Here is a 72,089-nt window from a genome sequence, read left to right on the forward strand (position 1 = left end):
TTCCAAGTTGTAAGACCAAATGGGTTCAGTTCTGTGAGTTTCTGCTACCGCTCGCAAAACGTGAACGGAAGTAACATGTTATCTCAGCAAAAAATACACATGACCTTGTTCCTACATACACGCAAGTCAGACACTTAGAGAAATAAAATGATGGATACTGCGATTCAATATCCCAGTCCTAGCGTCAGAAAGGGCATCCGGCCGTAAAACAGATTCTTGCTGAGCAGGAAAGGTAAAAAGGAAACAGCCCCCAGCATTTGCCTGGTGTAAAAATTAACAGAGCTGTCAACCGTGTATTTTGAGCCCCGCTACTTTATATTGCTGTTGATCGTAATAGGCGTACACTGTTTGCAAATCCCGGTCTTGACGTCAGGAAGGGCATCCGGCTGTAAAACAGATCCTTGGGATTTAAAATCCTAGTCCTTATACCTTTCGCGCCAGGAAGGGCAACCGACCGTAAAACAGATTCTTGCGATTTAAAATCTCCGGTCTATCCGGCCGTAAAACAGATTCTTGCGTTGTCCTCAACAAAGCTATCTTTGTTTCTTGCTAAAGAAAAGCTCAACCACACACGATGGATACTGCGATTTAAAATCCCAGTCCTAGCGTCAGGAAGGGCAACCGACCGTAAAACAGATTGTTAAGAAGAAAGGGCAGCGGTCGTAGCCGCCTCCCTAGCATTTACAGTGTATTTCGAACCCAGGTATTTAGGTTATGTGCCAGCACCGGGTTTCGAATAAGGAGTAGGCTATGTTCCGACACTGAGTTCGTAATGCATAAGTTTTAGAAGAAGAAAAGGGCTAGGAGCGGGAAGGAAGCGGTCAACCGCTTAGCATTTGCCTGGTGAAAAATTAGCAGGGCTGTATACATTGAAGTTCGAACCCCGCTATCTCCCGAATACTAGCCACACATAAATGTTGCTTGTTGTTTGAAGAGACCTAACATCGAAGGTCATCGGCCCGACACACATACATGTAATGCATAACGCTATTGACCGTGATTTATCTGTTGGATGGGGGCGTACACCGATGTTAGCCGGTTCGAGTCCCGTTGGTCGAAACACTAGAATGTTAGCTGGCAGTAACTAGATTGCTGAGAGCATGTTACGCTGTTGGATGGTGACGTTAAGCCTTGAGCAGAACCCTTGGTGCTGGAGTATGTATGAGCATATTACGCTGTTTATCTGTCGGATGGGGGCGATAAGCAGAACCCTTAGTGCTAGAGTAGGCTATGTGCCGGCACCAGACCCCGACTCTGTAGGAAAACGGGACAATGGTTAGACAAAAAAGAAATCGTTATAACATTACTTAAAGTTACTGAGCGATTGAAAAGAACAAGAGCTGATCAAGGTGCTCAGGGAAAAGCCAAAATTAACTGATGGTACTAGGCAGTCGTCACAACACAGTAAAAAAACACAGGGGAACTGTTTGTAGGCTATGTACCGGCACCTAGTTTTATCTTCTCTGAGGTGCGTTTTCTATAGTTTTACACGAGCTAAATGCACAAAGCGAATTACTTACACAGCTAAGAAAATTCTATTCCACTGTTAATTAAGCTACTTAGAGGTACAAGTGTGTAAGCTGTGCGCCTTATGTTTAATCATATGGAGTGTTCTCGCTGCTCGCTGACAACGAGACAGCCGGAAGAGTGTACAATTTCTGGCCACGTGTATATTATTTACTGTGCGTTTGCTCTGACTAACTCTGTAACACACACTTACTCAAAGACAGTGTTCTAACTAGACAGCTTTACCTGTTATGCTGAACAAGGCCCTTCTCACACTAACGCTGTATATCTTCATCTATACACCCGGATGCCCTTCCTGACACAAAGTGTCGATGACAGCTGTCAAAAAGCACGTGGCTGTCAAAAAAAATCACGTGGCCTTGTTTACAAACAATAGCACGTGGTGATGACGTCACGGTCACGTGGTCATGACGTCACGTTGCCAATGACCTTTGGTGCTGACTCAGCAAAAAAATGCTGACGAGGTGGTTCAGAACGGCCACTGTTCCTCTACTCATAGACAACACTCTTCATTGTTTGGCTTCCCGTTTTGACACATCTTACAATTTCTTGCTTGAAGTCCAAGAGTTTATACTTTGTAGTGATGCAAACAAAGACACAATTTTACAGTTCCATAAAGAAAATGTAGACTCTAATCGTCCTTTGCTTCAAAGAGGAATGTTTCGTGAGTCGTTGCCGAACGAAGCAAAAATAATTGTTAGAGGATACTTCAAGAAGTAGCTCATTGTAATGATTTGATTCCAGAACAGTTTAATGTATTTATGAAATAAGTATGTATTTATGAACCAGGTTCTATTTTTCTGTTTGCTTGTGGATATTATTGAAAACTCCATTCATAAGATTCGTTAAAAAATCAATTTGAGCAACAAGTTCTATTATTGGTCTGTTTCGTCTGTTTTCATGTTAATCATGCGACCCCAAAAATATTTTCCCGAAATCGGCGCTAGCGACTGGCTAGACGAAGGACACACCTGCTAAATTGACCAGGGGCCTTGTTAGGAATGGGAAGAGACAGACAAAGGAGAGGGAAGGAAGCGACAACGGCCTTGATACGAAGTGTGGAAACCACGAAAAACCACTTCGACAATGGCTGATGTGTGAATCAAATCCCCTCTACTCAAATGTGCTAAGATTATATAGTTTGGGTGTGGTGTCGTACCTGGGTAACCATGTACACTCAGAATAATCGAAATGCAGCAGTATGGAAATGACAAATCAATAAACCAACAAAGTAAACACGGCCATAATTTGTAGTACACTCACAAAAAATTAGGGATCATTGAAGAATATAACTAAGTCATGAACTTGGACACTAGTCCGACTAACGCGGTAACGTAAACAAACAGCAGTCCATAGTAGTATAATAAGACAGTTCGGGCGATACCACCTCCTCCGGGCTCCCAGGGCTCCATCCACCACCCGCGGGAAATTTGAATTTTGGCGCGAGATTTGAATTTATAAACAAAGCCACGTGCTTTTTGACAGCTGTCATCGACAAGAACGCATCGCTAACCTCAGTACTGCCATCTTGACGGGCCTAAACCTCAGTAGTACCAACTTAACCTAACTAGCGCGAGGTAAAAAAATCCACGTGTTTTTTGACAGCCACGTGCTTTTTGACAGACAACAACGCATCGCTAACCTCAGTACTGCCATCTTGACGGGCCAAAACCTCAGTAGTACCAACTTAACCTAACTAGCGCGCGGTAAACAAAGCCACGCGTTTTTTGAGAGCCACGTGCTTTTTGACAGAAAACAACACATCGCTAACCTCACTGCTGCCATCTTGACGGGCCTAAACCTCAGTAGTACCAACTTAACCTAACTAGCGCGAGGTAAACAAAGCCACGTGTTTTTTGACAGCCACGTGCTTTTGACAGCTGTCATCCGCCATCTTTAATCCAGAGAGCACCGTGCTGCCCTCTTTATCGTACTAGATGTAAATTCATCACCTGTCATCGGCAGTGCTGCCATCTTGGCGAGCCTAAACCTTAGTGCTACCAACTTAACCTCACTAGCGTGAGATAAACAAATCTACGTGCTTTTTTGACAGCTGTCATCCGCCAACTATAATCCAGAGAGCACCGTGCTGCCCTCTTTATCGCAGTAGCTGCAAATTCGTCACCTGTCATCGGCAGTGTTGCCATCTTGGCGGGCCTAAACCTTAGTGCTACCAACTTAACCACACTAGCGTGAGATAAACAAATCTACGTGCTTTTTTGACAGCTGTCATCCGCCATCTTTAATCCAGAGAGCACAGTGGTGCCCTCTTTAGCTACTTATCTTTCAAATGTAGTACGTCACAGATGTCATCCGCCATCTTGCATCGCAAACCTCAGTGCTGCACTCTTTAGCTAGATACCTTTGAAATGTAGTGGGGGCAATTTGAGAAATTCTTTATGCTCGTGTTTGCAAACAAAGCCACGTGCTTTATTGACAGCTGTCATCCGCCATCTTTAATCCAGAGAGCACCGTGCTGCCCTCTTTAGCTACTTACCTTTGAAATGTGGTACGTCACAGCTGTCATCCGCCATCTTACATCGCAAACCTCAGTGGTGCACTCTTTAGCTAGATACCTTTGAAATGTACTGGCGGCAATTTGAAAAATTCTTTATGCTCTTGTTTGGAAACAAACCGATGCGCTTTTTTGTCAGCTGTCATCCGCCATCTTTAATCCAGAGAGCACAGTGGTGCCCTCTTTAGCTACTTACCTTTGAAATGTAGTACGTCACGGATGTCATCCGCCATCCTGCATCGCAAACCTCAGTGCTGTACTCATTAGCTAGACACCTTTGAAATGTGGTGGCGGTAAATTCCACGTGCTCTTGTTTGGAAACAAAGCCACGTGTTTTTTGATAGCTATCATCCGCCATCATTAATCAATAGAGCACTGTGCTGCTATCATGCGGGTAATTTCGTCAGCTGTCATCCGCCATCTTTAATCTACAGAGCGCCGTGCTGCTCCCTGTAGTAGCGAGCAATTTGAAAAGTTCTGTTAGCTGTCATCCGCCATCTTTAATCAAGAGAGCACCGTGTTGCCACCTTTAGCTAGATACCTTTGAAATGTGGTGGCGGCAAATTGAAAAATTCCACGTGCTCTTGTTTAGTAAACAAAGCCACGTGCTTTTTTGACAGCTATCACCCGTCATCTTTAATCAAGAGAGCACTGTGCTGCTATCATGCGGGTAATTTCGTCAGCTGTCATCCGCCATCTTTAATCTACAGAGCGCCGTGCTGCTCTCTGTAGTAGCGGGCAATTTGAAAACTTATGTTACTTGTCATCCGTCATATTTAATCAACAAAGCATCGTACTGCTATCCTTAGCTACATACATTTAACATGTGGTGGCGGATAATTTGAAAAAACTTCCGTTAGCTATCATCCACCCTCTTTATTCAACAGAGCATCGTGCTGCTATATCTAGCTACATATATTTAACATGCGGTGGCGGCAATTTGAAATTCTATCCAGATCCCATCTTTAATCAACAGAGCACCGTGCTGCTACCCCTTTGAATTGTGGTGACGGATAATTTGAAATTCCGTTAGCTATCATCATTAAACATTAGTGCATTCGCTAACCTAACCTCTCACCTACTATGTTGAAGGAGACTATACGACACCTCCTCTACCTCCTGCTCTTCCTCCACCTCCTCCTCCCCTACCACCTCCGCCTCCTCCTCCTCCTCCTCTGTCAAGGCATAGCTTTATCGAACACGCATCGCGAAGGCAAGAGTGTGCAGCGAAATGCATGTTTAGACTTGCGGATTACGAAAGAAACATAACAAGACTTGAATCGAACACTGCACGCGATGTCGTTAACTTCAACATGTGATTAAAACATTGTCTGGTGTGTTCAGAACACTACATAAGTGATCAAGACTAGAATCGAACGCTGTACTTAATACAACATGTTAGGGGATACCTTTGTTCTAAGAAGATCAGATTGAAACATAACAAGACTAGAATTGAACACTGCACTCGATGTCGTTAACCTTAACATATGATCAGAACATTGATTGACGTGTTCAGATCACTAAACAAGTAGAACCGAACACTGTACTCGATACAACATGTTTGGGGATACCTTTGTTCTAAGAAAATTAGATTGAAACGTGTCAAGACTAGAATCGAACACTGCACTCAATGTCGTTAACCTTAACATGTGATCAGAACATTGATTGATGTGTTCAGATCACTAAACAAGTAGAACCGAACACTGTACAACATGTCAGGGGATACCTTTGTTCTAAGAAAATTAGATTGAAACATAACAAGACTAGAACCGAACACTGTACTCGATACAACATGTTAGGGGATACCTTTGTTCTAAGAAAATTAGATTGAAACATAACAAGACTAGAATCGAACACTGCACTCGATGTCGTTAACCTTAACATGTGACCAGAACATTGATTGATGTGTTCAGATCACTAAACAAGTAGAATCGAACACTGTACAACATGTCAGGGGATACCTTTGTTCTAAGAAAATTAGATTGAAACATAACAAGACTAGAACCGAACACTGTAGTCGATACAACATGTTAGGGGATACCTTTGTTCTAAGAAAATTAGATTGAAACATAACAAGACTAGAATCGAACACTGCGCTCGATGTCGTTAACCTTAACATGTGATCAGAACATTGATTGATGTGTTCAGATCACTAAACAAGTAGAACCGAACACTGTACAACATGTCAGGGGATACCTTTGTTCTAAGAAAATTAGATTGAAACATAACAAGACTAGAACCGAACACTGTACTCGATAAAACATATTATGGGATACCTTTGTTCTAAGAAAATTAGATTGAAACATAACAAGACTAGAATCGAACACTGTAAGAACATTGTTTGATGTGTTCAGAGCAAAAGTACAACTTCAATGATTTACCTAGTGTAAAAATCAAAAACACACACTGTGCACATATCGCATAGCTATCTCGCCTATCACTTGCCTAGTACGAAAATCAAAAACACACTGTGCACATATCGCATAGCTAACTCGGCAACACTTCAAATGATTTGCGTAGTGCGAAAATAAAAAAAAATATACCGCGTAGCTAACTCGTTCACCGCACTGCTAAGAGTGTTTGAGGGTGATTCATTTGTCGGATGGGGGTGATAAGCCTTGTGCAGGCTTCTTCGGTAGGAGTAGGCTATGTGCCGGTACCGGGACATCTAGTTATAAAACCCGCTACAACTGATTTGTCGCGTATACTGCGATTTAAAATCCTAGTCAGGAAGGGGGTAACCGGCTGTAAAACTATGGTGTACCGGGCGAGTTGGCCGTGCGCGTAGAGGCGCGCGGCTGTGAGCTTGCATCCGGGAGATAGTAGGTTCGAATCCCACTATCGGCAGCCCTGAAAATGGTTTTCCGTGGTTAATTAAGGCCACGGCCGCTTCCTTCCAACTCCTAGGCCTTTCCTATCCCATCGTCGCCATAAGACCTATCTGTGTCGGTGCGACGTAAAGCCCCTAGCAAAAAAAACTATGGTGTATGATGTAAGAGGCTAGATACTAATAGTTTATGCGTCAAGAAGGGCATCTAGCTATTAAATAATAGCTTGTGGTGTGGGACACAATTTAAAATCTCGTTTCTCTCATCAAAAATAACACCCAGCTGTAAAATTAATTCTCGTGATTTAAAATCTTAGTTCTCGCGTTAGGAAAGGTATTTAGCAGTAAAACAGATTATCGCGAGTTGAAATCTTAGTCCTCGCGTCAAGGAGGCTAAATAGCCGTAAAACTATGGTGTATGATGTAAGAGGCTAGATGCTGTATTTTAAAATCTTATTTCTCGCATCACGAATGGTAACTAGTCTTAAAACAAATTCTTGCGATTTAAAATCTCGCGTCAGGAAGGGCATCCGGCCGTAAAACAATAGTTCGTGATGCAGCGATTTAAAATCTTAGTTTCTGCACTAAGAAGAGCATCTAGCTGTAAAACCCCGATTCTCGTGTTAGAAAGGGCAACTAGTTGTAAAACAGATTCTTAATCCCAGTTCTTTGACGTCAGGAAGGGCAACCGACCGTAAAACAATAGTGTACGATGTAAGAGGCTAGATCCTAATAGTTTTGTGTCAGGAAGGGCAACCAGTCGTAAAACAGATTCTTGTGAAGTGTAACACTGGATACTGCGATTTAAAATCTAAGAAGTGCATCTAGCTGTAAAACCCCGATTCTCGTGTTAAAAAGAGCATATAGTTGTAAAACAGATTCTTAATCCCAGTTCTTTGACGTCAGGAAGGGCAACCGGTCGAAAACCATAGCGTATGATGTAAGAGGCTTGATACTGCTAGTTTTGTGTCAGGAAGGGCAACCAGTTGTAAAACAGATTCTTGTGAAGTGTAACACTAGATACTGCGATTTAAAATCTAAGAAGTGCATCTAGCTGTAAAACCCCGATTCTCGTGTTAAAAAGAGCATCTAGTTGTAAAACAGATTCTTAATCCCAGTTCTTTGACGTCAGGAAGGGCAACCGGTCGAAAACAATAGTGTATGATTTAAGAGGCTAGATACTGCTAGTTTTGTGTCAGGAAGGGCAACCAGTCGTAAAACAGATTCTTGTGAATTGTAACACTAGATACTGCGATTTAAAATCTAAGAAGTGCATCTAGCTGTAAAACCCCGATTCTCGTGTTAAAAAGAGCATCTAGTTGTAAAACAGATTCTTAGTCCCAGTTCTTTGACGTCAGTAAGGGCGACCGGTCGAAAACAATAGCGTATGATGTAAGAGGCTAGATACTGCTAGTTTTGTGTCAGGAAGGGCAATCAGTCGTAAAACAGATTATTGTGATTTAAAGTCTCGCGTCAGGAAGGGCAACCAGCCGTACCGTGAAACAATAGTGTATGATGTAAGAGGCTAGATACTGCTTATTAAAATCTAAGAAGTGCATCTAGCTGTAAAACCCCGATTCCCGTGTTAGAAAGGGCAACTAGTTGTAAAACAGATTCTTAATCCAAGTTCATTGACGTCAGGAAGGGCAACCGGTCGAAAACAATAGTGTATGATGTAAGAGGCTAGATGCTGCCAGTTTTGCGTTAGGAAGGGGAACCAGTCGTAAAACAGATTCTTGTGATTTAAAATCTCACGTCAGGAAGGGCAACCGGCCGTACCGTAAAACAATAGTGTATGATGTAAGAGGCTAGATACTGCTTTTTAAAATTCTAAGAAGAGCATCTAGCTGTAAAACCCCGATTCTCGTGTTAAAAAGAGCATCTAGTTGTAAAACAGATTCTTAATCCCAGGACTTTGACGTTAGGAAGGGCGACCGACTGTAAAACAATAGTGTATGATGTAAGAGGCTAGATACTGCTATTTAAAATCCTAGAAGGGCATCTAGTTATAAAACAGATTCTTGTGATTTAAAATCTCACGTCAGGAAGGGCAACCGGCCGTACGGTAGAACAATAGTGTATGATGTAAGAGGCTAGATACTGCTTTTTTAAATCCTAGAAGGGCATCCAGTTGTAAAACAGATTCTTGTGATTTAAAATATTGCGTCAGGAAGGGCAGCCGGCCGTAAAACAGATACTTGCGATTTAAAATCTCATGTTATGGAAGGGGGCACTGGGCTGTTAAACATATTTTTAATCCCGGCCCTGCTACGTTAGGAACCACATCTAGCTGTAAAAGCAGGAGCTCCAAGCATTTACAGTGTTAAGTTTTAGGAACGGGTTATGGGTTACATTTTTTGTTCTTCCGCATAGAACACTATCTTTGAAGTTGTATCGGCGCAGTTAGTCAGAGCGGAGTGTAGAATGCATGTGTTGGCTGAAATTGTTCACTCGGCTTTCGGCTGTAGTAACCTTGAACGAGGACAATGCGTGCTGATAAGCCACTTGTAACTCGTGGAACGTTTTCTTAACCGTGTAGTATTTAGCACGTGTAAGTTCCTAACATAAAATATTATGATTGTACGGAGAGGTTAAAACCCAGTACCAGCATATAGCCTACCCCTATCGAAAGAGCCCGCTCGGTGCCGGCATATAGGCTACTCCTGTTGAAGGAGCCTGTACAAGGTTTAACACCCCCCATCAACAGCCCTTACTTAATGCTGGCTTTTTTGCACGCCCTCGAAACTACCTAAGAATGTAATATACTACCGTAGGGATAGGGTAAAACCCGGCGCCGGCACATAGCCCACTCCTACCGAAGAAGCCTGCAACAAGGCTTAACGCCTCCACCCGACAGATGAATCACCATCAACGTCTTATACTCACAATCATTTTCGAAGGAGTCTGCGCAAGGTTTAACGCCCCCATCAACAGCCCTTACTTAATGCTGGCTTTTTGCACGCCCTCAGCCTGCACACAGCTTATCACCTCCATCCGACAGATGAATCACTATCAAGATCTTGTACTCACAATCATTTTCGAAGGAGTCTGCACAAGGTTTAACGTCTCCATCAACAGTCCTTACTTAATGCTGGCTTTTTTTGTATGCCCTGAAAACTACCGGAGAATGTAATATGCAACAGTAGGATCGCCCCCATCCGAGAAATGAATCACCCTCAAACACTCTTGTACCCGCAATCATTCTCGCTACTTCGGGAGATAGCAGGTTCGAACTCCTACCGTCGGAAGCCGTAAAAAATAGCAAATGCTAGGCGAGGGACCTGCACGATCGTCATAACGTGTAATTACATGATCTACCCGGATGACCTTCCTGACGGCATAAGTTGCCAGGATTTGAATCGCGGTATCCATCATTGTGTCTGACTTGCGTGTATGCAAGCTCACGCGTATTTTTTTCTTTTTGCTGAGATATCATGCTACTTCCGTTCGCCAGCTATAGCGGAAACTCGCAGTACTGCGTCTATTTCGTCTTACAACTTGGAGGAGACAACATGTGTACATATAATTTATGATCTTTCATCCCCCAATTTTTTTTAAAAGAACATGTAAGTATGTAGTATCTCGCAACATTCTTATCCGTATGTGTGTGTGTGTTTCGAGGAAAAAAAACAGTAACGTGTATCAATTTTCTAGTCGTGTTGCAATTACTAAGCGAGTGACCGAGCGAGTTGGCTACGCAGTGTGCTTTCTTGATTTTCGCATAACATATATCAGTGTATTTGCAATTACTAAGCGTCTTAGCAGTGCGGTGAACGAGTTAGCTACGCGGTATAATTTTTTTTATTTTCGCACTAAGCAAATCATTTGAAGTGTTGCCGAGTTAGCTATGCGATATGTGCACAGTGTGTTTTTGATTTTCGTACTAGGCAAGTGATAGGCGAAATAGCTATGCGATATGTGCACAGTGTGTGTTTTTGATTTTTACACTAGGTAAATCATTGAAGTTGTACTTTTGCTCTGAACACATCAAACAATGTTCTTACAGTGTTCTCAGAACAAACGTATCCCCTAACATGTTGTATCGGATCACATGTTAAGGTTAACGACATCGAGTGTTCGATTCTAGTCTTGTTATGTTTCAATCTAATTTTCTTAGAACAAAGGTATCCCCTGACATGTTGTACAGTGTTCGGTTCTACTTGTTTAGTGATCTGAACACATCAATCAATGTTCTGATCACATGTTAATGTTAACGACATCGAGCGCAGTGTTCGATTCTAGTCTTGTTATGTTTCAATCTAATTTTCTTAGAACAAAGGTATCCCCTAACATGTTGTATCGAGTACAGTGTTCGGTTCTAGTCTTGTTATGTTTCAATCTAATTTTCTTAGAACAAAGGTATCCCCTGACATGTTGTACAGTGTTCGGTTCTACTTGTTTAGTGATCTGAACACATCAGTCAATGTTCTGATCACATGTTAAGGTTAACGACATCGAGTGCAGTGTTCGATTCTAGTCTTGTTATGTTTCAATCTAATTTTCTTAGAACAAAGGTATCCCATAATATGTTTTATCGAGTACAGTGTTCGGTTCTAGTCTTGTTATGTTTCAATCTAATTTTCTTAGAACAAAGGTATCCCCTGACATGTTGTACAGTGTTCGGTTCTACTTGTTTAGTGATCTGAACACATCAATCAATGTTCTGATCACATGTTAAGGTTAACGACATCGAGTGCAGTGTTCGATTCTAGTCTTGTTACGTTTCAATCTAATTTTCTTAGAACAAAGGTATCCCCTAACATGTTGTATCGAGTACAGTGTTCGGTTCTACTTGTTTAGTGATCTGAACACGTCAATCAATGTTCTGATCATATGTTAAGGTTAACGACATCGAGTGCAGTGTTCAATTCTAGTCTTGTTATGTTTCAATCTGATCTTCTTAGAACAAAGGTATCCCCTAACATGTTGTATTAAGTACAGCGTTCGATTCTAGTCTTGATCACTTATGTAGTGTTATGAACACACCAGACAATGTTTTAATCACATGTTGAAGTTAACGACATCGCGTGCAGTGTTCGATTCAAGTCTTGTTATGTTTCTTTCGTAATCCGCAAGTCTAAACATGCATATCGCTGCACACTCTTGCCTTCGCGATGCGTGTTCGATAAAGCTATGCCTTGACAGAGGAGGAGGAGGAGGAGGCGGAGGTGGTAGAGGAGGAGGAGGTGGAGGAAGAGCAGGAGGTAGAGGAGGTGTCGTATAGTCTCCTTCAACATAGTAGATGAGAGGTTAGGTTAGCGAATGCACTAATGTTTAATGATGATAGCTAACGGAATTTCAAATTATCCGTCACCACAATTCAAAGGGGTAGCAGCACGGTGCTCTGTTGATTAAAGATGGGATCTAGATAGAATTTCAAATTGCCGCCACCGCATGTTAAATATATGTAGCTAGAGATAGCAGCACGATGCTCTGTTGAGTAAAGATGGTGGATGATAGCTAACGAAAGTTTTTTTCAAATTATCCGCCACCACATGTTAAATGTATGTAGCTAAAGATAGCAGTACGATGCTTTGTTGATTAGAGATGACGGATGATAAGTAACAGAACTTTTCAAATTGCCCGCTACTGCAGAGAGCAGCACGGCGCTCTGTAGATTAAAGATGGCGGATGACAGTTGACGAAATTACCCGCATGATAGCAGCACAGTGCTCTGTTGATTAAAGATGGCGGATGATAGCTGTCAAAAAAGCACGTGGCTTTGTTTACTAAACAAGAGCACGTGGAATTTTTCAATTTGCCGCCACCACAATTCAAAGGTATCTAGCTAAAGATGGCAGCACGGTGCTCTCTTGATTAAAGATGGCGGATGACAGCTAACAGAAATTTTCAAATTGCTCGCTACTACAGAGAGCAGCACGGCGCTCTGTAGATTAAAGTCGGCGGATGACAGCTGACGAAATTACCCGCATGATAGCAGCACAGTGCTCTATTGATTAATGATGGCGGATGATAGCTATCAAAAAAGCACGTGGCTTTGTTTCCAAACAAGAGCACGAGGAATTTTCCGCCACCACATTTCAAATTTATCTAGCTAAAGAGTACAGCACTGAGGTTTGTGATGCAAGATGGCGGATGACAGCTGTCAAAAAGCACGTGAGTTTGTAAAGCACGTGGAATTTGCCACCGGCGCAAAGAGGGCAGCACGGTGCTCTCTGGTGATTGACAGCTGTCAGAAATGCACATGGGTTTGTTTCCAAACAAGAGCGTGTAGAATTTACTACCACCACATAGACGGCAGGACGTTGCTCTCTGGATTAAAGATGTCGGGTGATAGCTGACAAAAATGCGCATAGGTTTGTTTCCAAATAAGAGCATAAATAATTTTTCAAAATGCCCTCACTACATTTCTAAGGTATCTAGCTAAAGGGTGCACCACTGAGGTTCGCGATGTAAGATGGCGGATGACAGCTGTGACGTACCACATTTCAAAGGTAAGTAGCTAAAGAGGGCAGCACGGTGCTGTCTGGATTAAAGATGGCGGATGACAGCTGTCAAAAAAGCACGTGGCTTTGTTTCCAAACACGAGCGTAAAGAATTTCTCAAATTGCCCCCACTACATTTCAAAGGTATCTAGCTAAAGAGTGCAGCACTGAGGTTTGCGATGCAAGATGGCGGATGACATCTGTGACGTACTACATTTCAAAGGTAAGTAGCTAAAGAGGGCACCACTGTGCTGTCTGGATTAAAGATGGCGGATGACAGCTGTCAAAAAAGCACGTAGATTTGTTTATCTCACGCTAGTGAGGTTAAGTTGGTAACACTAATGTTTAGGCTCGCCAAGATGGCAGCACTGCCGATGACAGGTGATGAATTTACATCTACTACGATAAAGAGGGCAGCACGGTGCTCCCTGGATTAACGATGGCGGATGACAGCTGTCAAAAACACGTGGCTTTGTTTACCTCGCACTAGTTAGGTTAAGTTTGCACAACTGAGGTTTAGGCCCGTCAAGATGGCAGCAGTGAGGTTAGCGATGTGTTGTTGTCTGTCTAAAAGCACGTGGCTGTCAAAGAACACGTGGCTTTGTTTACCTCACGCTAGTTAGGTTAAGTTGGTACTACTGAGGTTTAGGCCCGTCAAGATGGCAGTACTGAGGTTAGCGATGCGTTGTTGTCGATGACAGCTGTAAAACAGCACGTGGCTTTGTTTACAAATTCAAATCTTGCGCCAAAATTCAAATTTCCCGCCAAAATTCAAATTTCCTGCGGGTGGTGTAGGGAGCCCTGGGAGCCCGGAGGAGGTCGTGGCGCTCGAACTGTCCTATTATATTACTGTCCATCCAAGTATGGCATGCCACAAAAAGGATTACAGCTCTCCACAAAATCCATGCATATACAAGTACTCATATTTCAGTTTCAAAGTGAACCTTTTAGCAGAGCGCAGAAGGAAGCATTTTACTGTGTCCATTTTCCAGAGGGACCCGAGGTAAGTACAGGTAATAAAGGGCATGGAAATACGTGTGATAAAAATCAGGGAAAGAGAAGGAACTTTTTTTCATAATAATAATATATTACCACAAATACCAAAAACGATTTTTACATGCCAAAGAGACTGAACAGATGATTGAAGAGAGCAACAATATTTAAAAAAATAGATACTTCAGATTTTTAAAATAAATGGGACGACCATTTTATAACACAATTTTCTACCCAAAACAGCTAGACTCAAAACAAGAGATGAATTTTACAATAGTTTTCATTAGGAGTATCCTACAAATGCTAAACAGATATTACCCATTAATACAAAATTTTAAAAGAATTTGAAAAGGCATATAGGCCACTGTACAATAGCAAAAAACAAAAGAAAAGAGAACCCCGGGACAGAACGTGGGGAAAAGGGAAGGATGAGGAAGAGAACAGTACCTAAGGCTGGCAACAGGAATTAGGAAAGATAGAACCTACAAGTATTAATACAATCCTGAAATTCGAAGAGAAGCTAGGCGTTAATATGAATACAGTTAGTCCTATTCTTGCGCTTGTTCACCAAGTCTTTTAGTATCCAATGGTTCATATTACTGTAATTTTCACGTAGTAGAAAGCGAAATTTGGAAAAAATCGTAGTGTAGTTCCAAGACATACACCAATTTCAATAGCTCAGACTAGTGAAATTTGGTAGCGTGAACAGTCTTTAGCAGCCAGTTCGGCATGATGAAACAGGGGAATACAGCTTTAAAGAGAAAATTAAGTATGCGAAGAGAATATAGATTTAAAGTTCGCTCACCCGTCCAGCAGTCCTTGAGCTTCAATCATGAACAACAAACATCATTTTAAAAACATTGCACACGGACCAGCCGCTAGCGCAAATAAAACAAAGTCCTCCCTCCACACAAGTCGTCTTCTTCATCCAACTCGCCGATAGAGCCCAGAGCAGGCCTTATTTATATTACAATGGAAACGTCCAGAAGAGACGAGAGCAGAAGGTACACATTGCGCAGCGAGGTGATAGGGGAGGAAAGGAGGGAGGGCAACAGTGCGAACAGTACCAGCTGGACGGGCGAAGAGAGCACACACACAGAGGTTAGTAGCAGCATGTCGAGCGTAGCAGACGTAGAATCACGTAGAATAGTAGAAAAAATAGACGCACGTTATAAATGACCCCCCGAGGCTGAATAGATCCCGTTCCATATCTCGTAGATTCCGGGAAAACTTCTAAAATTTCATGGTAGAGCCGGGCCTCAGGGCATGGCAGCTAATTGCACCACAGAGGTGGACGAAGCAGTATTTGAGGTGAAGTTATTTAGAGGTGCCCTTCATTCGTGAAGTGAAAGATGAAGGTATTGATGATGACATCACACCTCTGGGCGAAGCAATGGACACGAATTCAGAAGTGTCACATAAATATAACACGTAGGCTTCCGACACGCAACTACGCATTATCGCGACGCATTGTTTGTACGTCTGCCATTAGATGGAGGAAAGATAATATTCTTCAAAGAAATAAGTCTTTCAAAGACAATCACTCATAATATCCACATATCGAAGCTGAAAACAGAAGATTGACAACAATAGAGAAGTGTAACTGCGAACTTGAATGCTAAACAGCTCATGAGCGTCGTTGTAATTGGCGGAATACGCTACTGATACCCCTCTCCCGGTTGGTAGGCCTACGCACGCCATGTATTTTCTGTCCTGTGGTCTGAGAGTAATGGTTGGTCTTGGTGGTCCCAGATGACTTTATGACTTCTATCCTTGTACAGTAGTTAGCTGGAGATAAGTGAATTATAGCGGGTGTGTATGTGTACAGTAGAGGAACAACGCACTGGTTATAACGTTATGAGAAGCGCTATTCACAATTTCCGGTTTACTTTCGAAGTGGTTGGCGTGTTGTTATATAATGTTCGTATTCATTTGTTTTGTATTGTGCATCTCTGACATATTGCGGCATCTTGTCGAGGTTTGTTCGGAGGATTGTGCTGTTTCTCTAAAGATTTTCTTCATCAGGTAATTGCGGTTTCTTACGTTTTACACTCTGTACAGAGCTTTTAACATATTTCTAATAAAGCTGGAGTCTCAGTCTTCTACATCTCCATAAGGAACTTAATATCGTACGGTACGTCATAGGAAATAAGGTAAGCTTTATTGTTCATTTCAAATTTAAACACAAAATAACAGCGGCAGGTAATTCTTTTCTTTCAGCCGACTGCAGGCTGTCTACTTTAAATATTACCCAGCTGTCGTTCTTAGTGATAATATAAGCAGGGTTGTTCCAACATGGTACCGAATTGATTCTGAATTGCCTTCTCATGCGCAGTAGTATACATGTTGTTCCAACAGAGATTCAGAACTGGTTCTGAACTGTGAGTTCTAAATTCATGCTGTTCTAACTACATTCAGAACCATTTCGGAGCCAATGCCAGCAGTTCTCATTCAATACAAGGGACTGAGTGGTGTATACATCCACATTTAATTCGACCAATAAGTGGTGCGACTGCAAACAGTACTTCTCACTGGAATAATGAGGCCTTCCATCATCCATCGTTAAAAGTTTGTAACAAGTCGCAGATGGCTTTGATGCTGTTCTCAGTTGCCGTTTGCTTATTCCAACAAAACGTTATTAACAATCAATTCTGGTAGCATTCTTACTTGCATATGTTCATTAAGATAATTTTGAATGAATTCATGGCCACTTTGGAAGAGTTTGTTGTAATGAAGGAGCTCATAGCCAGTTCAGAAGTCTTTGTTGTAAAAAAGTAGTTCATAGCCAGTTCGGAACTGTTTTTTGGAACAAATATACAGTATATATTGTAACATAATCAGTAATGGTTGAAACTTCTGGGATAAAGTTGCCAATAAGTACCTGGCTATCCTCTATGAAATCATTTGTTTGATCAATGAGGAATTGGTCTAAACTGCTACTGAATTCAACATATTGTATGGTGAGGACTGTGTGTTGAGAGAAGTACTATACCTATATCTGTGTAATAAACTGGCTTATTAAAATACGTAAGGCATAGGGCTTACACACACACACACTTGTCATTATTATCCAGGATGATTTACATAATTTGTAAGTGTGAAGAAAAAGCCTGGGCTCTCCATCTCCTATTTTAATGTTTGCGGCCGATGACCATAGATGCTGGCTCCTTTAAACAACAAGCACAAACAAGAATGTTTGCAGATTGGAAACAAAAATGAATGTACTATATCAGAAAATTCCTAATAGTTACTTTCAAAATTATATTGAAACTGAATTACCATTAGACTCTAGTGTAAAGACAGTACAGAATGAACATAGTCAATAGAGGTTGTGGAGTGACAGGGAGTGGAGGTTGTATCTTCACAGTCAGATCATTTGCTCTGCAAAAGGTTTGCTTGTAGAATTTTATTTTTACATTCGATTTTTGTTGCACCAACACAGATAGGACTTAGGGTAATGATGGGATAGGAAAGGTCTAGGAGTGGTAAGGAAGTGGTGGTGACAGCCCTGAAGACAGATTTCTGTGCTTTCCCATTATACCAGGAAAATGCTGGGACTGTACTGTAATCAAGATCACTGTCACTTCCTTCCTGCTCCTAGCCACAACACCATAAGTCCAATCTGTGTCAGTGTGATGTAAAACAAATTGTTAAGAAGAAGTGGTCAGTTGGGGTATAGACGACAAGTTATATAGAACAGATCAGAGAACATCTACAGCACAGCATTGGATAGGATTATATGGGGAGGTACATAACACCAGTCATTAGACCGCCAGAGTAGTGGGTGATGTGTAAGTTGCATAGACATTTTCTTTTCACTATACATGTGCAAATTAATCCCAATCTGTGAGTGTGGGATGTTCTTTCAGTGAAAATGTTTATCCCTGAGGTTCAGTGTCCAGGTAAATCTTGAGGTCCTGTGGCTATGAGCACAATGTCAAGAGTCACCTTAAACTACGGGTTTTACTACAAACGGACGATAAGAGTGTTTGTTGCTCTTGTTTCAGGGCATGATCCGTTGAAGTAGTCTACATCCCAAAACCGTCTAAACCTTCGCACGCTATTTAAAATGGACTTGGATGCAAAGATCAAAGAGGAACCAATAAGCTTTGAGGAAACATCAAATAATTCATCCGTAAGTATCATTGCAGATAACTTTATAGTGATTACAATTAAACCTTTAACGTCATCTGAATTTGACTGGTCTCATAACTCTTCTTTTATCTGTTCTTCTGGAAATATATGAGTGTCTTGCTGTCTATTCTTAAGGTAGACCTACATATATATATTTGTACACTCATCTTAAATTTACTAAATATTCTTTTTATGATTACATAAATGCAGAATTTACTAGTAAGCATCTTTTATTTTGCACAGCATGTCTGAAAGCTGAATTCATTCTTTAGGTTTTGAAGAAGAAGTGGGGTTTCTCTTCATCTCCCTTTTGCTTTGTAGCTCTTGTCGGGAAAAAATAGCAGTCTGAGTAGCTCAGGTTGTGGAAGCCCTGTGTTCTGGTTTCAACTTGGCATATTAACTCTTACCCCATCAAATTGAAGTTCTCTTTGTTGTCTCTACTACTCGTATTTTAAATGTAAATTGTTATCTTATATGACCTGTATTCATCTTTCAAAATTTTGGAGATAGCACTTGCTTTTAATTGATGCACGTAGGCTATATACGTTTACAGCAAGCTATATTGGAGCAAATAAAAGCAATATGTGGAATTTAAGACAAATTATTTTGCATTTTTATTACTATTATCGTTATCACATACCGATTGGTTTCGTTAATAATTTCAGTGTACAAATTATTGCCAAAAAGCAATTGAAAAACTCTATTGCCCCTGGTTTCATAAATCACGGGTGTTTGTAGGCTGAAACCAAAATGGCGATTTCTTGAAATCTGGATCTGTTTATTTATAATTGTGCCAGCTGTCAGCATCAGGTAAATGTTGGATTACGTTACACAAACCGACCATCATCAGTTTACTATTAGGCATCGTGAAATGCTATTAGATATATTCATTAGGGGCAGAGGCGCGAAAATACTGTGGTTTTGTGTGTTGCCTAACATATACAACATGTATATGACTAGAAGAGCACATGGTGAGCATGTTTGTTTACTATCGCTCAAGGATTTGTGTGCATGAGTGGACAGCTGATGGCTATACTGCCATCTAAATAACAGATTGACTGTCAAATAGTTTCTGGATTCTACAAAGTTCCACGCGGAACCAAGAGATGGCAGTACAGTATATTATCGTGTATTTTGTCGTCTAAGAGACGGTAGACGAGCGGTGGGCGATAACATGTCATATCGGGTCTCCCCCGGCATGCGACCAGAACGGGAATATCATAATTAATGAACAACTTTGAGCTTGAAGCTCCCTGATTATACAATATCCATGAATGCTGCGGTTCCTTTAAACAAATAGTCAAGGAGACAGATCTCCCAATTCCCTTTATACCACTAGGAGACAGAGTATCCAAAATACATAATTTTCCGAGAGCACTTTTTGCTCTACAAAATTATTTAGGAGACTACTCTCCAAACTTTATCTCATTATAGCCTTCCAGAGCCACCATTCAACCTTTAGATTAATAGAAACAGCATTTCTGCTGTATAAAATTTACATTTAGGAATCTATTTCAAGAAATATCCGGGCCCATATTCACTCTCTTACGGTATATGCTTAACGGTCTAAGATCTTTACATAGAGGGAATGAAATAGAATTAAACAGGGATATTGAGTACCCATTCTTCCAGGCCTTCGTGGAAAACAACAGGTTAAGTTCCTGACCCAAAAATCAAAATGGTGAGGAGGCGGACACTTGCGCTCCTTAAAATAGAAATGAAAAAATTAAAACCCTATTTGGGCTTATGACCTGAGGTTGCAGAGTCTATGCCTATACTACTGAGGTGACTAGATGGAGAGAAAATTTAAGTTACAAAGATTTCGAACTGTAAAGAGTTACAAAATCATTGTTACCTCAAAATCAAGTTGATAGGGAATACGAGAGTGTAGCTCACTCTCTATTCCCTGATTTCGGTTAAGTTCCTTTGGCTTGTTTGATATATACACTTGGATTTTGGAATTTGCATTTTAGAAAATTAGAGTTTCATTGTTAAAAATTGGAAACCTTCTCCTTGAGCTAGCTTTCATAGAATATCACTTAATTAAGCCAGACGGCCATTAACTTGAGCTGGTGGAGTTCTCGAAGATGGACGAGGCGCCACCGCCTCCTTGATAAACACACACTCTCTAGACTGGAATGATCAACAAAACAACCTGGTCTGAAAATGTGCCAGCTTTTATACCCAAGAGGAAACTTCCAGAAAACTCTGGGCTAAGGTCTGATACACCCCAAATTGTTATTGGGTGATAAAATAAGTACCAGAAACCTGTGTTTGGATGAAAAATAAATATACAAAATTTTCTATTGTCTCACCTCTTAATTTGGTGAGAAGAGATAGAAGTGTTGTAAACTTTAACACACCAAAAACAAAGAAAAATCAATTCAGTTTAGGAAACCTTAGAATACGAAATTACTTTACAATTTTAATAGTCAGTCTTTACACCAGAGGGCATAACATAAGTTTATAATAGAGGCATCTGTAGAGAAATATCCAAACTTGTTGTATTAGTTGTTGCAAGTTTTAGATGGCATTCTCCAAGGTACATCATGTAATGTACGGGGCGGGTGTGTCTCCGGTACAGACCTCCCCCCACCCCCAAGAGTTATTCTTCTGGTGACACAGTTTGAAATTTTGCTTTTTAGAAAAATTTAAAGGGGAATTTTACAGACAAAATTTCTTGATGAATGTTCATTTGTAATAATTTATGTCGAAAACAAGTCTTGAAGTCTTTCTGAAGCCGTAGAAATCCTAGATTACAGTTGTAGTTTGACGTCAAGAGCAGCTGCCACTGCCGATAGCGGGGTGGGGTCCCAGGGATCCCCCAAGTACCCTCAGATACATCTCTCCCTCTACCATGTGAGGGGTGACCATGGTGATGGTCGCCACAGACCGGATATAGAGCTACTGCTCCGAGATGAATTAGGCTGTTGGGTTACCGCACCTCAGCCGTTGTCGGAAAGGATGGTGCACCAGCACACTGTTATGAAGGAGACAGGCCAGAGCAGGTTGGGCCCTTACCCCACGCTGGCTTCACTCGCCAGATGCTGTAACTCATCTGTAGATGACAGAGAGGGCACTGAAACAGTAATTTATTGGCGACAGAGAAGTTTGAGAGCGAGTGTTAGTTTATTTTTTTTAAACTTCTGGTTCAGATGAGGCAGGTGGCATCAAGAATGAGTGTGTGAAATGCAGGCTTGGTTTTGGGGGCAGGGGAAAGTTAATGGCAGTCAGCCAATGGGAGAAAATAAACTTTATTAGGGGGGAAGGTTTGTACAGGATCATATACAGCAACAAGATAATACTTCTCTTCTTCTTCTTCTTTTCTAGCCTATTTCAATCCACTGCTGGATATAGGCCTCTTCCATGTGCTTCCATCGTCTTCGGTCTTGAGCCACTTGGAACCAGCGTGTTCCAGCCAACAACTTTATGTCGTCGAGCCATCTCTTCAGGGGTCTTCCAATGCCTCTCTTGTGTCCCCATGGTCTCCAGTGAACAATCCTAGAGGTCCACCTGTTGTAGTCTTGTCGAGCTACGTGTCCTACCCATTGCCATTTTAGTCTTGCTACTATCTCTAGGATTTCTGTTACATTAGTTCTTCTCCTGATGTCCTCTGAACAAGATAATACACTAGATTTATATGCGTGGGGCAGAGGGTCTCCTCCTACCCCTTACTAAATTATTTACCTAAGGAAAGAATATAAATCTAGCAGTTTTTATTACCATGACTTAGTGGCCTATACTGCAAAACAAAAGGTTATACCGGTTTAATCTGCGAAAGGTGAACTCTAAATATGCTCTCAGTGGCTGGGTTGCTCACCATAAGTGTGACTGGTGTTAAGAAATCCAAAAATAATACATGGCCCATGAAATCTGGGGGCAAGCTTGCCTGCAGGTACAAAAGTTTTACCCATAACCTGATCTCTGACTTTTAAATTGGTGTTCCTCCATCCACGATCATATCTCTCTCTGTCCTGCTCATGAGAAGCCTTAAGGTTACTTTTAGCCTTCTCCCACAGGTCTCTGATCTTATTGGATTCTATTGTCTGTGTAATATCTCATTGAGGGACCAAAGATTAGACATTGGCATGTTGGGAACAAACTTAAACATGAGAGAGGCAGGAGTGAACTTACGAGACTCATGAACGGCCGAATTTAGAGAGCAAAAGATAACCAATGCAGCGAAGTGGCCCACCTGGAATGATCTTCATGCTGAAAACCTATCAATGCAGTTCGAAGAAGTTATATGGGATATGGATAAACCTAAAGAGAATATTTGGAATAAGTTACATGTGAAAGCCTTTTCATTATTGGGAACTATATATTGACAAGGACCAAAAGAAACTAAGATAGTATTAAGGCAAGAAATGGTAGACTGAGTGGTAGCCAAATTAGTCGGAAATAACCATGAAAATCTACATATACAAGGATGAACTTATTCCCGATCCCCTTCGATTGAGGGGATGGTCCCATGTAGTCTATGTACAAACGCTCCATGAGGCGAGATGCTGGGTAGGTGACAATAGCCCCAGCTTGGCAGACAAGGGGCGTTACGAAGCAGGAAATATTTACAAGCTTTAACCATTTCACTGATTTCGCCGCCCATACTCTTCCAGATGAATATTTCTCTGATTTTCTCGTTTTGAAGATGCCTATGTGCCCCACTAATGGGGTCTCATGATAGTATTTGAAGATCGTGGGCACAAGAGCATCAGGAACAACTACTTTCATCTTCTCATCGTGCCTCGAAGGGCAGCACATAATCCCATTCCTCAACCCATAAGGGACAGTATGTTCCCCAGAAGAAATTGATTCCATTATAGGAGCCAGCATTGGATCTTTTCGTTTATATTTCTTGATATCACGAAATAAACATAGGTGCATCAATCAAAATAGCACCAACACTAGAATGTATGGGCATGGGAGGGGAAGAACTATCCCCCTGTTCACTCGGAACCATGAGGCTTAGCCCATCTGCGACCACATTTTCAGATCCCCGAATGTGTCGCACGTAGAATTGAAAGGCAGGAGTTCTGATAGCCCAACGGGCGATACGTGTCCTAGCTATGACCCAACTTAAAACTCGTTTGTCTGTTACTAATTCAAATTTGGCATGCTCTAGATAAAGGCGGAACTTCTCCACGGCGAACAGGACTGCCAAACCTTCTAATTCGTACATGAAGTACTTGGCTTCTTGAGCAGATAAGGTCGTAGACGCATAGGCAATAGGCCGCCTTCCGAGTTTTTTCCTGGAAGAACAACAGCGACGTCAGATGAAGAGGCATTACAGAGAGCTAACTTAAGATCTTCAAACGCAGCTTGCTGCGACGGCCCCCATTCGAATTTGACACCTTTCCTACGAAGTAGGCTTAGGGGCGCTGCCCTGTTAGCAAAGTTAGGAATACGTTTCCTGAAGAAGTTCACCGTGCATATAAACTTAGCAATTCTTTTGACATCCTTCAGCGTCCTGAAGTCATAAATAGCCTGCGTTCTGGAATGGTCGATAGAGACACCATTGGGCGACACAATATGACCTAAGAATGACATAGAAGGCTTAGCAACAGCTACCTTAGATAACTGTCAACCCAGCCTTACGAAGGCGATGTAGAACTTCCTCCAAATGATCTAAGTGTTCTTCTAAGGTCTCCGAAAACACAAGGACATCGTCGAATTGAAGATATTCAAATTTGATATTGGAGAAGATCCTATCCAGCAGTCTAGTAAAGACAGACGCGCCCGTGGGCAGCCCAAAAGGCACGTGGTTATATTCATACAAGTTCCAATCAGTGGCAAAAGCCGTTAGATGTTAGGATTCTTCTGCCAGAGGTATATGATTATATGCCTGGTTAAGATCTAAGATGGTAAAGAACTTAGCCTTGCAAAACCATGAAAAACAAGAAGGAGGGTCAGGATGGGGCACAAATTGTAATATGGCCATACGGTTTAAAGCCCTGTAATCAATGACAGGCGTGAAACCACCTTGGGGATTCAGTACAAGAAAAATGGGCGATGAATACACCGACTTTGAAAGTCGAATAATACCATCTTTTAATGTCTGATCAATGATTTTCTTATGAGCCTTCATTTTAGGTGGAGATAGTCTATAAGGAGGACACATAACTGGAATACATTCGTTTAGCTCAATCTTGTACTCGATGAGGTTACTGACACCAAGGATTTCCAAAAATACATCCCGAAAAGACTGACGCAACTTTCGAATACTCTCAGCCTGGTCCTCTGATAGATGCCTCAGATCTAACGACATCTCACTCTGGTTAGGCGAAATAGATGAAAATGACACAAAATTACATTTCAGAAGAGGAATATTAATGTTACTAGAGAACTTGGATGTGCACGACGTGCTCTGGAGATCGAGCGCCAGCCCTGAATGAGACATAAAATCGGCCCGAAATTTTCCTGGACAAGGCAACTCTTTAGCCACAAATAACTTTATTTTCCATGTAAATTTTGAGATTCGAACTTTAGCTAAAACGAAGCCTAAAATATCTACTGGTGTTGTATTTGCCGAAACACATTTAATAGAAGACAAACAATAGTCTGGGAACTTACAATAGGCTTTCTACTTAGAGTACCACTCCTCGAAAATGATATAGGTGAATATACTACCGCCTTAATGAGTTCGTTATTTACCTCAATTTTTTTTGCTAGTTGCTTTTGCGTCGCACCGACACAGATAGGTCTTACGTCGATAATGGGACAAGGAAGGGCTAGGTGTGGGAAGGAAGCGGCCGTGGTCCTAATTAAGGTACAGCCCCAGCATTTGCCTGGTGTGAAAAAGGGAAACCACGGAAAACCATTTTCAGGGCTGCCGACAATGGGGTTCGAACCTACTATCTCCCGAATACTGGATATTGGCCGCACTTAAGCGACTGCAGTTATCGAGCTACGTACCTCAATTTTAAGATATGGCACGAATCCTGGTGTCTCGGAAGCAATCTTAAGGCATTCCCTTGGGCCTTCAAATAATAAATTAGATGAAGTTTCTTCCTTCAAGGATTCGTTACCTAATTTAACGGGGGCTCAGCCTCTGAATGTTGAGCATTGTGACTCAGCCGATGACACTAGTCACTTCCTATCTCGTGGGTTAGTGGAGGCAGCACCAGAAGACTAACAAGAAGGTGTGCTGTTATGCGAAGTATTATTCTTGGCTAGATGGGAAAACTTCACGCATTTAAAGCATCCTTGGGACGGGCCTGCTCCATCCCTAGTTCTGCTCGATTTGTCCAAGGGACATTTATTCCAAAGGTGTTCCGTTGATCCGCATGCATACAACTTGCGTGTGGGGAATGTTTGGCGAGGAGGTGGCCGAGTACTGTTAGATGATGGAGGGGGCTCCCTGGTGACTCGTACAGTGTCAGCGTACCTCACTCCTTCGGCTGACACTCACATTGTCTCAAGTTCTGAGAAGGTTCGAGGTCGGGCTGCGAAACATCAGTACGACCTATAAGGAGAAGGAATTCTTTCTACAATAGGTTGCACAATACCCTAGTATAAAATTTTATATCTTGAATAAAGTCGACGAGATTCTCATCTAACCTCTGTACTCTGAAGTAGTACTCCTGTGTTAAAGATGACATAGCTCCAGGCGGAATGAAGTTAGCCATGAGGTGGGCGTTGAAGTTTTCTATCCATGATCTGTCAACTTTTGCTTTTAAATTTTGTCCGAGAGAACGCCTACAGAATAGGGGTACATTATTTGAAGATTTTGAGAGTGAGGGAGAGCAAATACCAAAGCATGATCTTGAAATTCGACTAAGAATCTTAAAAAGTATATCACTTCATTAGTGGAATTTACCGAGAACTTGCCTAATGGGTGGGGCAAGCTGCTGAAACCTGGCAACATAATTGAGGACGGCATTGGAAGTTGAGAAGGATCAAACACTGCATTACTCATAAGGAAAGTTGGAAGTTGTCGTAGGTGATCTGACCTTTGTTCCGATGTGGCAGATGTTTGTTGAGTAGCCACTGATTTCCTACTCTCTACGGACCTACTAGAGTCCTCTTCCATACACAAGTTTACAGTACGAACATGGTCGCTTTTAGCATTAGTGGTCCTAGACAACAGTTGACTAACCCTATTAGACATGTCAGACAGGTGTTTGACCAATTTGACTAGCTTCCTTAGCATGATCATCCTTCAGTTTTAGAGACAATAGGTCCCTAGCCATATTATAAAAATGGAACAGTCTAGCCTGAATTATTTTAAGTTGATTAGCAGAAGGATCACTTACTTCAGAAAAAACTAACAATAAAAGCTAGCCCGGTAGTGTTATCTGTGATAGTGGACAGAGCCTTATCAGTTTCCTTCTCTCCAAATACTGGGATACATATGGGAAACTCAAAATATTCTTTAAGTCTGGCAATATCTGCCGCAACCATGCCACCAGACTGGACCTTCCTAATTCGAGGTTCGTAAATCAATTCCTCCTTGCCCAACTACCCAGGAGCAAGGACTTCGTGAAGACCAGATATAGTGATAGAAAGTCTAACAACATTTGGAAAATTCTAGCAACCAAATTTTCTTTTCTATTAGTGGCCGTCAAAAGGGGCTTTATCCAGACCCATTCAACCACGCTTTGCTACCACTTATTACAGAAATATTGTGGTGGACAGAGGTGAAAGAAGGTGCGGGCAGGAGTGGGTTGATATTAGATATTCAAAAGATTAATCAAAAACTTTAAAATTAGCGTTCTATCTCTTTCTCTGGTATATTTTGTTATCTTTTCAAAATCTCAACTTTAAAATTCTGGTGCAAAGTTCATAGGATTCGGTAACAATTTAGAAAATTGAATAATAATTAATTAATAACTTTGAGCTTAAGCTCCATAATTATACATTATGCAATTATGCAAAGTTCATAGGATACAATAATAAAGTTTTATTATGAATCCACCTGTTCAATACATTATAATGTTGTTACATTAAAATAACTTCATTAGTTAAAAAGTTACATATGTATTAAAATAACTTCATTAGTTAAAAAGTTACATATGTAACTTTTTAACTAATGAAGTTATTTTAATGTAACAACATTATAATGTATTGAACAGGTGGATTCATAATAAAACTTTATTATTGTATACTAACAGATTTCAATACGGATTAAAACATGAGATTAGTCACTTGCAAGTTCATAGGATTCGGTAACAATTTAGAAAATTGAATAATAATTAATTAATAACTTTGAGCTTAAGCTCCATAATTATACATTCACCATGAGTGTTGTGGTTCCTTTCAAAAATAGTGAAGAAGGTGGATCTCCCAATTTCTTTTACACCACTAGCAAACAGAGTATACAAAATACACAATCTTCCAGGAGCATTTTTTGCTCCACAAAATTTATTTATTTATTTATTTATTTATTTATTCAGGATCAGCAACAGCATAACGCCGAATTACAACGATCTGGGCTATGTACAATATATATGAATCTAAAATTAAAGATATATAAATATTTACAAAGGACACAAATATACACAATGAAAACTGTACAGTTCTATATAATACATATTTACATAAACAACGATATTAACAAAGAAAAATACATTTACAGTAAATACAGGAGCAGAACGGGAAAGAACAACAAGGAAGATTAAGTTATATTATAAATATCATGACAGAAGGAAGGAAACGTTACGAAGAGATCTAGGTTGTTTTTGATAGATAATGTATTAAACATTGCTGGAATACGTACCGAAAGGGACCTTTGGGTGAGAGTAAGCCGGGAGTAAGGAGTATGGAATAGGGTCTTCATTCTGGTATTACGGGATGGGACGTGGAGGGGAAAGAAGGAAGCTAAATCTGGAGACCTAAACAGACCATTAACTGCTTTGCATAGCAGCTCTCCGAACATTATCACATTATAGGCTTCCAGAGGCACCACTCAACCTTTACATTAATAGATAGAGCATCTTTGTTCCATAAAATTTACATTTAGGAATCCATTTCCAGAAATGTCCAGGCCTATCAAAAGCACAACCTGCATTTTACAAATTCAAGCAGTATTCACTGTCTTATATACTGAACAGTTACCCTCTTATGGTATATGCTTTACAGTCTAACATCTTTATATAAAAGTATTGAAATCGAATTAAACAGGGGTATCAAGTACCCATTCTACCAGGCCTTTGTGAAAACAATAATTTACAGTACTGGCCCAAAAATCAAAATTGTGAGGAGGCAGAAACTTGTGCTCTTAAAAATTGAAACAAAAAGCTTAAAACACTATTTGGGCTTATGGCCCAAAATTACATAGGCTAAGCCTATACTACTTAGGTTACTAGATGAAGAGAATATATAAGTCACAAAGATTATACACTGAAAAAAATTACAGAATCAATTCGGTTTAGGAGACCTTAGAATACAAAATTGCTTTAGAATTAATAGTCTATCTTCACACCAGAAGGCATAACATAAGTTTATTGTAGAGACATCTTGTATTACTTCTTGTATTAGTTGTTGTAACTTTTAGATTTCAGGTGGCATTTTCCAAGGTGCATCTTGAAATGTATGGGGTGGGTGTACCTCTGGTATACAGACAACGAATATCAGCTCCAAAATCAATTCAAGACTTAAGAATACGTGCTTATTATGAGGATATTGATATTGGCATAGTCCAACACCCGTCACAACAATTTTAATGTGTTGTTTTAGTTTGAATTTTAAATGTGTATTCCGACATTTCATCACTGTTTTAGATTTGGGTTTTACTTAAGAGATACCACTTTTTATTTTTTTATTGGTGGTTATACGTATACATTTATTTCCAATGTGATCATGGCTGAAGACCTAATGTAGCAAGGTTGAAACTAGTACTAATTATATAAGATATAATATTAATCTAATGGTATTGGTTAGGTGGAACTATCTCTACCCTTTTATAATGATAACAACTTGACAGTGAATTTTTTCCAGAAACCATGACCTGCTGTATTTTAAATGTGATATTGCTGAAAGGTTAACATTGTTATAATTTTATGTTTTATGTTATGTTGGGTCTTTGTTTTTAATATTTAATTAACAGATGGGAAGAATACCATGTCTTGAAATACCAGTGGTTTTTACAGAGCTATGCATTACAGTGCAGTGTGTTATTCTTGAATCTTACAAAAGATTGATATGGAGAAGCTTGAAATGCTGGGAGTTTTGATGTGATGTTTTTACTTGAGATATGCGAAGAGACTATGCTACAGTAGGGTATTCTCTTGCAAAGATGGTACATTCTTTCATGATGTGGCCAGCCATTTGTCTGGTTTTCTTTGGGCTGTCACACAGTGGTGATGTAATTATGTTCATTCTGTGCATGGATGATGTAATGAAGCATTGGTTTATTAAGAATTGCATATGGATGTAATTAGGCACAATATATCCAGAAAGGCTATGGGAGATACTTGGAAAAATAGTTTAATGTGAGAAGCATTCTATGAGTTTATATATTGGCCTATTTCAGTTGAGATTTTGGTGTCATATTTTTTCAGTAAAAGCCTTCATGGCTCAGGCAGCAGCATGCTGGGCTATCACCACTGCGTTCTGTGGTTTACATCCCATACAATCCATGTAAGATTTTTACTGGACAAAGTAGAGGCTCTTTCAGTACTCTGGTCTTCCCTGTAATCATTCATTCCAATGTCATTTAATTTCATCTGTCAGTCATTAATAATTGCCCTAGATGAGGGCAACAGGCTTTGGTAGCCGAAACAGTTGTTATCCTTGCCGCTAGATGGCATCTTTATTCATTCCATTACTGACCTGGTTTAATGACTGGCAACAGGCTATGGATTTTCATTGTTTCAGTAAATTCCAGCATCTTGTAATTGATATTGAGCTATAGGAAATAAAGTGTAGATAGCTTAGCGCTGTTTTGGCTTTGTGGCCTGCTCTTTCTTTCCCTCAAATTCTCTCTTGCCCTTTGAGCTAATGAAGGTTATGAGGTTATTTACATGAATGGTTTTATTTCTGATTGCAAGAGCAGGCAGATGCATTCTTTGTCTATTTGGGATGACAGTTAAGGCTGCTTAGGGGTCTACGGGGATAGCAGGAACGGTCACTTGATGGTTTGTCTTGAGTCTAATCTATAGCAATCAAAAGATGGAGGAGTAAGCATTGGAAAGGAACAAACAATCATCAAATCAATTCATGCAGAGTGAGAGGGAGGAACACATGACAGGAGAGTTCCTCGATCCCAGTTCTTCTACATCCATCTTTTCTCTGTCCCTGATGAGTTCTCCTTCCCGTCTTCAGGATGAAAGTGGGTTTTAACACTCTTTCCTTGACAGATCTTGTATCTTATATAAGATATAAGATAAAGAATAGAGGAGGTTCTGCTTCTCAGCTTCATCAGGAGGGCGGGCATCAGGACTCACCTAGGGTCCATCTTCACAGTTCTTCACTCTTGATGTGGGAATTGTAGGATAGGAATTAAGATAAGTACAAGAAAAGGGAAGAAACATAAGTTAAAGATAATGTTGGTTAAAAATAAGGAATACAGAGAAGCATTTGAGAAGTAAGCACTTTTTGAGAGTGTCATCCAGAAGTTGTGTAATAAGTTCATTATGATGTCATCAAATACCACATGGTGCAGACTTGTATAATGCCCTTATTTCATCCTCTACCTCATGTTTTGTTAAACTGTTTCCACCTGTGTAGCTCAAGTTCAGTTTCCTGATATTACTTTTCTTGTGAGCTATTGTTGTGCATGCTGGGCTGAGTGACTCAGTTTGGATTCTGGCTCAGTCCAGTTTTATTTGAAGGTGTCTGCCTCGTGTTTACTACATCTCTTCACTTTTATTTTGGTGCATAGACCATTTTTTGCAAGATATCTATCTCTGGCAACCATCTAGGAGTGGCAGCATAGGAAGAAAACAGGCATAGTTTTATTTTTCTATTTCACTGTAAGAAGTTAAAATTGATTTGTCATGTTCTCCCTTTGTTTATTAGTTTTGCACAGTGTCATCCCTTATGCTGAAGCATTATTTTGCACCACCCCAGCTCTATGGTCTTTCTTACTCCTTACTGCTTCCTTGTGTGGACAACAAATTTAGGGGAAGTATAAAATTGGACAAGCAAAACAGAACCCATCAAAACCACAAGTTAAACATATAAAACAAGAAAAGTCACAAGTACAAGGAACTAAGAGACCTACCTTTTCAAGGCAACTTAACTCCAGTAGTATACAACTGAATTCATGGTGAAAATGGTTCCATTCCCTGGAGAGTAATAAAGAGAGTGTGAACAAGAATGCAAAATGAATTGTAATAAGTTCTGTACCTTTGCCTGTGTAAAAGATAAGAGAACGCCCATTACCATTAACAATAAATTTTATAAATTAAATTAACTTGCATAGCGCATTTGAAATGGTAAAACATGACGTGATTCATGATAAGTTGACAAGTCGGATGAAAATAATGAATTTCCTTTAAATTAGGATAATGATTAAGGATTCCTTATTATAATATGGTTTAAGACAGTTGAATTTAAAAATAATTCACAACTCATAGTTATAATGTGATGTATATTAAAATGGAGAATCCTTAATAAATGTCCAGTTTGTTGAAACCAAGAATAAGGCACAAATAAATAAACAATGTTATTTAGGAGAAAACTATTTATAATTGAATAATATCACCAAGGGAAGCTCATAAAATCTAAATCCCATTGAGACTTCCAACATTTGTGCCCACCATCACAGACACGTCATTCTCAATTAACAATCCCTTTCCAATAAACAAAAGGCAATCTGCACATAAACATTCAAGAAGATAGGGTACATTAACAGTGGGAAGACAGATACATATTAATCACAGCCCCCAAAGGAAAGAAGGGCAGATATGATAAAGAGAATCATTAACTGAATATAAGAAAATCATAAGCACATAGTGCTATTGGAGACTCAGAATGACTGAAAAGTCTTACATGGAATTTAGTAGCACAGGGGATGTGGTTACTAGGGACAGAAGTGGGCACATGGTGAGATCTTCTCTCACGCATGAAATGAATGAAAATCATAATCTTTATAGTACAGTTTTAGATTTAATTTTTTTATCAAAGCTTTCCGTATTTATTTTTAAAAGAATTATTGTAGTTTTACACTATTTTATTTACATATATAGAGTATTGTACATCGTTGAATCACTGTCACAAACATCTCTTTTTATGGGAGAATCCTTGATGCATCTCTGCCAATATGAGATTGGTATAATTCACAATTAACTTTCTAGTGTCTTCAAGAAAAAGTAAATGCCATGGTTCCATTGCATAACTTTCATTTCATGCTTTTTCTCTGGTACTTTGTAGATGTCTCACAAGATTCCTATGCATAGTATTATGTGTCATGTTTCTTCAGTGTACATCCCATGTTGTTCCTCCATCCTTTGCTGTGTATGGGGTCTGTTAGGTACCACTTGGTCAGAATTTGTAACAGCAGGTTCTGTTTCAGTTTCAGAAAACTTTGTTTAATTTGTCCTATATTTTAATAGCAAGTGTCATTGATATACTCTAAACCTTCACCTGCATCTTCATTCCTGTTTATCTCATTTTCCACTTGATCTACCCATTATAACAATGTATGTGCATGTATGTATGGCCACCACACTTCAATATTTGTAAATATAGTCAATATATTTACAGTATTCAACAATGCTAGAAATACTAATGTAAAAAGTGTAAGGCGAGGGAAAATCTCACGGAACTGTAAGGATCATAACAATGCACCACAAATGAAAGTAATGAACTTTCATCAATATGCGACAGTCACAGAATGATGCAGAAGACAATAGAGTTGGAATAGTTAGAAGGAGAGTCACAGGTGCAAAATAATTGTGCAGGGCGACAAAGTCAAAAACTGAGGGATTCACTCACCACCCACTGGTGCCAGATTAATAAAAGATTGCCTTGATTATACAATTTACCCACTAAACAAAAAATTGTAAGAGAATAAGGAAGGAAACAATGACAGTGGTAATGACATAATATTGTAGCAAGTAGCTACAAGAAAATTGTGAGTTGGGTACAATTATGCATGTGGTTTTATAATCCCAAACATTCTTTGAAGAAATATTACAACCTAGCTAATGTACCTGTGATTTGCTATAGTATTCTACTTTGTATACATGTTTCTATGTAAATTATTGTATGCGCAGTGAGTAAGATTTTATTAAATGGTATGTCTCTTAGTGCTGTCTGAGGAACAAAATAGGGAGGACCCCATACACTGTTTCCAATGTAAGGTGATCTTTGGGGATCTTTGATGATAATGGCAGGCCACATTTCCTACCACCATTGAAAACAGAGTTCAGGAGTTTCTACCATAGTGGCAAACTCACTTCCCAGTTGCCATTAACAATAGAGATGAGGAGTTTTCAATGCCAGGAAAAATCAAGTTGGAGAGATTTTAATATCTCGGGAATAGAACCATCTTTTAAGTTGTGAGGCCATGTGCATTTGCAGAGTTTCATCCAGACATGCCATTTGGCTCATCAGTTGTGTGGCATGCCCCTGTAAGCCTTTGCTTGGCAGTGGCAGACCAACTGCTTGATCCCACATTGTTAGTAAATAGGGATTGCTACTCTGCTAAAGGAGAAGTGAATTCTCCGTTTTCAAAAATATGTACTGCTAACAGTCAGTCCCAGCCAGTGCATGTAGGATGTTTGAAATAAATGGCTTGTCCTTGTGATTTGGTTTACTTGGAAGACTATAGGCTGTGGAAGTAATTTTTGGCTCATTTTCTTATAACAATTTCTGTTGCAGTATACAATGGACCAGAAAATAGAGATCAAGGAGGAACCTGTCTGGCTTGAAGGCACGGCAAGTACATCCTTCGTAAGTATTATGCCTGTTTACATTTAGTGATTGGAATTTAATTTATATTCAAAACATTTTCAGAGCTATATGTTACAAAGTATTTCTTGTGGAATTATGTTCACTGCATAACAAGAGGCATAAACTCTCCAACATTTAAAAGGTACTTTGTCGGATGTTTTATTGTATTCTCCTTTCATAACATGACATATCTATGTGTTGATCTTGTAGGTATGCTATATGTTGTTGCTGTCATTGGCCATCGGATGAGTGGTGATGGCATGCTGGATGTCATTCATTGTTATATGAAATAGTTGATATTTGTTGACATTATTGTTCCCCATGGGTAGTTTAGTGTTTGGTTACATAATGCTAATCATTTTCAATATAAATTGACTGGGCAGGCCGTGTTCTTTAGATAATGAGGACCTTCATGTTATTTACAGGGCCGTGGTAAGATTCCCAGTGAGTTTGAGATATCAGTACCTGAAACTTAGTGCATATTCAGGATCCTATCAGTGCTGGACTTTCTCTTCATTTGGTAAAACTACTATAGTGACATGTAGGTTACTGTTCATGACAAAATTACTGGTTGGGACTGATCGGGTGCATTTCACCTAAAATCATTGTACTGTTTGCATATTTGCTGGGAGATCTTTAGAATATAGGTCCAGCAGGCAATGTTGTTGCTTCCTTAGCACCACCCAGGGGTCACATGTAGAGCTTTTTAAGGTTTAACCTACGGAAGGAAGATTGGATCTCAAAAACAGGTAAACATCTCTGGCCTTTCTTCCCACCTAATTTGAGGTCTAATCTCCGGAAAGAACTTGGACCATCCTTAATAAGATTCGATGTGGTCATGTTGTCTGTGCTGCGTCCCTGTATAAAAGGGGAAAGATACAATCCCCTGAGTGTGACTGTGATGCTCCTTTTCAAACTGTCGACAACATTGTAAAGGAGTGTAGCAGAAGAGCCTACCCGGGAGTATGGTTGGATTTTCTAGAGGCCAATTCAGAGGCTCTATTATGGATAACATCTTTGGACATTAAAATATAATGTACTTGCTTTCTTGTTTCTGTATATATATATATAGCTCCCATAATCGAATGGGGATGTTAGATGCGTAAATTAAATGATTGAAATTCGCATATGTGAAGACTACAGAAGACAAGGAAATGCTTGCAATTTTACAAAGCGCCACCCAAGGAGACGTACTGGCTGGAAAAATATCCGCAGAGTACGCATTAAGGCACGTACAGGAAGGGGCTGGCTAAGTGATTTCTCCAATAAAGTCTTATTACGCCGAAAAATGCAGACTTTCTATCTGGATTTCTCACGGGAACCGGCACGTTGGAATGTGCCCACCCTAGCGTGCAAGAGAGAAAGCAATAATACCTATCACCGCTCGATAGCCAAGTGGTCGTGTCCGAGTCGCGAGGCGCGGGAAGATCTCAACCAATCAGAAAATTATAAAATTTGCCGCCTCATCCTAGCGGGAATTAGTATTCAGTATTTCGCGATTTGGTGACAGAAACAGCAGTGAAACACGGTGTCCTGATCTGAGAATAATATTTGAGGAATTATTCAAGCAAATGCGAAGTTAATTATCTCTTAACTTTTTAAGTTTCAACTTTGTGTAGAAGAGTGGTTTCGTCCAGGAAGCAAACTGTCATGGCGGGAAAGCGACATACGCCAACAGTAAATAGGTCGGATGACGCACTTCATTTTATTTAATAACCTACGATCATTTATGACAGCACAGTTCAACACGTCAATCAGACCAAAAGTTGGAATAGTTAGATTACATCTCCTGAACATTTGACATACGGTCAAGTGGTAAATGATCCAAGGTGCCGTAGTAATCCGCCACATCCCTTACATTGGAACTATTTTTGAGGTGGGGGCGTGAGTGTTTACAAAACCGCCAACAGCAGAGTGCTGAGTGTTCAGTTTCACTTGAAATTTCAGTGTACAGAGGTGACTCTTCGGAAGGCGCTAAGAGACGGTTTTGGCAGTCGAGTGAGTAAAGTCTTTAGTTCAGTGAGTAAAGTCTTTAGTTAGAAGATGAACGTTTAAGCAGAACTTTCATTGAACATCGGAGTATAGGAAGGTAATTAGACAGTCATTTCAGTTAAAATGACAATGATAGTTATTTCTTTTCTTTGACACTTCCATAAAAGAACTCATAACGTCATGTGACCGGCGGGAGCAGAGATGAACATTGAAAATTTAATGACATGTAGCTGTAGAACATTCTCTTTCGTCACATGTAATTCGTACGTTAATTCTCGTGGAGAAGTTATAGTTTTGGAGGACAGTAGTATTTTATAAGATTTCTCCATATTTCACTGGGAACATTGCATTTAATTTCCACAGTCTCATAGAACTGTCATTTAAATTGAGACCTAGGGAGCAGAATATTAGTTGAGCTAATTATGCGAGGGTAACCTTGTTTACTAGTGGAATGCAACGGTAGAAGGAATGGGTCCAGTGTTATGGTCAGAGCAGGGTGAACGACCAGTAATCCCTTATACAAACAAACTGTGAAGGCTGAGAGCGGAGACCGTAAAGACGACCAGGCAGATAACTTGTTCCAGACTTTCAACGTCCACACGACAGGTGCTACGCGCTGTAATTTGTATTTTCTTCACATGAGTCTTTAAAATGCGTGTGTTTGTATAAAAAAATTTACCGTGTGCCACGCTATATGAAATGGATCCAGTGCGTGTGTATAAAGTATTGGACATCCACATCGCGATGAAGAAGGAGCTCTAAACCCATGTAATGGAGGCCGGCAGATGACCAGCCTGCCTCCCAGCACAAAGGTAAAGCATTGAGCATTATTTAAAATGTAAATAACTGAGGACTATGAACAATCAGCGATCAAATGTAGGTTAGCAATAGGTAGGCTTGTAAATGATAATGTCACGTACCGGATGTTATAATTAGATTTTTGATATCATTTGTAGTTAGAGTTAGGAGTGAGGCCAAGACAATTATATCTAACGATTCGGCATATAAATGCCGTGGCGTCACAGTAATAATAATAATAATAATAATAATGCAATAAATATGATAGTCAGATAAATCTTCGTATCTTTCTCAGTAGTTTTTGTCTTATATTTTTTGAATCACTTTCTAGTGTGTGTTATTGTTTGACATATGGGAACCCTAATATTTATTACATAATTTATGTCTACTGTAATTGCAGATTTTAACGTAATAGTAGTAATAATATTAGGGAATGTTACTTGATGACATTTGATTTTATGGATGATGCCGCATTATTTTGATGTTTAATTAGCAGTAGTTATGGCGCATCCAATTTAGTATTTCATGTTTGCGTGATCACGTGTTAGAGGACCGTTTGCGATAGGTCTCGTACCTTTTATTTTGTGATGTAACGTTTAACCCGAAACTTTGTTTCTTTGCGAGTACTGGGGATTTATATTTTTGATAGCTGTGTATTTGGCAGGCAATCTTGGTATTACAGTCGCTAGATAAAGACAGGGAAACCATTGACAGTCAGCTCTGATAACTTATGGCATGTGAGAATGAAATATGATCAAGATAACGAATAAAGAGATAGTAATGTCCCTGATGACGATAATTGTGAAATGATAAATGTGAGATTTGAAGAACATGTCGTATAATAGTGTCGTAATAACGAGTATGTGAACGACACAGTGTGTTACTGAAGTTATTTCGCCCGCCTGATATGAGCGAGGCTATGCTGAGAAGCGCTACGATAAGAATAATGTGATGAATACATAGAATTGAGAGATAAACAATTTAACTGACAAAGTTAAAAATTTCGACGACATGTGTGATAGTTGTAGGGGGAAAGCTTGTGCATTTCAAATATTTTTCCAGGGACAAAATAGTGCTCGGAAACAGACAATTGAGAGTCCGAGTAAAGTCATGAACAGAGCGACTGAACAATGGGTAGTTTTGATAAGTCATTGGTGGTCAGTGATGACATCATATTCAGAGTTATTATCCATAAAAGATGTATTATCCGTAAAAGATGGAGCAATGTCATACCCAGTTACGTCTGATATTAAGAGGTTGCCGTCAAACTCACTTAGTTGTTATTTGAATCATTTGGTAGTTATTTCCACATCACGATTTTGCGTGTTGTATTAAAAATTTGATAGGCAGTGATCACGTGTATTTTGAGATTTGTTTTCTATGCTTTTCTTTTCCTTGGTGGATTTTTGTCACCGTATTTTTTTATATAGCGTCTGATGGTACGTGAATATTGTGATGGGTTAATGATGTAAATAGGTAGAGTAGTCAGGTTATTTTTGAATTTAGTTGTTTCTTCTGGAGCAGTTGTTTCTCCATGTGTCATGTTATTTTGTACATAAATATTTCATGTGTTAGGTTAATAGATCACTGATGGTTCATAGTCAATAATCAATGTAGTAGGTATGCTCAAGCCGTAAGGCAATTGTAACTAACAAGCTTTTGAAATCCACTACGAAGTTAGTTAGGTAAATGAATCGACCTTTAATGATGAGTTCTGTCATGAGTGCCGCAAACTAATTAATTGAACAAGATGGAATCCGCCTCCATCAAAGTTGAGATCATAATTTATTCATTCCTAATGGAAATACAGGTAGCGGCAGACTAGATAAAAAAACTGTAAAAGGGTCGAACTCATTTATTCAGATAAAATTTTTGGCACTTAGCCTAACTTATTTTATTTATTTAAGTGTCCAGACTATCACAGCTAATAATATATAAATCAACTAAATAAGTGATTGTACTCAGTGTTTGGTGTGATAATTTTCTTGGTTCAGCTACGAAGTATTAAATGTGTGGCAAAGTTATATAAAACATGGTATTACCTTTATTTACACATGGTTACTGTACACCAGTATTGCTGAATAGTTAGGTGGTTGCCAATTTGATATGAATTTGGAGTTAACAAACGTAGGAAGTCCTTAAATTAAAAGGTCAGTGTAATTAATTCATTAATCAATTAATAATTTATCCAAATTCAGTTCACTGAAAGGATGATTCAAGTGGTTATTCAAATGAGGCTGTATATTGGTTAGACCAGCAGTCTGTTGTGGTCGTGTCATGTACAGGGTGGCGCACGAATAGTTGACACATTTGAAAAGCAAATATAAAATGCAACTTATGTACTATGTTGTTAAAATTTCGTTCACACCTTCCCTGTTTCATGGAAATATCTGTAGAGGTGACACTGCTGCTTTGTCTCCAGATGCCTGCATTCCAGTGAGCTTTCTGACATGGCTGACCACGGCCCACTCTCCGTTCAGAAGCGCGCCACAATAGTTATTTTTTATTCCGAATCAAAAAATGTTACGGCGACACAAAGGAAATTTCGAGCTGTATTTCAAATTACGTGGGCACCAGCAAGGAACACCATCCTTCGCTTATACAGAAACATTCAAAAACAGGCAGTGTAAAGGAACAAAATCGACCTCGTGCACCAGCAGTTCGGTCTCCTGTGGGTCGCCATGCAGCGTAGCCCATACAAGTCAACACGGGGAGCTTCAAGAGGAAGTGAAATATCGCGCCATTCAGTTCAAAGAATGTTACACGGTGAACTTCACTTGTACCCGTGCAAAATGACTGTACTACACAAGCTCACAAATCTTTACAGGCAGAAGAGATTGCAGTGCGCTTTATGGACTCAAGATAAAGATGAAGTGCTGTTTAACACTTGGTTCTCTGATGAAGCCTATTTTCATCTCTACGGGGCAGTTAATAAACAAAATGTGCGGTTTTGGGCTACAGAAAAACCAGACATTATTCATGAAAAAATAAAGGAAAAACACGTATGGAGAACAAATGCGTCTGTGGGTAGCTCTGTCAAGTCATGGGTTAATTGGACCATTTTTCTTCATTCAGACAGTTAATGCACAACGATACAAGGACATGCTGCGGAATGAATTCATGCCTCAAATTATCGCTATCCCTATTCATACGCAGTGGTTTATGCAAGATGTTGCAACACCTCACACAGCTAAGGATGTTCTTGAGTTTTTGAGAGGAGTATTTGGTGATCATGCAATGTCTCTTCGTTACCCACAGTACAACAATAATGGCGGATTCTCATGGCCTCCTTAAAGCCCTGATTTAAATCCTTGTGATTTATTTTTATGGGGCTATTTGAAAGAAAACCTCTTCGCTTCAAGACCTCAAAGTCCCATGGAAATGCGTGCTCGGATTGTGCAGCTCTGCAGTGAAGTTCATGAAGACCTGTGCCGCAAAGTCGTCAGAAACATGCGTACTCGTCTCGAAGAGGTTATCCGCCACAGTGCAGGCCACGTTGAACCTGTGATATAGTAAAATGTATTTCCAGGGTCCAAGCTGCCTGTGTCTAAAATTTCATTACTTTCCTGTGAAAAATAAAGTTGTTATTCTAAAATTAAATGTGTCAACTATTCGTGCGCCACCCTGTACATGAAACTTTAGTTCGATGGTGATCATCATTATTAAATTTAATCGACCTTCAGTCGAAGTCATTAAGGCGGATAATTAATTGGTGTAAAGAACATTTTAAATTATTTTAATTTCAATAATTCTATTTTATTTTATTTGATTTCAATCCATATAACTTCATTTTTCAAATTTTGCCAATTTTTGTTAATAAGTTATTTTATAATTTAAACTTAAATCATTCATTTCCTCACCCCCGATGTTGTGTGGCCTGTCAACCCCGAGGAGAGCTGAAGGACGTTACCACGCCTGAGGAGAGAAGAGTCTACGTGAGCGGTAGGTATTGTTTTTGTCATTCTTTACAGGAGCAGCCGACGCACCAAACAAGTATGAAGAATACCGCATCGGGTGCCTTAAAAGGGCACAATATATATGCCATACGATAAATAAATAATAATAACCTAAAATCTTGGGAGGATCGATTCCATTGTTGCAGTATTGATCATTCTATATTATCCTCTTTGGCTCCAACATATTTATATTGTATGAGGAGTTTGCTAATTATTGATTTTTACTCATCTTTTCTCCGGATTGGATAGATTTTATAACATTGATGATCAACTTTGATAAATGGCTTTTCAGGGAATTTTTTTGGTGTTTTATTTCTAGACTTTAGTTGTTTTCGTTCCCTCTCCTTCCACATAATTTATAGATTCCTTTTTTATAGATGGAGCTACATTATCTTTACTATGAACCATTCTGTTGAGTTTTTCTGAATGATATTAGTGAGAAATAAGCAGAACATCCAACAGCTGTGGGGGCCACTGAAAAACAAATTTAAGAGAGTTATGGGAGGGGGATTGATTTTTTATACTCCTCTACTTGAACAATCTATGGCTTGCTTAGGTTGGTCACGGCTTGTTGGCAATGCCGTCGGCACTCCTGGATGGAGGAGTCGGGGCAGTTTTTGAAATTAGTGTCCTTGCAAGTGTAAGTACTCAGTATTGGTGCTTAAAGGATGCCATCAAAATATGTCCCCACAACAACAAAGGTGTTGCAACCTAGAAGGGTATGTAAATACCACCAGGTCGTTCTCAGTACTGAATCCAATCCAGCAACCTGAGAGATACTCATCCAGGTAGCCATACAACTTCTATTCGTCAGTAAGATTCAGTCCCAACTTGTTGGATCTTCGCAATTACCAGGTTTTTAATAACTACAACTGCAGTGCTTCAAGGTATGGCATAACTGTCAAAATGCTCTTAAGTCTTCCTACACCATTGCTTTTGATATTGCACAGGTGGATAAATCTAGGGGAGTACTATTTACAGGGCTCATGTAGATAGTGAGATGGTTAAGAATTCCACTGATACGAAAAGTCACTTTATACTTCATTCAAAAACCAGTTAATGGAAAAATTTATGACATCCTTTTCCACCATGATAATACAACAGTGGTATCACCTGACATGATTGTGTGGCTGTACGTACTGCAACACCTGTATTAATATTCTCTGAAATCTGCAATAACTGAATGATGGTGTGACAACCTTGTTATTGTTATCATTTCAGAAACAAAGTCCTGCAGGATTTCAGCAATTTAGTTTGGAAGCAAGTCCAGAGGTTTAGAATGGTAGGGCAGGCCGTGGCATTAGTATTATAAAAGGATTGTAGTAAATATAAGTTCAATATAGTGCTCTAAGACCTTTTTAATGGACGCACTGCTCTGCCGTGTTTGCAGAACGCCCTTCTAACATAACCCGGATATGCGCTAAGTACATACTGTAAAATTGTTTAGTTAAATTTACAACCATTATTTTCAGCACAGTTACATCAATTACATCAGGGTTTAAATGGTTAGGGGTTTTGCGTGAAATCAGAAACACGTATGGCACTCCACAGCAATGGAATGGTAATCCCCAGTGTTGAATGATTATGAAAGAGCAGTACAGCATTAAAAGTTCAAAATACTCTGTGTTATTGTTCATGATAAGAATACTAAAATAGTTCAACTTTGCAGTTACTGTTACCTGTCTGTTAGTGTGAATGCCCTGAGGGGAATAAATTGAATTTTTTCATATCCGTTTCAGTATGTAGCATTTCCCGCCTGGCCACTCATTCCTGATACTCGGCTGACAACATTTCTGGGGAAAACACTGCACTAGTTAGAGTAGTAGCTGGTAGGACAGGATAAATTGACATGGAAAGCTGCATCATTCTAGTCCATGGACTGATAAGCCATGCATATTAGTAATGACTTTAATCTGTATAGATAATATTGTAACAACTGTATATCTATATATTGATTATTTTGACAGCATATTCTTATAGTTGTCCATTTCAGGTGTAATAATAACAAATAAATGTGTTTTAGCTTTGGGGTCTTGCCTTTCTTTTTGTTGTTTGAATTCTTATAACTGAAAAACTACTGGATGTATTTAAATCCACATTTAGAATCCTCTTATCCATGCTTAATTTTTCGGTTCATTATCATTTCAACGTCCATGAATTGACTGGGGATTTTATGTGAAACCTGGAAGAGTGATTTTACTCTCCCAAAAATTATCCATGGCCAACCTTATTTGAAATCTACCAATCTTACTGGAAATCTGTTTCTAAAACTTTCTGCTCATGTACACTATCTTGATAGGAGGATTAATAAGATAGATATCTTTTCAGAATGTCTTAGAGTCTTACTTCTTAAACCACGTAGCCTGTGAAGAACATTCTTTCTACCTGAAAGAAACTTCACATTTATTGTAAATCACTTAGTTTTTATATTCACCTGAAACAGTAGACATGCTGTCATAATACCACTTTGAGGAGTCTGATGGGTTAGACTGTTCATGACAGTGAAATTTACTGAGACAGTCATTAGCATCCTCATTTGCAGTTTCAGAAGTCACTGATGTGAACTAGTCACCACACCTGACAATGTTTTCAACCTCATAACTCTTCGAAATCTTTCCCACTATACACTTCCATCACCCGTGTTAATGGCCTGTCTATCCATGTCTTTCCATCAGCTACAACCAGCACCACATCCCCTTCTGGTTCTGGATCCAGTGACTTAGGTACTCTTCTCAAATTCTTGTTGCAACTGTTGTAGAAATCAAAATCTCCTTGATAATTTCACAGAATCCAATTGATGTAAATATAGTATTCCCCAGCAGACTTCGTCTTGCAAAATACATGTAGGTGAAAGTTGGTTGAGATCTTAAGGCTTCTCAGGCAAGTAGGTAAGAGGATGGGATTTAATCACAGATTCACACTCACACAGTGGGGTCGTCATCTCGTCATAACACAGTGAAGCTCTCCCGAGGACACAATTGAAATTTCTCTTTACTATCTGAATCAGAATTCTCCACCAGCCACCCCCCCCCCCAGCCTGCTGGGGAGGGGTTAATCCTCTACTGTATTCGTTGAATTGTGGACTCTCTTTCTGTGTGGTTTTAGTCGACAGTTCAAAACAAATTATCTGTACCGGTAAATTTGTTCCATTGTTGTTGATGCTTGTTGTTTAAAGAGGCCTAACATCTAAGGTCATCGGCCCTCCATTGTTGTTTTAGACACTTGTGATCTTTCTTATCGATGATGAACCCTCGAACACTTTGTAAAAATCCATTTTTTATGAAATTTGCGAACACTTCCAGGTGCACTGGCCTATACATGACAAATGTAAAGTGCATAATCCACACCTTTGTTTTCCCTTCCAGTATCAAGAGCCCAGTAAATTCTACACCTGTCACCTCAAATACCACAGCATCCTTTATTCTGTTTTCCGATAGAGTTCCAGAATCAGCATCTCCTGTCTTAGCTTCGTGCCATGTTTCATCTCACACATCTTGACAGCATTGCCTGGCTGCTCCTTTTACGTGAATAACCAAAAATCTAATATTCTAACATTCTCATGGATTAGAAGTTGCACCAGATAATGTTTAGCAGTTAGTACCTTAGGGCATCTGAAGTCCTCAATATCCTTCCTTTCAGTAATCTTTGTTTTTATTCACAAATTTCCTTCACAATCTTAGATCGTGCAAAGTGACCTCCAGCTTGAAATCTCTTCTCCCCAGAAACTTCTTCTTGAATGAATCAAATGAGTAACCTTCCTGATGCCTTTATTTCAATGGTCGTTCTCTCTCCCCGAAGTCTTTCACTTGCATTCCTTCTTTTGTTATTAGTAAACCGTAACATCCCGGTGACCATTCTGGCAATCTTGATATAGAAAAAGAATATTCCAGATTCCGTGGAGGCTACCCAGAGGGGACAACATAAGTCACAGTTTCCTTATCCCTTTCACGATGAACTTCGTCCTCTTACATGGCAACATCATCGCAAGACCACTTTCTTCTCCTAGCTTCACCAGGACCTTCTCACCAATTTGATTCCTCTAAAACTCATCCACGTCACAACCTCATGAAGGCAAATCACCTGGAAAAAGTCTTCCTCGTAAATGCTGCCACTCTGCTCTGTGGGAGTAAGTCAATATTTCCTTCACTCTATTTTGTACAAAGACACCCTTCTATATCCGCATCAATGCAGTGTCCAAAGATTTCAGTTCACATCAATGAGACTGAGGCTGTCTTTTATAGTGGTTAACATTCTAACACCAATAAGGCAGGAACGTAATTCTAGTTGAAGTGTTGCAGTTCTCTTAAATGGTGCTACCCTCTTTTTTTGTGAATATTAGCTGCAGACTGATTTCACTGTGATGCTTGCTTTTTGATGATACAACTGCCACATAAGCATATTTACTAGCATCACATACTGTGTGAAGTTAATAAAACTTCGTTACAGTCACTCAAGGTAAATTGTCTCGGTATAGTAATACAAGCTTATCAAGGTAATTGTTCATTCCACTATATGAAGATGTGTTTTATTTCTTATAGTACCTCTGTGTCCCAACTTATTTTCTGTTCCAAAATGTCTTGCAACAGAACCTTTGGCATCATTTTAACCAATTTATTTATCTTATTAGTTTTCTATGCTCAATGAACTCAGACAATCTTAGTCCAACTAAAACGGTATTTAGCCCACCGCTTATTATATGCTGGCAATGAACAAATAATTATCAGAAAAACCTACTAATCATATTGACTACTGGACTTTGACCTATATATCCACCGATATCAACAGTGGAGTAGACTTCAATTTTACTTCGACATTTTAATGAGTATATCAAAATTTTAAAATCACATATCATCAACACCACAGCAGACTATAATGCCTATAATGTGTTGCAACATTCCACCATACATTTTACCTACATTTTATTTTATTTTTATGTGTGAATTTGTCATCATATGTATTTTATATCATATTGCATGTATATTCCTTATAGTAATATAAAATGTTACTTGCCCAGTTTGCAATTTTAAGCTGAAGATGACAGTCTTATGTGTCAAAACCGATACTATGAATAAATAAATAAATAAATAAATAAATAATATGTTGTAAATTTATAGCTTGTACGACATATATTTAGTCTTGAGTAGGTGGAAGCTTCATTCAAATTTTAACAGTGTAATGAGAGACAAAGGACAGGAGAAGCCAATGGGGACAAAGATTAGAAAAAATAATTCATTTTGTTACAGGTTGTTTATGAATTTTGCAATTTTATTTTTTTGCAACATGACCTAGCAGCCCCAGTACTGGAGAGACTGAATCTGCTGTCCCTGAAAAATGCATGCTACTTTTCCATCCACCCGGCAGTGATGTAAGCTCCTATGAGTATGGTCTTCCCACCACAGAAATGGATCAATCTTCTTTAATGACACTTGTAGGAATGCCTTTCTTGTGTCCAAGATCACAACAACTGGCCTCTCTCTAAACATGAACAGAACAGAGGGAATAAGTTTGATTAAGTTCGGACCTTTGTTCATGCAGTCATTCAGTGACAACTCCCTCTTCCTTGTACTGGATGCAACAAATACGGGCCTAATTTGCATAGTTGCACTGTCCTTATATGCAGTACACTCCGATGAGGTAGAATGTAGCCTTTACCTCTAGCTCCTTCATAATGTCTTTCTTCATATACTGTATACCATTTTTAGCCCATTGTGGCAACACAGCATCATACTCTTCAAATTAATTCTCACGAATAATTTTCTTAGTCATAGAACTTACTCTTATTATTTTTTTTGCAGCATTGCTGTGTCATATATGATTTGCAATCTCAGTTGTTTCTCAGCTCTTTTGTCAAGAGGGCAATGATGTTGGTGAACTTACTTTTAAGGAATTGGAAAGGATGTTAGATAAACTCCAGTGTCATACAGCAGCAGGAATAAATGAAATTAGACCTGAAATAGTGAAGTATAGTGGGAAGAAAAGGTTGAAATTGCTTCATAAAATAACATTATCGTGGAGTGTTAGTAAGGTACCTTCAGATTGGATGAAAGCTTTAATTGCATCTTCGTATAAGCAAGCAAAGGGGAAGTATTGCACCAGTTTATCAAGGTATCTTAATAATCAGTAAACTTATACCAGGCAACGTGTTCAGTGGCATCTCGGAAGGGAGGGTGAGATCAGTGGTTCAGGTGAAGTAGGATGAAAAGCAGTGTGGTTTCAGACCATGGGGCTGTCAGGGTTGTATTTTCTGTATTTGCGAGAATTTTTAAAAGCCTTGTTGGTTGTAGTTTACACAGATCATCTGCTAGAAGGTACAAACTGGCAGGAAAGGATTCAGTAAGGTGAAAATGGAGTAAGGAATCTGGCATATGCTGACAACTTTATCTTAATGGCAGATTTTGCCAAAAGCCTGCAGTCTACTATCTTGGAACTTGAAAATAGGTTCAATGAGTTAGGTATGAAAATTAGCCTTTCTAAGACTAAATTGATGTCAGTTGGTAAGACATCCAAGATAATTGAATCTCAGATTGGGGATATGAAGTTGGAACAGGTAGATAATTTCAAATATTTTGGATGTGTGTTCTCCCAGGCTGGTAATATAGCAAGTGAACTTGAATCAAGCTAATGCAGTCTGCTCACATTTGAAGTCAACAGTATTCAGGAAGAATGAAGTCAGCTCCTGGACAAAACTTTGTTTACAGTGGAGTGTTTTCAGACCAATTTTGCTTTATGGGAGTGAAAGCTTGGTGGACTCAGGATATCTTATGCACAACTTAGAAGTAACAGACATGAAAGTAGCAAGAATGATTGCTGGTAAAACAGGTGGGAACAATGGCAGGAGGGTACATGATATGATGAGATAAAGGCTAACTTAGGATTGAACTCAATGGAGGGTGCTGTAGTCATGAAGCACATCGTGGTGGGGTCATGTGAGGCAAACAGAGCAGGATAGGTTACCTAGGAGAACGATGGAGTCGGTCATGGAAGGTAAGAGGAATACAGGGAGACCAAAGCATTGATGATTAGACTCGGTTTCTTATGATTTAAGTATAAGAGATATAGAGCTAGTTAGAAATAGGGGATTGTTTTGGTGATTAGTAAATACACAGAGACTTGCAGATGAGCATCAAAAGGAATAACGGTCTGTAATGGAGATGTGTGTATGCATGTACCTATTCCGTTAACAGAACATTTCATTATGTGCTCATTGATAACAATTGCATTAGCGCAGTGTCTGTGTTTGCCGCGATTGGCAGCATGGTCTGAAGTTATCCGAAGATTCCTCTATTCTTTATGGAATACAAAATACTAAATGCATTCTTACATATAATCATCAGATTATTGAATATATTACATGATATACACAACTGCTATCTGATTTGAGTGTGGGTTCACTTTTAGTTCACCTCCTTGATGGTGATTTTTGATCAGTAAGCCCCATTAAGGAAGAGTCTTGCTATTAGAATAAGCATGAAGCAAAATATTCAAGGAATGTTTCTTCTCATCTTAATTTACTCATTCAGAATAATAACAATAATAACAATAATAATAATGGTACCGGTTGGTACACCTATACGCCGCACATTTGAATTTTCCGCCTTAAAGTACTCCTCTACTGCCGAAACTCTGAACTTTAAAACTGAATTAATTTAACCGTTTATCAGAAGATGTCACTGAGTGAATTTCGCATTGTTTTTGTTTACAATTATCAAGAAGTGTGGACATTCTCTGGCAGATGTCTCTACCAAGAACTATGACCATGCACCATGGTGCGAAGTGAAGGAACTTTTCTTGAAGTTATTTTGTGCTCATAAGTTGTTGTCTTTACTAAATTTCGTTCTTTCGTTGGTGGGTTGGCAATATCAATCCTTTCTTTCCGCCTTTTTGAATTTAACCAATCAATAATTTCTACATTTAATTTCCCTCCAATCACAGGTTTCTTCTTCATTTTTGACTTGTAAATTTTGGTCAACCAATAAACGCATGTGGGTGTGTCGTAATTATTCATGAAAGGTCTCGAATCTTCCACGAGGGCATAAAAGCTGCTGATTTTCTGGTCTCTCGGCCACTCGTACAACACCTAGCTTAGTGTATGGAAGAATAGCAGGAGGTGGGTAGCGCCTCTTTCATCAGTCAGCAGCCCTTCGAAAAGGTAATGGCCCTTTAACATCTTTAATTTCTTGCTAGCTCAGCAGTTTAATCCTCGGGGAAGATCCGAAACCATTTTGATGCAACCTATACCATTTCGACGTAAAAGTTTCATGTTACTTTAACTATAAATCGGGGATAGAGAGTGCTTTACTCTCTCGAGTTCCCCTGCATTTTGATATGAGGTGACTACGTTTTCATAACCGATTTTCTTCTTATTCTTAATGTGTTAAATGATTTCTCTTATACGAGTCACCTCCCTAGTGTGGGAATAGCCCCTGTGTAATCGGCCTAGTGCCTATTAGGTTTTAACAAGTTGTTATGTAGGAGTGCAAGTACACGCCTCCGTTCTGCTTTGCATTTTGGGCCATTTACTTATACTATTCTTTTTCAACAAAGGCCCAGTAGGCTGGGTACTAGATACCCCTGTTTCATCTGTTTCATTATAAGTTGTGCCTTGATGGCAATCATGTGTAAAAGTCTGGTATTGCCTTTAATCGGCTTGAAATATTGAGAGCGGGTCAGCTCTTTCTGGTAATTTTTTGAAAGGAGCCTCTAGAAGGCCTGACATTACTATGGGGGTGCAAGTGCTCCATGTAATAAGGGGATTTCTGCCCTTTAGTCATATGTGAGCTGAGAGCTCAGGTGGGGCTTGAAGCCCGGATCATTCAATTGCCTCTAAATCCTTGCTTTTGTGGTCTTGTACCTAATTATTGGATAGCTGTTGACTTCTTGTACTCGTAAAGTTTTCGAATTCCATGTCAAAATTTGTTAAATTTTGTTATCTATTGAAAATATAACCTTTACTTAAATTTTTAATTGATCTTTCGGACTTGTAGTTAGACCCATTCCAACCCGCACCTTCTTTCACCTCTGCTGTTCCACAGATACCTCGGAACAAGTGGTAGCAGAGCGTGATTGAATGGGTCTCATTTTAGCCCTTTTTAACGGCTGAATATTGCTTTTGTTTTGAACTCTAACAATTTTCTCAGTTGTTGGAATTATTCGATTTTTCTGAATTTGTCAATCTTGTGTCATCATGTCCGGCCCTCGCGATGTCCTCCATCCCGGCTATTTGCGCAAGGAGGAATTGATTTATGAATTAACAATTAGAAATGTTCAATCTGGAGGCACGGTTGCGGCCGATACCACTAATCTTAAAGATTCTCTTGATTTGCCAATTAGTATCCCCACCTTGGGGGAGAAAGATATTGACGACGCTCTCTCCACGATCACTGATAATACTACTGAGCTAGCATCTGTAGTTAGTTTTTTTGAAGGGGGTTACCCATCACCTAATCAATTTAAACGTGTGCAAGCTAGATTATTTCATTTTTACAATAGGGTTTCTGATCTATTCTCTCTTAAGTTACTGTAAATGACAGTCAAGGGAAGGAAGCTAGTGCTGTTCTCGAAAATCTTTCTAATTTTTCCAGTAAGGTTAGCCTATTGTTAACTGGGGCTGTACCCCCAAAACCGACCTACCCACTCTGGTAAACGTAGTTAGCGATGAGCATTCTCCCGTGGGGGAAGAAAGTAGGAAATCTGTAGGAGTCCAACAAACATCTGCCCCATTAGAAACTGAGTCCGGTCGTCGCACATTTATTCCACCCTTTATGTTGAATCATACACCCTCTGAAACAGCTTTTCCGCCCCTTACGCCTTTACCTACTATGTCACCCGGCTTCAGCAGTTTGCCTCACCCTTTAGCAATGTTGCTCAGGGGTATTTCTAAATTTTCCGTCAACTCTACTAATGAGGTCATTGCATTTTTAAGATTTTTGGTTGAGTTCCAGGATCATGCTCTTGTTTTTTCTCTTTCTCCGTGTCAAATTCTTCAGATTATTTACCCTTATTCCTTTTTTGTCCTCTCAGACAAAATAGTAAGAGCCATTGCTGAACAATCATCTATTGAAGACTTCCATGCCCACCTGCTAGCTAACTTCATCCCGGCTAGGGCAAGGTCTTCTCTAATACAGAAATATTATTACAGAGTACAGCGATTGGATGAAAACCTGGCAGACTTCATCCAAGACATTAGATTCTACACAAGAGTTTTTGCTCTTCATATTGCTGAAGACCAAATTGTACAGGCTATTGTAGAAGGAATTTCACCATCTTACAGGTCATACTTGTGTTTTGCGTCGCGTCCGCAAACTTTTGCCGAATTAGAAGCTATGGCTGTCTCAGCAGAGGGAGTTAGATATGCGGACACATTACGCGTCACGAAAGAGTCCCCTCCATCTTCAGGTAATGTTCGACCTCCACCTCGCCGAACCATCACACCCCGCAAATGTTATGCTTGTAGGTCGCCTGACCATCTCCGGAACAAGTGCCCTTTGATCAGATCCAACGGGACAAAGAATGGAGCAGCGTCATCCCGAGGCTGCTTTAAATGCGGCGATTTCCCATATTGCCAAGAATTGCCCCAATTCTAATAGCACTCCCTCCTGCTCAACTTCGGGTGGAACTTCCACCAATTATCAGAAGTGACTAGTGGCATCGGATGAGTCGGCGTGCCCAACTTCTTCAGGCTCAGCCCCGGTTAAATCCGACCAAATCTCAGGGAAAACTCAGTCTTCTAATTTATCGTTTGAAGGTCCGAAAGAATGTCTTGGGATTGCAGCGGATACCCTCGCACCTGTACCATTTTTCAAAATTGAACTGAATAATTAACCGGTAACAGCTCTATTAGATTCTGGCAGTGTGTGTTCCATTATTTCGGCTGAATGGTATTCCAAATTAAAATCTGTCTGTAAATTTTCTGATTTTTGTTCGTCTTCGGTTCAATGCATTTCGGCTAACACTTCTCCATTAGAAATTTTAGGTTTTCTGTATGCCAAAATTAGAATTGCTAAATTTACTTGGAAAGTTAAACTGTTTGTGGCGAAGCATTTGTCTTGCCCCAATATATTAGGAGCGGATTTCATGTCGCACACCGGTCTAGTGCTCGACATTCAGAGCAAGTCGTGCACTTTCAAATTTGCTAGTAATTTCAAAATCCCCTTACTTAAATGTAGTTCTGTGTCATGTTCATCTGTTTCGCCTACCACGATGAGATGTTGTTAGACCTTAGACATCTACCTGAGGAGCAGGCCGATAGTATTCGTAAGTTGTGTCAGTCGTTCCCAGAAGTTTTCTCTGATACTCTTGGTGTTACTGACCTTATCGAAAACAAAATTGAGGATACTGATGCGATTCCTGTTAGGTTTCCGCCTTATACGTTATCTCCACCTAAAATGAAGGCTCAGAAAGAAATCATAGATCAGATGTTGAAAGATGGTATAATTCGGCCCTGTAAGTCGGCGTATTCATCGCCGATTTTCCTAGTTCCGAAACCCCAAGGTGGCTTCAGGCCTGTGATTGATTATAGGGCACTCAATTGGAAGGTGGTGTTACAATCTGTTGCCATTCCTGACCTTCAGTCTTGTTTTTCATGGTTTCGAAAGACTAAGTTCTTCACCATCTTAGACCTCAATCAGGCTTATAATCAGATACCGCTGGCTGAAAAATCTAAACATCTTACAGCGTTTGCTACGGATTGGAACTTGTACGAATACAACCGCGTGCCTTTCGGGCTCCCCACGGGAGCAGCTGTACTTACGAGACTGCTAGACAGGGTCTTCTCCGACATCAAATTTGAGTATCTATGCCATTATCTTGATGATGTCGTCGTATTTTCTGAGACCTTTGAAGAACATCTTGATCATCTGAAAGAGGTCCTTAATCGCCTTCGCAAGGCAGGGTTAACCGTAATGTTGTCCAAGGTTGCCTTCGCTGAGCCTTCCATGTCATTTCTAGGGCATATTGTGTCATCCGATGGTGTCGCTGTGGATCATTCTCGAACACAGGCCATCCGTGATTTCAAACCTCCTAAGGACATCAAAGGAATTGCCAGATTCATTGGTATGGTGAATTTCTTCAGGGAATGTATTCCTAACTTCGCGCGCCCTTGAACTTACTTCGTAGGAAAGGCGTCAAATTTGAGTGGGGACCTTCCCAACAAGCCGCTTTTGAAGATCTCAAATTAGCGTTATGTAATGCCCCTGTTCTTGCCATGGCTGATTTCTCAAAGAAATTTATCGTCCAAACCGACGCGACGTCGTTGGCGGCGGCTGCAGTCCTTCTTCAAGAGCCTGAACTAGGGAGGCGACCCATCGTCTATGCGTCTAGGACTTTATCGGCTCAAGAAGCCAAGTATTCCATTTATGAACTTGAAGAGTTGGCCGTCCTTTTTACTCCAGAAGAGTTCCGCCTCTATTTGGAACATGTCAAGTTCGACTTGGAAACTGATAACCAAACCTTAAGTTGGGTCTTAGATAGGCCGCGTCGCACTTGTCGCATAGCCCGCTGGGCCATCAGAATGTCTGCCTTCCAGTTTGATGTGAGGCATATAAGAGGCTCTGAAAATGTCGTGGCAGACGGACTAAGCCGTATGTTTTCCAATCAGGTAGAGCCCCTTGAACAGGAAGACAGTTCTTCACTTCCCGGTCCATATCTCCTGGTGTTAATGCCATTCTAACTGATGCTCCCATGTTATTTAGGGATATTGAGAAATATCAACGTGAAGATCCGACGCTGGCCCCTATCATGGAAACCCTTTCTTCTGGGGAACATGACGTCCCTTATGTATTGAGGTATGGTGTTTTATGTTGCCCGTCGGGGCATGATAAGAAGATGAAAGTTGTGGTTCCAGCTGTTCTTGTACCTATGATCTTCAAGTACTACCATGAAACCCCATTAGGGGGGCATTTAGGCATCTTCAAAACTCGAGAAAAGATCAGAGAGATGTTCATTTGGAAGGGTAGAGGCTTGTAAATCTTGTTGGCGGAGTAAACCTACCCCGTCCACGAAGCAAGGGCTCTTGTCTTCCCATCAACCGTCACGCCCCATGGAACGTCTTTATATCGACTACGTAGGACCCTTCCCCCAATCAAAGGGGAATGCCAATAAATTTATCCTTGTGTGTGTAGATGGTTTCACAAGATTTTCCTGGTTATTTCCGACTAAGTTGGCTACCGATCAGTCCATCATTTCTTGTTTAAATTCCATCTTTGCTTCTTTTGGTCCTTGTCAACACATTGTGTCTGATAATGCTAAAGCTTTTACCTCCAATCTCTTCCGTAAATTCTGTTTTGATCTGTCCATCTCTCATGTGACTACTTCTGCATACTATCCTCAACCATCTCTAGCTGAACGGGTCAATCGTAAACTTAGGTCGGCTCTTATTGCCTATCATCATGATGATCATTCTAGGTGGGACACGTCCTCGTATTGGTTAGTCTTTGCTTTGAATTCGGCGGTTCATGAATCTCATAAGTTCACTCCAGCTTCACTGATGTTTAAGTTTGTGCCCAACACGCCGCTCTCTAACCTTTGGTCTCTTAGTGATATTCTACCTGAGACAATAGATCCAGATAATATTAGAGATCTTTGGAAAAAGGCTAAGGCCAACCTTAAAATTTCTCATGATAAGGTTAGAGAAAGATATAATCGTGGACGGAGGCCCACCAATCTAAAGGTAGGAGACCAAGTTATTGTCAAAAACTTTGTTCCCGCGGGCAAGCTTGGCCCCATATTTCATGGGCCGTGCACCGTTTTGGATTTCTTAACTCCGGTAACATTATTAGTGAGCAGTCCAGCCACAGAGAGGATATTTAGGGTCCACATTTCTCAGATTAAACCCGTGTAAAATCGTGGTTAACTTTGTCATTAACATTCTACTGGAAATCTGAAAGTTATATTTTTCTCTAAATCTTACGCCTTCTGTCCCCTATATTTTTTCTCTATCATCTGCTCTGTATAAATATGTAAAACCTTCTCCGAGGGTACTCTGCGGTCCTATCCGTGCGGCCATTACCAAGCTCCCGTCTCCTGCGAAACCATACCAGTGGCTGTAAAAATAAAAAATATAAATTTTCTACGCCGCTGACCCCTCAGCCTCTCCTCCAAGATAGTACCCTAAGGCACTAGTTCCAACAACAATTCTGCCGCCGAGATTTTATTGTTTCAGCGCCCCGCAGCCGTTCGGCGCCTTGCCGCCACAGTGGTGGGGTAAGGGCCCACTCCACTACCATGATGACCTTCTGTGTACGGCGCGCCGGAGCCTATCTCCCGGCACAGGCTGAAGTGCGACGCACCAACCGCACGCAAGCTTATCTGGGAACTGTAAACCAACTTCACATCTGCGGCGTCCTTCACCACGACTACCCCTCTCATAGTGCGGGAGAGAGGTATCTCAGGGTACTTGAGGGGTCCGGGCGACCTCGACTGGACTTTGGCAGCGGCGGCTGGTCTTGCCGTTAAAAGTAGCAACATGTACCTGGTATTCTACGGCAAACAAGACACTCTAACTCTGGAGTCTAGCAAAAATGTTCTTCAAGGTTGGGTTAAACCAAACTTGGACTTTTGTTTTGGAAAATAATTTTCTTCGACATTCTTCTGTGTCACCCCTTGGAAGGAGTTTTGTGGGGGGGGGGGGGAGGACTGTACCGGTTGGTACACCTATACGGCGCACATTTGAATATTACGCCTTAAAGTACTCCTCTACTGCTGAAACTCTGAATTTTAAAACTGAATTAATTTAACCGTTTATCAGAAGGTGTCACTGAGTGAATTTCGCATTGTTTTTGTTTACAATTATCAAGAAGAGTGGACATTCTCTGACAGATGTCTCTACCAAAAAATATGATCATGCACCCTGGTGCGAAGTGAAGGAACCTTTCTTGAAGATATTTTGTACTCATAAGTTCTTGTCTTTATTAAATTTCGTTCTTTCGTTGGTGGGTTGGCAATATCAATCCTTTCTTTTCGCCTGTTTTGAATTTAACCAATCAGTAATTTCTACAATTAATTTCCCTCCAATCACAGGTTTCTTCTTCATTTTTGACTTGTAAATTTTGGTCAACCAATAAACGCATGTGGGTGTGTCGTAATTATTCATGAAAGGTCTCGAATCTTCCATTAGGGTATAAAAGCTGCTGATTTTCTGGTCTCTCGGCTACTCGTACAACACCTAGCTTAGTGTATGGAAGAATAGCAGGAGGCGGGTAGCGCCTCTTTCATCAGTCAGCAGCCCTTCGAAAAGGTAATGGCCCTTTAACATCTTTAATTCTTGCTAGCTCAGCAGTTTAATCCTCGGGAAAGGACGAAACCATTTTGATGTAACCTATAACATTTCGATGTAAAATTTTCATGTTACTGTAACTATAAATCGGGGATAGAGAGTGCTTTACCCTCTCGAGCTCCCCTACATTTCGATATGAGGTGACTACGTTTTCATAACCGGTTTTCTTCTTATTCTTAATGTGTTAAATGATTTCTCTTATACGAGTCACCTCCCTAGTGTGGGAATAGCCCCTGTGTAATCGGCCTAGTGCCTATTAGGTTTTAACAAGTTGTTATGTAGGAGTGCAAGTACACGCCTCCGTTCTGCTTTGCATTTTGGGCTATTTACTTATCCTATTCTCTTTCAACAAAGGCCCAGTAGGCTGGGTACTAGATACCCCTGTTTCATCTGTTTCATTATAAGTTGTGCCTTGATGGCAATCATGTGTAAAAGTCTGGTATTGCCTTTAATCGGCTTGAAAGATGAAGAGCGGGTCAGCTCTTTCTGGTAATTTTTTTGAAAGGTGCCTCTAGGAGGCCTGACATTACTAGGGGGGAGCAAGTGCTCCAAGTAATAAGGGGATTTCTGCCCTTTGGTCATATGTGAGCTGAGAGCTCAGGTGGGGCTTGAAGCCCGGATCAATCAATTGTCTCTAAATCCTTGCTTTTGTGGTCTTGTACCTAATTATTGGATAGCTGTTGACTTCTTGTACTCGTAAAGTTTTCGAATTCTATGTCAAAATTTGTTAAATTTTGTTATCTATTGAAAATATAACCTTTACTTAAATTTTTAATTGATCTTTCGGACTTGTAGTTAGACCCATTCCAACCCGCACTTTCTTTCACCTCTGCTATTCCACAGATACCTCGGAATAATAATAATAATAATAATAATAATAATAATAATACCGGGAGAGTTGGCCGTGCGCGTAGAGGTGCGCGGCTGTGAGCTTGCATCCGGGAGATAGTAGGTTCGAATCCCACTATCGGCAGCCCTGAAAATGGTTTTCCGTGGTTTCCCATTTTCACACCAGGCAAATGCTGGGGCTGTACCTTAATTAAGGCCACGGCGGCTTCCTTCCAACTCTTAGGCCTTTCCTATCCCATCGTCGTCATAAGACCTATCTGTGTCGGTGCGACGTAATGCCCCTAGCAAAATAATAATAATAATAATAATAATAATAATACCCGTGTGTGGATTTACCAGTTACCTCCATCGGGCGCGTCCCATTGGAATTGGGGAAGCTCGCTGGCTCTGCCGCTAGCAGAGTCAGAGGGTAGTAAAGAAATAAAATACCACCGTGAAAAAAACTGGTCCCTTGCCTGGGTTACGGCGAAGACTGGTAAATGACCAGAAGCCACAAAACATCTTGAGGCAACCTCTAGGGCTAACAACCCTAGCTGTAAAAGGATTGGTACCCGTCCAAAGCAAAGTTAAGTCAAAAAGCATGATGGTAAACATTTCAAGAAACATACCCCAGGGGTAATTCTTCGGATAAATCCCTCGTCGTGAACGCCACGGCGCACGAGTCTCGTTCGGATTCTGGAGGAGACTCGACATCATGCAAGAGACGAGTCGGAGCGTCTCGGTGTACCCTGAAGAGCCATAAACTCAGGCCAAAATCTAAAACCTTTCTAGCAACTTTCAACATAAATTCACTTACACAAACTGGCAAGCTGAAAACCCTCACCAAAGCTCTTCACGAAAATCAGATATCCATAATGGCCCTACAGGAAACAAGGTACCCAGATGAGATTTTTGAATCCGAAGGCTACAGATTTTTCAAGAGCAAAGAGAAATCCTCAATGGAGCTGTGATGCTTGGAAACGCGTTTGCTGTTCGAACCAAGTTCCTTAAATCGGTTGCAAATTTCGAACCTGTGAATGACAGATTGTCCACACTCACAATTAAATGCGCGAACAAAATCTACGCCCTAGTTAACGCACATGCTCCTACAAACGATAAGAACAAGTCTGATCCAGACGAAGTTGATAATTTCTGGGACCTACTGGATGAAAAATTAAACAAAATCCCCAAACACCATGTGAAGCATCTTTTGGGTGACTTCAATGCCCAACTAGGTCGTGAACAGGAGTACAAGAAAGTTATGGGAAATTACCCTGCTCACAAAAGAACCAATCCCAATGGCAAAAGACTGGTGTCCATTTGCGAAACTCACAACCTGCAGGTCATGTTGACCCACTTTCGCCATCTACCCGGAAAGCAAATGACTTGGCGTTCTCCCGTCCAAACTCTTGGGGAGTTCCAAATTGATCATGTTGCAATCTCCAGGAGAAACAGCCCTGAGATTATGAATGTCAAGGTAAAGAAAGGCATCAATGTGGCCTCAGATCACTATATGTCTCTAATCAAATTCAAACCAATTCCCACAAACACAAGGAAGACAACCAAACAGATCACACGCTTCGACAATTATAAACTTCGGCAAAGGGTCGAGGAATTCCAGGAGAAGGCTAGACCAAATGACTGTGACTTTAACAACGCCAAAGGTCTCCCTGTTGAGGCCGCCAAAGACGTTGCAGAAATCAAGAGAAGCAAAAAGCATGCCTGGTGGAATGGTACTTGCGAATCAGTCCTCAAAGAAAGGCTCAATGCATGGAAACAGTACTACTCTACGAAATCAGAAAATGATTGGGAAACCTACAAAACCCAACGTGCCCAAGCAGCTAGGGTGTTCAGAACTGAGAAACGTAAATCCGAAAAATCTCTCATTGAAAAGATAGAACAAAACTTTCGGAAGATGAAAGCAGAGAGTAATACAGAGCCTTCAAACGCAAACTCGCTTGCTATAAACAACCGTCCCTATGCTTTGAGCGAAAGGATTATAATCAACATATTCACTATATGAAGAAATGACTACATAACTGGTGACTTAATCTTGATGAAGTCCGGCAAAATCAGTTTCTTGTTGAATTGTCTGTAAAAGACCAGGGTTCAGCACAACAGCACCTTCAAAAACACATATTAGAATTAGAACATGGGTTGATCTGACCAGTGAGAAACTTACTGTATGCAGCTTTGATTTGACCAGAATTTTACTTCTATCTCTGTTCCTCACACATGAGAGGATGAATTCCAGGTGATCCTGGCTTAACCTCCATGTGAGGAGGTATCTCAGTACACAATGCTCTCCCCAGACATATGTTCCTGCAAGACCTTGCACATTTAACAAATCAGAAATGATCCATTCATTGCAGTTATTTTCTTTTTTACAGAGGGACAGACTGTCAGCCTAATATTATTAGGATAACTTAGGCATTTTTCAATATCAGTACAGATTTTGGCCTTGTTGGAATATCCGTTTGCAGCTTTTGTTCACTTACTCATAAGATTGCATGAATTTATTGAATCAAATGCAAGATTAAGGACCATTGCAAACTGAATTGTACTTCCACAATCAGTAAGCACTTCATGACCCAGATCACTGCAATATTTAAGGGTATTAACCACAGAATTACTGAAGGTTTATTCACGTAAGGAACCGTTGAACTTCTGTCTCACCCACTCTTAATTCTTTCTCCAGAATCTACAACCAGTGTGCAGGCCTTCCACTTCTTGTAATATTACCAATTTCCTCCACGTATTTCACCTCACTAATATTTTGTAGGTCTGGAGCACTGCCATCTACTGAAAACCTGCTTTTCTGCTAGGGAATTCATTGCAAGTTTTATATTGTGAGTAGCAACAAGGGAAGTTAATGCCTTCTGCTCAAACTCTGCTGGATGAGGAAAAGAACACTGGGAGTTCAGTCCAACAAACTTCATTCCTTAGGCTGTTAGTCCCAATCCCATCACAACTGCTGACTATATGATTTTTTTGTACATGTCCTTCACTCATTGGTATTTTTGAGATCATATTGAGTGCTGCGACCATAAAGTCTAATGCTTCCTTGGCCACTTCATACTCACCAGTGTCTGAATATTCCTGATCTAAGTCAACATAGACACACAACTGTTTATTGTCCTGCACCAAGTCCTTCTTAACAACCGTTTTATCAAACATGTAGGTTCTGAGGATTGATTGTGAATTATCCCTAACTTTTTCTTTCTTTTCAAAATTCTTCTCCGTGAAACCTGGACTGCCATCAGTAGACATTGCCCAGTGAAAAATATTTTGAAGATGTGGTGGTGTAAAAATTTTCTGAGGTAACAATAGGGATACTGGGGATATCGATGCAGTGTTGGGTTGGGCAGAAGCCTGACAAGGTCTTGGATCACCTATTGGAAATAGCTACCCAGAATATTCAGACCTGAATAATTATGTTTCTTGTGAAGACCTTCAATGATTTGCTGATGGAAGACTTTCCTCCTGTTCCTCTTTGTTTGCTTTGCCATTATTGCAGCCGTTTTATTTTCCTGGTAGCCTGCACCAATTGCTGCTTTAATTTCTTAAGGATGGAACTAAAGCTGTAATTTTGGTCACAGGTTTGGTGATTTAAAAGATAAAATTAAAATAATTTTATGCAATGTCATCGAGATCACTACAATTTCAAATTGCATGATAAATAAGAGCATTAAATGTTTAGGAAAAAAATTTAAAATTATTTAATAGTCCACACTTTATATACTTTAATTTTAACAGGTTGCCTCTGGTGGGTTTTCTTTATTATGTTTTATTGGCAGTGAGCACTCTGTTTTATTTGTTTGTAAATGTGAAGGAAAATAAAATGCTTAGAACCATGTTTGGCAGTAATTGCCACTGGTCATTTTATACATGTTCTGATCTTCAGAGTGTGTGGATCATAAATGACTGTATTGTGTGGGATACTATTTGTCTCTTTGCAACCCCACAACCCATTGTTGAGTTAATTCCTTGGACTTTAAGAAGGATATCATTAACATGATCAAATAAATAATACCTGTCTCTCATAGTACTTCCTCTGTTTAAACATTAAAATGGGTTTAATATCAAACAGGAATTGCAAAAGCAATGTCAGTTATAATTCAGTAACAGTTAGTTGAAACAAAATGTATCCTTGGATTGGTTACTCTGATTAGTGCAGCCATATGCTGAACATAGGGCTGGCATTCTTGCGACCACAATCGTACATTTTGCTTCTCAATACATATTAAGTCCAGTCACAGTGAATAATATACGGGGGCGGATCAGAAAATAAGTTGCACTTCCCACTTATGGCCATTTATTTATTTCACCACCTATACAACAGCAACACGACTATAACGGCATACACTGTAACGTCACTTTTCCTCATAGTTTCCAAGAGACTCCAAACATTCTTCACCTTCACCTCATCGGTCTGGAGTCGACCACCGAGCTCCGTTTTGAGCTTACCTAACAGATGAAAGTCACATGGCGCTAGGTCGGGACTGTAGGGTGGATGTTGCCAGATCTCCCACTTGAAACGCTGCTGCAGTTCTCTCGTTTGGCGGGCCTTGTGAGGTGTTGCGTTAACGTGCAACAAAATCACACCGGCGCTCAATTTGCCCCGGCGCTTGTCTTTAATCGCTTTACGCAACCGGTGCAACTTTTGACATTACGACGCCGCGTTGATCGTCGTTCCTTTCGGCATGAATTCCACGTACAGCAAACCCTCCATGTCAAAGAACACTGTCGCCATAACCTTACCAGCTGAAGGTTGAACCTTGGCCTTCTTTCGTTGTGGTGATGAGGGGTGCAAACATTCCATTGATGTGCGCTTCGTTTCGGGGGTGAAGTGGTGGACCCACGTTTCGGCGCCTGTGACGATTCCCCGCAGAAACTCGTTTCCGTCTACGGCATAGCGTTGCAAAAATGCCAGGGAGGATTGGAAACGTTGTTCCTTGTGCTCATCGGTGAGAAGACGTGGGACCCATCTTTGACACAGCTTACGATATCCAAGGTCCTCGTGAACAATGGCGAACACCTGCCATACGACATGTTCAGCTGCGTCGCGATTTATCTCAGTTTAATGCGCCGGTTCTGTCTAATGATCGCATTCACACTGTTGACCTTTATACGGTTGCCGGGAAATGGCCCGCTCCCCATACACAGCACTAATTTCACGATGAATGTCCGTGCAATTCTTCCCATAGGAATCGGAATGTCGCACGCACCTCATATTTGCGACACACAGTGCGCTGCTGCGGCGCGTTAGTGCAACTAACGTTTTGATCCACCTATGTATCTGTATTGAGCAAGTGGCCATGCGGTTAGAGTCCTACAGCTGTGAGCGTGTATTCGGGAAATAATGGGTCGAACCCAGTGTAGGCAGCCCTGAAGATGGTTTTCTGTGGTTTGCTGTTTTCACGCCACGCAAATGTTGGGTCTGTACCTTAATTAAGGACATGGTCACTTCCTTTCCATTCCTAGCCCTTTCGTATCCCATCGTCTCCAAAATACATCACCCACAGGAATTAAACAATTTACCGTTATATATCCACATCTTGGAAGTTTGGATTCTCTTTTCTGTAGGCTATAAATATATTGGGCTCTACAGTATTTAGTAGGGCGGAGAGGCTCTTTTTGAGCCTTATTTTGAGATCGTTTCAGGATAGGAGTTGCCATACGCTAATGAAGATGGACTCTGCTTTCTCTATCAAGGATGTGTCCGGCTCCATGGCTACATGGTTAGCGTGCTGGCCTTTGGTCACAGGGGTCCCAGGTTCGATTCCCGGCAGGGTCGGGAATTTTAACCATAATTGGTTAACTTCGCTGACACGGGGGCTGGGTGTATGTGCCGTCTTCATCATCATTTCATCATCATCATCATCGTCATCATGACGCTCAGGTCGCCTACGGGAGTCAAATGAAAAGACCTGCATCTGGCGAGCAGAACTTGTCCTCGGACACTCCCGGCACTAAAAGCCATACGCCATTTCATTTCATCTAGCATGTGATTTCAGCAGAATGGTTCTATGTTACTCCCTAGATGTATCATATATTTTAACCCTTGTCTGCCCGTATGTTGTACATCAGAAAGATATCAGGCGATGTAGGTTTCTTTTTTACGTTGCTTTTGATAGTTGATGACAAAGTCACAATCTCTGGGTACAGCTTATGCAAATTGTAGAGAACACTCATTTAAGTGCAGGAGAGGAAGAGCGCTCTAGCAGAAGGAGACGAGGACTAGGTTTGAGCATACATAGGAGAGTATAGATAGATAGATAGATGTCTTTATTTTCCCCCAGACCTACAGCATTGAAACCTTATTGATCTATTAAAGGAGAAAAAAATAATGCCCAACCTAGGCAGCTTAAGCTGACATACACATATAATAATTCTCGTAAAGTAAACATAACTAACACCAAAACAAGGGAAAAAGGCAATATGTAAATAATAATAATCAAATGGCAATGAGGCAGAATTGTCTGTTGGCCCTAGTATAAGGCTGTATGGCAATAAGAATCAAAAACTGGTAACATATTACTGTGTAGAGTACAATTGTGTGTCGGACTGCATCTGCACTTTCAACAAAGAGTATATCACTTCCGGCCGGGTTCGCACTCAGCGCATTCTTTCTTGAACACTGACCTCTCTGTTATTCTACTTAAGTTGCAAACCTGGCTTCGTATTACCTCCCCTGTAGTGCCGGTGTGCAATTTTCACCTTACGTTTCGTTACTCTTGTCCACTATTTGTATTCTATTATCTCACTATGTTTATTATCTTTAGAATCCAAACAACTCGCCACATTAAATGAAACCATATTCACTCACAGTTAACTTGGACCCTCAGCTCATATACCATCCATCTCCACATATTAGCTTTATCCTTAACACCTATCCAATTTACAATCACTCTCTTTCTCATTCACCACACACTTTACCGCCTACTAATTTGACTATTTAATCACTCTTGTCATAGTTACGAATAATACACACACTCCGCTATTCTCAAGTGTACAGCAATTTACTTTCTACTGCAGATTGCATTTTTTGCTTCTTGTCACTATGCCTTCGTCCAGTTTGTTCTTCTTACCCCATATCTCTCTTAGGCTCAAACTTCCGCTTTCGCCAGGGCACCTCTTTCTTCTTCTTCCTGCCTCCCAGCCGTATTTTCACTTCGTTTTTGTGCTCTTGTCACATCTTGTGTTTCCGCCCCCACAATCGCTCCCTGTATCTTCCTTTCTGCTCTCACACAAGCCTCCATCGTCAGCTCCTTAATTAATGCCCTGGTCTCCCTGGTCTCCTTCCTTATCTCCCTCCTCATCACAGTTGCTATCTCCCTGGCCCCTTCTTTGATCGATTTGAAAATAGCATTCACGTCTTCCTCTGTCAAGTTAATTTCTTCTTGCTTCGAGCTTGGATCCGGTGCCTTATTTTCTTTGTCTCCATGTCCGTCTTCACCCACTTTACTGTCTCCGACTTGCCTTTCTTCCACTCTCTTCCCCACTACCACTTCGTCCTTCGTATTCTCTTCCATTTCCCGTAATTTCTTCGCTGTCCACACTCTGGTCCATAGTCCATTGGTTACTACTAATTGTTGACCCTTAATGTAGGCTCTTAACCCTTGTATTTTAGCCCCGACCAAATGTTTCTTCAGGGTGTTTATATTCTTTACCCCTTCTCTTCTCATGTCTCTTTTAATCCAAATTTTTGTGTTACGTATATTGTCTGCGCCTCTTATCACTATGTATGTGTGCTCGTCTTTTTTAATTCAATCTTCTTAAGATCAGACGTAAAATCAGGATTGCTTCATGTGTTCTTACATTTCCTTTGTAGCCAAATTGATGTTTTCCAACTTGGTTTCAAATTGTCTTTCCATAGTAAGCTAGTGGTTCAATACTTTTCACACTTGTCAGCATCGGCTTTCACGCGATAGATATAATATGCTGCCAAAAATCGTATGGCAATTCTCCTTTTTCATGCATCTTGTCCGCTAAACGGAATAACATCACCATGCAGGTTTTTCTTAAGGCGGTCACTAATTCTAGGGTATGTCATCAATTCGTGGTGCCTTGTCTATACTTAGGTCTTTCAAAACTTTCTCGAATTCTGTCCTAAAAATTGGGATTCCCATTTCATAAGCATCAACAGACTCTTATTGTTCAAGAACCCTATCATCTACTTCTTTACCTTGATACTGCTGTTGGATTAGTTCGTGCCATACTTCTGCTTTGTTTTTCCCCTAGATTTTTTTCCATCTGAGTTCTTGTCGAGGGAATTTGCTCGGATAGAGTAGGAATGACGCACACATGAAATGAGCTTAATCGTTGGACTGCAGTTTCATAGGATTATCAGCAAGCTATTGACTATGTTCCTCCATATCCAATCCGTCAGCACTATCGTATCACCCATCACTACTCTTTCTTACCTAGTTTTTCTTTCTCAAAAGGGTTCCTTGCTTTTCCTGCCTGCAGTTTCTACCTTTCCTAGGACCATAAAGCCTTGAAGAACATCTTTGCACTCCTCTTTCATCCATTCTTCCATATATGGTTTTCTGTGGTTTCCCACTTTTAAACCAGGCAAATTCTGAAACTATACTTTAATTAACCGATTGAAACCTGACTAATAGTCTAACCTACAAGGACAGAAAAAGCTATTTATTTTCGAAAATTATGCTTTAATTTCGTTTATTGAGGATTGGTCAAAAATTGGCGTTTTCAAGGCTATATACATCACAGATCAATGCCTACTGTTCATTAAATGTTTCTCATCCTGTAATATATTTTGAAGCAGCTCTCCAGATGGAGTGGAACATCACATTTATCACATAGCCACCTCACTTCGGACCTTATTTTATGACCCTTGCAAACTTTGCTGGGCCTAGAAGGATGTTTCTTCCTTTCTGTCGGAGGAATAGGCACTGGAAAATGTCCCCATACATTTGCCTGAAGCCGCAGGTGGCTGTCTTGACTGGGCGTTCTTCCTTTTTTTATCTCCAGGCAAATGTTGTGAGAAATCCTGTATAATGCAGCTGCCTGCCAGCACCTTCATGAACACAACGTATGAATTGAAGATAGCCATATGCAATAGATTCAGAATTTTCTTTTTATAACCCTTGATAGTCCATCGCGTTTAGGGGAAACATGCAAGACGTGGTCTTGCCGATCTACTGCACCCGTTCAAAGCCTGAGTCCCAACGAGCATTTTTCTCAGGGGTGTTACGGTTCGAATTTAACGCAAGTAATAAACAACAACAAAAATTATGAGGTTACGGAATATCCAATTCAATATATGGCCGCCATCTAATTAGTACTACAGGGTTGAACGGGGCAGTCAAATCATTAACTTTAAGGCTCCCCATAAAAACAAACGAAAATACATTAAAACACATCAAAGGGAAAATTGGAGGCTCCGTCCTAGGAAGGGGGACGGATATTTTAAACGGTCACTAAAGGTTTTCTAATCTATAAAAACAAGAACTTGGAACTGTTTCCTTGCAAATGCTTAAGAAGCATTTTATTAAAGATAAACTGAAACACGCACAAAGATTTGTTGACCCTTATTTTGCTTACATTTGGCAAATCATTCCTGAAAATTTACATAATCAAATTGACACTGTAGTCCACCCATCCACTTGGGTGGTTGAACCGTTGATTGCCGAGGGTTAAAACACGACCCTCGTGACAACACCACGACCACTTATGGTCGAGACCATTAACCTGTTTGCAACGTGGGCGCGGTCACATGATGTCATCGCCTCCACATTTATTGAGTTGAGACCAACCCGGGATGGTAAAATACCGTCCCCGGGTTCTTAACCCAAGATATACTAAATGTTAACGGAAGGAAACGACAAAGGGATTCTAACCTAACGGTCCAGGTGTAGGGATTTGCCACCACATTTAACCTCATAAACTTAGCTTATTATTTACATCAACTTGGCATTATTACGTTATTTCGCCAGCTGACTTTCCTAGCCTCCGTCAACATCTTCATCCGAAATAATTCATAAAGATATTTTTATTATTATCATCATTATTTTCACCAGTGGAGATCAGCATATGGTAACACTGAATCATCATTGATTTAATTAACATATTCATTCCATTTTCACAATTATTATTATTATGCTTAGAAATAACATCGTACATTCTTCTTCGCATGCTTCTTCAAATTATTATTTTGATAAATTAATTTCACTCGTTACACGGCAGTTAACTATTATTATTTTTAATGCATAACCCTTTACGCTTCCGGTCTTGTTTGGCACTAAGCAGTAAGTTAAGGCACGATTTACTTGGAATATAATTATTTTTATATTTTAATTTCTAATCTTCATAATTTAGTCACATATGTTAAATCCCATATGAACAACCAAGATCCGATTTCACATCGGTCGGGACACAATAACGGTATTCGAATCGCATCCTTACTTCATTTCGTACTGTTATTAATTTATGGGGACACCATGTCCTCCCAAGACAAATCTCAAATCCCATGGCACCTCGTGGCTGGGAATCTGCATCCAGTCCCTGCGAGTGTTAAATTATTCCTTCCTTCTCATTTTGTCCCGCTTGACTTCCAAAATAAAATATGGGCTTAACCCACTCTGGGCCTTCAGCATTGCGTGGCCATCATATACGCTTGCCTCTATTGCTTTTAACCATGTTATTATGGTTATTATTGTGTCCCAAACAGTAAATCAACAATTAATATATTATCAAATTTACTACACGAATTATAGGCTTCCACGTACCACATGGTATCTCAGTATTTAATTTTAACTTGCAATCATTCTATAAAATCTGGCCCGTGCCTTATTCACAAAGCATTATCATTATACACTCATTTAGACATAACCCGTGTCCATTTATCACTCCGATACTTCTAATGTTTATTATTATTGCTGTCTACTGGCGAAACTTCGCGGTACACATAATCATTGCTATTTACATTCAAAACTTTCGGACATCATTCTAGTCCCACAATATTTAAAATTCACTGGCAACCCTGTACCTCTGGATAATCTTACAACATGCCTTAACATCTATAAAGTTTACGAGAAACCGACCGAATTCAGAAAAACATCTCTGGAGCAATTCTAATAGAATCTCAATTTATCTTTACGTGAAACATGCTCCTATACAATCAATCATGAACACTTCAAGTACTTGAACAAAACAGATCAACCCTAATTTACTCTACTAAAATAATCAAGAATATTATGAGTGCTTGATATAATTATTTGCATATTAATTTGTCCCTTTGTCTACCTATCTGAATTGTACGAGCCGGGAAGCGGCGTGCGTGACACTCAAGTTACCATATAAAATGATATGAATATTCCTCCCGTCGTCATTAACACATCTACATAATTAAATTGGTATTGTACTCATCTCTGCCTGTAGTCTGCTAAACCGAACGAGAAGCACATGGCCCGTCTAGTTTAGCACGCCATCTTGCTAGTCTCCATGCCAGCATGTAGATGTAATCCTTTACACTTTCCTATTTGACACATTTTAAATTGTAGAAAAAACAAATAAAAAGTAACATTTGGAAGATTTCACACTCTAAGTTTAATAAAAGAATTTTTACACTGCTGGCCTTTTATCTGGCCCATTTAATGTGAACATACATTCTTCATTCCTTCCCGGCACTAAGGAACGCGTGTTACACCGGTATCACTTTCAACGGCTCGGCGCGCACTTGAGTTACTTCAGTGAATGTTTGCATTTCTGCCGGCTTACGTTCGCTTGGCTGACCAGGTATCAGTTTGTAGTCGACTGTTCACTGGCGTCTAATTATGCCGAACAACAGTGACCGTTCTCGTGTAATACACACTGTACCCTAGATAAATTATATCACTCCTAACCGTAGGTTTATATTTAATTATATCTGTAAATGATTATACATTTCTATTGATTTGCCGGTAGGCAACTACTTGTAACTTTCTCCGGTATTCGAGCTCATGATACTGTTGAATGTACAAGTCCGTAACGCGTAGTACATCACGTACTGGATCACTGTGCTACCGAACGTAGTAAGGGCTCGAATAAACTTTTACAAGTGTGTTTGTTACACGCACTGACATCGTGGTCGCTCAACCAAATTTTCCCAAGTGTTAATGTTTATACGTATTCCAACGCAGTAAGCGCTCAATGAACTTTTGTCGAGTGTCTCCTCAGTGTCTCGTTAGAGTGAGCAGTTACAATTTCCCCATTTGACTATATGCACACCTGCCGTGGCTTGAACATGGCATCCACTGATGTGATTATATGATTCTTGCCTCTATGAAAAATCTCAGCTCATTTCGATCGTTGGTAATTGTAATATTTGCGAATTTATCTCCAGTATTCTTGGCGGGTACATACGCGCCATTTGTGGCGTCCCTTGCCTTCAACAAATCACCGAATAGCGTCCGTAATTTCTAAGAATTACGACAGTAAATCTTCATTAATTAATAACTTCTAATATTTGGTCATGTTTCTAGAATTTTCCTGATTACAATTCTGTATTCAGTTTTTCTTTATAAATTTATCCCGCGAAATCAATCCGTATTTCACTTCTTGGCTTGACTGCTTCTCCCCGGCGAATTTTACTGTTGGCTCACAGCTAAGCGCGAGTTTGAAACCTCATGTTATTCCTTTAAATACCAACTGCTAGCTTCAAATCCGTCCCCAGCCTCGGATTTCCCATGACGTCATATCCAAGAATCTTGCAGGACGTGTTCCCGTCGTTCAGTAGATCGGCTAGCCGTGAGCAACGTATTTCACGGTTGGGTTTGGAAATAGCCCCTCCGTTCTCTTTCTAACTTGGCATTAGTTCTGAGAATACTAAATTTGCTTGCCATTGTGTTTCATAATCTCTAGTGGAGACAGAAGTCTGTGTAGGTTTCACAATATCTTCCGAACAGGTCGGTAGGCCCACAACGTACAAATGTAAGATTTTCTTGCTTAGCGAATAGGAAATATATTCCTTAATAAATAATTCTAATTGATTGACGCAGCTGACACGCCTACAAGGGTACAATACTACATTCATTTTCCGGGTGTATCTTCTAATATCCTTGGTGATTTTACCACTTCCTCTCCTCCACCTCGTTTTCTTTGAATTTTCACAACATGGACATCCAAGTCCTTATCAACAATTGAAAGTAAATGCACACCCTTTCTGTCTTTCCATTTTATGGTGAGTATATTATTACGTGCCATACTAATAGCCTCACATTTCGTCAGTTTTACTGTGCGGAACTATGGAGGCACATTCTTCCTGTTACTGCAGCATGAACAAGGTGCGAAAAAGTTGAGGAGAAACCAGTTATTAAGATATAATATATGACCTTGGTTCAAGTTTGCTTCTATTAGTTCCAACAGTGCTGCTTCTGTTGCTGGAATAACACCATGTTTGCCTTGTCTGTTATAAATTTTGAACTGGGAAAAGTATCCAGAAGCACTTTTACAGAATTAATAAATTTTAGTAATGAACCTGGCTTTTTTTGGAAGGATTGTATTGCACAAAAGGGAGCTTACCTAGAAATTTTATAACAATGTCATAAATACATATATGTCTGTCAAGATTGTAGATATTCTGAAACTTTGCAAATAAGAAATAAATGGTCTGATATTTCTTAGATGGTCATTTGGAACTGTAAACTTTGACAGAATAGTTCAAATGTCATAGTCTTTGAAAATATTTTACTTTCTGAATATTTTTATAGACCAGCACTACTTGAGTTTAGGTTTTCGTACCTGACTCATGAGAATCATCAGCAAAAAATATCCTGTTATCTCATTAACTGTGCAAGGATACCATTTACTGTCAAATTTCAAATTTTTCTCATCAAATTATTCGCCTGGAAAGCAGCATATTCATTAGTTCCTATCGCAATCATTTCCCAGAACTCATCCCCAAGAAATTCGAAACACACATCCAATACACAGTATTCTCAAACCAACAGCACTGAGACCAGAAACACCAGTGAATGGAATTGTTTTCGGTGTATTGGAAATGTTTGACCAATTCCATTTTGAAGATCCATCTCGTGAAGCAGTCCCGCCGCCTCGGTCTTCGTTTACATCGTCCATACTGTTGTAATAACACTGTCATTATTAGTGTAAGAAATAGCGCTGTCTTCTGAACAAAAGTCATTCTCATTAACACTTCCTAACCACTTTAAAATATCTATATAAACATCAGTCATATTTGTTTACTAACAAACGCAAGCAGATAGTATTTTGTTCTTTATACAATATTCTGTGGTCTAAGAAGGGTGGATTCCATTTACAAGTTTCAGTAAACTACAAGGAGAAATCTACATGTGGCGCAAGACTTACCACATGCTAGTAACTAAAACTGTAAGCATTTATAGGTTGATACGGAACAGTTTGGTCCAAATTGACGGCGTAAGGAGCGGTTCCGTAAGTTGGTGCCAAGGCTGCTTCCTTCCCACTCCTAGTCCTTTCCTATCCCATCATTGCCGTAAGACCTATCTTTGCTGGAGCACCATGATGCAAGTTGTAAATGGAAACTTATTTGACATATACATGGGTTAAAACTTTAAGAGTAGCAAATATTCAATTGCAAATCATACAAAAGATATGGGTGTTATACCAAGATTTACTCAGAGTAGTCACCAGCATTATGTCATTGTGTACGTCTTGTTACCAAGGGTGTGGATATCATAGGGTATCTATGCAGCACCTTATGTTGGTATTTCGAATGGAGCAGTTTTCTGCCTGACAAATTTCTGGAACTGTTCAGGAGCAAAAGCCCCGAAGTGGATCCTTCATTTTGTGCATCAGGTCAAAGTCACAACAGCTTAAATCTGTGGATTATAGTATATGGTACAGCATTTCCCTGCCCCATCGACCGTACAAATTAGCCACGTTTGCACTGTATGTGGCCGAGCGTTGTCCTGGAAAATAATGGGTAATACGCATTGACGGTATGCTGTGGAGGAACATAGTG

At 40.1% G+C, this 72,089-nt stretch overlaps 1 long non-coding RNA gene across 1 annotated transcript; it reads left to right on the top strand.

The window, feature by feature from the left end:
• Positions 1-18,313: 18,313 nt before the first annotated feature.
• On the top strand, positions 18,314-43,012 carry LOC136885083 (uncharacterized). The gene is made up of 3 exons (XR_010861458.2): positions 18,314-18,443; positions 34,208-34,279; positions 42,765-43,012. It is a non-coding gene; the product is annotated as an uncharacterized lncRNA (long non-coding RNA).
• Positions 43,013-72,089: the final 29,077 nt, after the last annotated feature.

This window comes from Anabrus simplex, chromosome 13 (genome assembly GCF_040414725.1).
Source record: "Anabrus simplex isolate iqAnaSimp1 chromosome 13, ASM4041472v1, whole genome shotgun sequence".
NCBI classification, from domain to species: Eukaryota; Metazoa; Arthropoda; class Insecta; order Orthoptera; family Tettigoniidae; genus Anabrus; species Anabrus simplex.